Consider the following 72,089-nt stretch of genomic DNA (forward strand, 5'->3'; position numbering starts at 1 on the left):
CATAGGAAATCTCCTCCAGCTCAAAATTGAGGGAGTAAGGCTGAGGAAGTCAGGAGATCAGGACAAAACCGACTACGTCCATACCTTCTGCAAACCTGAGGGTCACTCAGGAGAGATCTCAGCATCTTCAATGGGACAGCACCAGAAGATGGCTCACTACCTGCTGAGCTACTTCATTTACCCAAAGATCAACTGCACTACATCAGCAACCAACTTTGAACAGTGCTTCATATGGCACATGCTGACGTACACCCCCATCAATATGCCGGTTTTCTTAGTTGCTGGGTTTCTACGCAGCACGGGTACGATGAGACTTGGGTCACTCATAACTCGAATTCTTCTTGACCACAAGATTGATCTCAAAGGCGAGGAATCCTTCAGAGGAACTGAGATCACAGCTGCCTCACCGAGGGCACTTAAATTTGGACAACCCTTGAAGAAGGGAAAAGTTGCTGCTGCTGGTCAAACTGACCAAGCTGAGGAATCCACTACTATGCCTCAGAAAGGGCGACGATCTAAGGCCCCAGCTTCTCGCAAGAGAAAGTCTGCTGAGACTCCTTCACCAAATTTTGAGTCTCCTGCAAAGAGGCAGAGGTCAGCTGGAAAGTCAGCTGAAAAGAGAACCAGGCAAGATGAGCCTGGAACTGAGGAAGCTGCCGAACTACCTCAGAAGAAGCAAAAGACTTCTACACTGGAACCTCTGGACGTTATACCGACCGACTTTATTGTACCGGGTGATTCTCATTTCACTCAATGCCAAGGTACTGATGCTACGGAAACTGAGGTCCAGTTAGATGACCACTTCATCTCCCAAGTTGAGGAAGAACTTGATGGAGACAGCACTGCTGAAGAAGAAGCTTAAGCCAGTGGTCAGGATGACGCTGAGGAGTCTGAAGAGTATGACAGCGAAATCGAGGTTGAAAATGCTAACATTGGGTTAGAGTGTGGAGCTGTGCAAACTGACACCGAGTTAGCTGCTGGAGTTAAGCAAGTTGAGCAAGTTGAGCAAGCTGACCAGACCCATACTGAGCACAAGGAAACTTCTCCTACTCACTCAGAAGAACCTGCTCATCATACCACTCCACCGCGTAGAAGGCGAAAGCTGGTTAAGGCCAGTGAGAAAATGGTCAGTGAACCTCCTGTGCAATCACCATCTATTCCTGAACTTGTCCTCTCCAAGACAACAAAGGATCCTTCTACTGTCAAACTGACATTCTTCAAACGGCAATCCACTTCAACTTCCTCCGCGCCGTTGGAAAAACAAGCCTCTGTTTCTTCTCAACAGGAACATGCCGACCATAACACTTCAACCACATCAACTAGTCAGGTTGAACCGACCACTGCTCATGCTGTCTCCTCAAGCATGCTGCTGACTCCCTATTTTTTCGCCGTCAGCACAGACAGTGTTCGGGTTATTACTTCTACAACAACTCTCTCTGCTGATCAATCAACAATTCCTCCAACTCAAGTGCAGATTGAGCCAACTCATCTAGTCACTGACCAGGGTACTCTCTTCACTCCACTTTCTTCTGGTCATACTGCTGTACATCGGGATGCCACTGAGACCGGCAAAAAGCTCATTGACTCAGTACAAGCACTCATCCATGATCTTCAACACTCCGCTTCACCTGCTGCTGGATCTTTAATTCTTGAGACAACTCAGCTCTCCCAGGTCACTCTACTTCTCAACAAAGTCAAGGGACTCAAGGATCTGCTGAATGTAGTCTTGTCATTCCAAGCCCAACAAGCTAAGCAGGATTCACTTGCCAAGTTGGCAGAGATACAGCTGTCAACAATTCAACATCTGAACTCTCTCCATCAGCAAGTTCAGAAGTTATGTGCTGTGAACACTGACTACGCCACTTCCTCAGAACTCAAGATGCTTTTTGCTCAGCTTCATACTGAGCAACTTAAGACAAATGAGCAAATGGTGTCCTATAGTCAGTGCTCAGTCGAGCAAATCGGTGAGGCCATCAGGCTACTTAACCTCAACAAACAAGAGATGGATACTGACGCGTTGAAACAGAATGAGTTGCTATCTCTCGCACAGCAATCCTTCAATCACATCCGTCATAATAATATCCAGCGTCATCATTATGACTCAGCTCTCTTGAAAACTTTCCACCAAGTCTTTGCTGGCCTCTCTGAAGCTCTCATCTGGCAAGCCAAAGCTCAAACTTTCAGTGTTAATATGCTCAGTGTTGCTGATCTTCATATACCAGTCGAAGTATCAGCTGATGGAGTTGCCATTTTTGATGGCGTAAACGAAAGTGCTGACAAACTAAAAGAGCTTTCACAAGAACTTTCTCGTGCTGTCTTAACCGATGCGTTCAAGCTCCCTGAAGATGACAAAACGGGGGAGAAAGCACAAGCTGCCAGAGCTCAACATGAGCGACGTCAGTACGAGCAAAGTCAGTCACAGGACAAGAAAAAGAAATAGATAGGCTAGGTCTTAACATTTGTAATCTATGTGCTATGTTTATTTCTTACGTCAGTACGAGCGAAGTCAGTCACAGGGCAAGAAAAAGAAATAGATAGGCTAGGTCTTAACATTTGTAATCTATGTGCTATGTTTATTTCTTTTGCTGTGTAACTGCTGACTTCTTTCAACTTATATATCATACTTACTTTTCTTATTCAAATACTGAGTTATGATATATGCTAATAAGTACTGAGTTATTATGTATCTTCATTTATATCAGCTTTGTTTAACACTTATAATATTTATTGACTAAATGATATGCTGATAACATGTTTGACATGAACCTATACACTTATGAAATATTCTGATAAGAACTCATTGAACAACAAATTACTCAGTGCGCTCTATATGTCTAAAAACTTCCGCCTAACACTGAGTAAATAGAATATGTGATATAGCTGACCTATATCTGAAAACTGACCTTAGACTTACTCATTTAAATCCTTAAATGTCTTAAGTAAAACTAAGTCAGTAGCTCAACCCTTACGGGGGAGTTTGCTTAATTATACTAGGTCAACTATCATGGGGGAACTCATACTGAGTTCCTTGCTGAATAGTTTTGCCAACATCAAAATGGGGGAGTTTGTTGAAACACCTTTCCACATAATTTTGATTTGACAAAATTGTTTAAGTATAAATTAAAATACATATTCTAAACACACTAAGTTTAAATGCTTTGATTTATTCTACTAATGTGTTTTTTCAATGTTGAGTATAAATGTTATAAGTCATAAGGATTGGAAGGCCCAAGCCCAATACGGAAGCCAAGGCCCAAGTCAAAAAACTCAGTACACTCGGGCCGCGTATGTCAAGACGTTGCCGTTTTGAACAAAAATGCAACTCAGCAAACGGAAGGATCTAGAAGACCTTCAGGAACAACTTCACAATGAAGATGCTGAGTAGTCTCGACAAAGCGTACAAGACAGCAGCTGGCAAAGGAAAGCTTCCAGACAAAGTGTTTCCTCTTTTGGCAAAGTTCAGACGACACAGTATGCTGTCCAGTTGACTTTACCATAAAAGGAGAGACCATCTGCTGAGCTGACCGAGGACAGAAGATACACGATTGTGATTGGCCGAGAGCACTGTACAAGTTAAGATGACAATGACACATAGACGTTTCCCTCCAACGGTTATTTCGAAATTCGAAATGACCGATGACCCAGACGTCTCTATAAATAGTGCCATCACAAGCTTCACAACACACAGAACTTGATCAAGCCATTACGCTGACCAAATCTCTACAAGTTCTGCAAGCAAGAAGCAAAGCAAAATTCTTACACTACATTTCTCATATCTGTGTAAAAGTCTAGAGTGATTGTAAATTGTCTAAAGTGTCTTAGCACATCTTTGTATTAGGACAAAACACTTATCATTTCTAGAGATAGAAAGGAGAGGCTGAGTACTCGGTTTTAAGTACTCAGCGGAGAGATTATGATTGAGTAGAAGTATAGAGGAAGGTACTCTTGTCATACTCAATTGCTGATATTGTAAAAGGTTTGAGGCTCTACCTTTAAAGAGCTCAGTAGAGTATTTGAAATCTCGGAACGTGTTCCGGGGACAGGACGTAGGCTTAGAAGAAGCCGAACCTGGATAAATCTGCTGAGTGAAGTATTTCTTACCTTAACTCCTTATTTATATTGCTTGCTTTAAATAATCAAAACTGACCAAGTAAAGAGGTCAAGTTGAGTTGTGCGCGTTGAACGTCTGAGCTCAGGAATAGACTCTAAGTGCTATCTCCTGACTCAAGCTAAGAAACTGACCTAGTCACCTGTTGACTAAGCCAGTACCTTACTATTCACTCAGCGCCGCTGTTCAAACTTTCTTTAGAAAAAGAAGTCTGCCTAAATTGCGAAAAAAGTTTAAATAGTTCCTAACCCCCCCTGGAACTATACTTGCAACTAAACAAGGGACCAACAGAGGTTTCCAAGTAGTCAGCATCTTCTTCGTCAACATGAAGATTGGAATAGAACTGCCTAACTAACCTAGGATAGGTTTTCCCTGGGAGAGAGAAGAGTCCTACCCACTCCTTCTTCTCAATCCATTCACAAAAGGGTTTTTCAGAGGTGATGAAGTTAGGAGAGAACCACTTACATTTCAGAACTTCCAGATTGTTAACTTTCTTGTGGACTTTGACCATAGTCCTTTTCTTAGGTTTCTTTGAAGAGCTTGTTGGGTCAGCTTGAGGGTTTTTGTTTGGATTTTGGTTAGGCTGAGGAGATTTAGGATTTTCATCGGTGTGATGTTTGTCGGAATCACCACCGGAGACATTCTGAGGGTTCGACATTCTTTTTCTCAGAGATTTTCGAGGGTTTTTGAAATTCTGAGAGAGAGAATTTGGGATACCAAAGGATTCAGGTGTAAAGATGATTACGTGAGAAATCTTTCACTTTTTATAGAGATTTTAAATCGATCCTATTCGTTGGACTAGCCGTTTTTCCCTTGGGATATTCAATCGACAGACATTTTGTCACTTATGACATGTTCGGCGCATGGGCTTTGCCTTTATTGCTTACATTATCCCAGAAGCCCTTTTTATTACACATGTTTGCATTAAATGGTGCAAGTGGATTTCACTAAGTTTTACTAGAATATGGAACGTTCTAAGTACCTAGTAGATGAATTTCTTGTCTCTTAGTAACTTAGCATAGAATAGTCACTCAGCATGTATATCTATTAAGCATAGAGTGGTCTTCTACATTTTAAGCCAGTAAGTAGCAGTTACTAATTTTGAATTTACTCAGCATGGCATTCACTCAACATTCCATTTTACACATAGAGTTATTGGAGAGGATTAGACATACCGATAGCTTCCCTTAGTATGTTGAATTGTTCACGAGCCAATGGCTTGGTGAAGATATCTGCAAACTATTCATCTGTTGGCACATAGTTCAGCTTGATCTCACCCTTTAGTACGTGATCTCTAATGAAGTGGTGCCTTATGCTGACATGCTTCATCCTGCTGTGTTGGATTGGATTCTTGGATAGATCAATGGCACTTTTGTTGTCACATTTGATCTCTATTGTTTCTGTTTTTACTCCATAATCCTCAAGCTGTTGCTTTATCCATAGGACCTGAGCAACACAGCTTCCAGCAGCAACGTACTCAGCTTCAGTTGTAGACAGGGCTACGAATGATTGCTTCTTGCTGAACCAAGATACTAGACAGCTTCCAAGGAAATGACATCCTCCTGAAGTACTTTTACGTTCTAGCTTATCTCGTCCATAGTCAGCATAAGTATATCCAATGAGCGTGAAGTCATTTGAGGTTGGATACTATAAACCTGCATCAACTAACCTTTGCAAATATCTAAAAATTCTTTTTACAGCAATTAAGTGAGATTCCCTGGGGTCAGCTTGATATCTTGCACAATAACATATTGAGTACTGTATACCAGGTCTACTAGCCGTGAGATAAAGTAAGGAGCCTATCATACCTCGATAAAGTTTACTATCTATTGACTTACTCTTCTCATCTTTGCATAGGACAGTATCAGTACCCATAGGGGTTGATATGGGTTTGCAGTCTTCCATATCGAATTTCTTTAACATTTCTTTGGTGTACTTGGACTGACTTATGAAGATGCCATTCTTACCTTGCTTAATTTGAAGTCTAAGGAAGAAGTTGAGTTCACCCATCATGGACATCTCGGACTCAGTTTGCATATATTTGCTAAACTCTTTACACAAAGATTCGTCGGTAGCACCAAATATTATATCATCTACATAAATTTGTGCAAGTATGGTATGTTTACCCTTTTTCTTAATGAACAAGGTTGTGTCAGCTTTTCCTTTAACATAGTTCCTGGTTAGCAGGAAGTTTGTCAACCTCTCATACCAAGCTCTTGGAGCTTGCTTCAGACCATACAGGGCCTTCTTGAGTTTATAAACATGGTTTGGAAATTTTGGATCTTCAAACCCAGGAGGTTGATTAACATATACCTCCTCGTTTATAAAGCCATTAAGAAATGCACTTTTAACATCCATTTGGTATAATTTAAAGTTCATAAAACTAGCATAAGCACACAATATACGTATGGCTTCTAGCCTAGCGACTGGTGCAAAAGTTTCACCATAGTCAATACCCTCATGCTGACTATAGCCTTGGGCTACAAGTCGAGCTTTGTTTCTGACTACGTTTCCATGCTCATCTAGTTTGTTTCTAAAGACCCACTTAGTTCCTATGGACTTTTGATTTCTAGGCTTAGGTACTAAATCCCAAACCTCATTTCTTGTGAATTGGTCTAGCTCTTCTTGCATAGCGTTGATCCAATATTCATCGTGCTCAGCATCAGCAAGGTTCTTTGGTTCATGTACTGATACAAAAGCAACGTTGCCTAGATACTTCCGAAGCTGATCTCTTGTCATTACCTTGTTGTCAGCAGCATCAAGAATGGATTTCTCTGAGTGTCCTCTTGGAATTTATATTTCCTTGGGTAATGTTGAGTCATTTGGAACAGGTGTTTCTACAATCTCTACAGGAGTAGATTGGTCAGCAAATATAATTTCAACTTCTTGCTTACCTTTGGTTAGCCCTTGTATTAATGACTCAGAGGCTCCTGGATGATCAGCGAAAGCTGAGCTTGGTTCATCTTCTTCGAGCTGAGCTAACTTTCCTGTAGGGTTAGCTTCATCGAACTCAATATGTACAGACTCTTCTACAGCCTGAGTTCTTTTATTATATACTTTATATGCTTTACTGTTTGTTGAGTACCCTAAAAAGATCGCTTCGTCAGCTTTAGCATCAAATTTTCCAAGGTTATCCTTTGTATTGAGTATAAAACACTTACACCCAAAAGCACGAAAGTAGCCAATGTTGGTCTTTCGTCCTTTCCAAAGTTCATATGGGGTTTTCTTAAGTATAGGTCTAACTAGAGCCATATTCAGTATATAGCATGCTGTGTGGACAGCCTCACCCCAGAAGTACTTTGGAAGCCTATTTTCACTCAGCATGGTTCTAGCAATTTCGACAATAGTTCTGTTCTTCCTTTCAACAACCCCATTCTGTTGAGGTGTTCTAGGAGCAGAGAAATTGTGGTCAATACCACTGGTTTCACAGAATTCGTCAAACTGTTGGTTTTTGAATTCTCCACCATTGTCACTTCTAATGTGAGCTACTTTTAGGTCTTTGTCAGTTTCAAGCTTTTTAATCAATGTGGTAAACATCTCAAATGTTTCATCCTTGCTATTCAGCAAGATGATCCAAGTGTACCGAGAGAAATCGTCTACAATGACTAAGGAAAATTTCTTACCTCCCAAGCTGAGTGGCTGGATAGGTCCGAAAAGATCCAAGTGTAGTAATTCCAATGGTCTCTTGGTTGAGACAACATTTTTACTATGAAATGACTTTTTAGTTTGTTTGCCTTGCTGACAAGCTTTACACAATTGATCTTTTTCAAATTTTAATTTGGGTAATCCCTCAACTAATTGTTTTCTAGCTAATTTGGCAAGAAGATCCATGCTGACATGCCCAAGTCTTCTATGCCATAGCCAGGAGTTATCCTCTTTAGACACCAAGCATATGTTTTTAGAAAACTGTTTTTCTAAATTTAGCATGTACACATTTTCTACATGAGGGGCAGTTAAAATTAATTCATTTGTATTTCCCTTGAGTATTTGACACTTGGTATCATCAAATACAACCTTTCTGCCGCTCTTGCAAAGCTGAGCTACACTCAGCAGATTGTACTTGAGACCTTTAACTAGGGAGACAGATTCAATAGTTGGGTTACCTCCGATAGTACATGAGCCGACTATCTTACCCTTTTTATTGTCTCCAAAGCTTACACTTCCACCTCGTTTAAGCTCTAGTGTGATGAATTGTGTTTCATCACCTGTCACGTGTCTTGAGCACGCGTTGTCTATGTACCAAAGTTTTGACTTCTCCACGCATGTCAAGCTAACCTGCATTTTAAACTATTCATCTTTAGGTACCCAATTCTTTTTGGGTCCTTTCTTGTTAGTATAAACAGGTGCAAAGTCATATTTCAGTTTGTGACGGCATACTTTTATAGTGTGGCCATTTTTACCACAGAAGTCACAGTGGCTTACTCTTTGAGGGTGATGCTGAGTGTGGTCAGCATTGTTATGCTGAGCATGCCAACATACCTTAGTGGTATGTCCTTTTCTTTCGCAGAACTCACATTAGACAATCTGCTTGTTGAACCAACACACATCTTTTGTGTGTCCCCTTTTTTTTGCAATAGTCACACTGAGTGAACTGTTTATGCTGATTAGTACTTGCGTACTCAGTATGGGGTTTATTTCTGTTTGAGCCTTTTACTTGACTCTGTAAGGTGGTGACGTCCTTTCTTAGTTTTTTTTGACTCAGATTGGACATCCGTGACAAACTTATGCATTATTTGCATGTTGGTATGTAAGTCTGAATTGTCTTGGAGAAGATATCGGAGGTCACTCAGCTTGACCTCTTCAATCTCGTCACATCGCCTGTTGAGTGATTTTATTTTTTTATTGCATTTCTTAGTTAGCTTGTATAAATCACTCAGGGCATTTACCATCTCATTTCTAAATAGGAGTAAGGGCGTTACCTCATTGTTATGTACATCCTTGTCAGTTTCATCAGAGAGGTCAGCTTGCTCAGATTGAGAATGGTCAGCTCTATCATCTGCCATGAAACATATATTGGTAGTTTCATTTTGCTCAGCTTCAGATGAGGTTGACTCATCACTGTCGCTCCATGTTGCTACCATTGCTTTCTTGTTTCCCTTCTTATCTTTTTTGAGATTTGGACAGCTTGACTTGATATGCCCAGTTTGGTGGCACTCAAAATATGTGACAGATTTGGAGCTGTCCTTCTTGTATTTGTCACTCGACTCAGCTTTGTATCTGTCACCTCTTTTGTATGGCCATTTGCTGTTTCTGTCATTTCTTCTGAACAGCTTCTTCATCTTTCTAGTGAACATAGCAATGAGATGGATACTGACGCGTTGAAACAGAATGAGTTGCTATCTCTCGCACAGCAATCCTTCAATCACATCCGTCATAATAATATCCAGCGTCATCATTATGACTCAACTCTCTTGAAAACTTTCCACCAAGTCTTTGCTGGCCTCTCTGAAGCTCTCATCTGGCAAGCCAAAGCTCAAGCTTTCAGTGTAAATATGCTCAGTGCTGCTGATCTTCATATACCAGTCGAAGTATCAGCTGATGGAGTTGCCATTTTTGATGGCGTAAACGAAAGTGCTGACAAACTAAAAGAGCTTTCATAAGAACTTTCTCGTGCTGTCTTAACCGATGCGTTCAAGCTCCCTGAAGTTGACAAAACGGGGGAGAAAGCGCAAGCTTCCAGAGCTCAGCATGAGCGACGTCAGTACGAGCGAAGTCAGTCACAGGGCAAGAAAAAGAAATAGATAGGCTAGGTCTCAACATTTGTAATCTATGTGCTATGTTTATTTCTTACGTCAGTACGAGCGAAGTCAGTCACAGGGCAAGAAAAAGAAATAGATAGGCTAGGTCTTAACATTTGTAATCTATGTGCTATGTTTATTTCTTTTGCTGTGTAACTGCTGACTTCTTTCAACTTATATATCATAATTACTTTTCTTATTCAAATACTGAGTTATGATATATGCTAATAAGTACTGAGTTATTATGTATCTTCATTTATATCAGCTTTGTTTAACACTTATAATATTTATTGACTAAATGATATGCTGATAACATGTTTGACATGAACCTATACACTTATGAAATATTCTGATAAGAACTCATTGAATAACAAATTACTCAGCGCGCTCTATATGTCTAAAAACTTCCGCCTAACACTGAGTAAATAGAATATGTGATATAGCTGACCTATATCTGAAAACTGACCTTAGACTTACTCATTTAAATCCTTAAATGTCTTAAGTAAAACTAAGTCAGTACTCATCTAAAAACTTCCTCATCATCAGTTGAGTCAGCTTCAGTCGAGTCAGCTTTCATGACTAATGACTTTTGTTTCTTGTCTTCTGACTTTTCTTTCTCTTTAGCTTAAAAGTTTTGCATTGAGATTTCATGAGTCAGCAGAGATCCGATTAGCTCATCATACTTGTATGTAGTCAGATCCTGAGCTTCTTCTACTGTAGTTTTCTTTGCTTGCCAGCTCTTTGGTAGGCTTCTCAAGATTTTTTTCACTTGTTCTTCTTCGGTGAAGTTCTTGCCGAGTCTTTTTAGCTCATTTATAATATTGGTGAATCTGGCATTCATGCTGGAGATGTCTTCGTTGTCGTTCATTTCGAACAGCTAATACAATCTCATGTGTTGATTCACCTTTGACTCATTGACTTTGCTTGTGCCTTCATAGGTCACCTCGAGCTTCTTCCAAATCTCCTGTGCTGACTCACAACCTGAAATCTTATTGTATTCTGCAGCATCTAAAGCACAGTGAAGCATATTTATAGCCGAAGCATTATTTTGGAGTTTTCTAAGGTCATCTTCTGACCACTCAGTTTCACTCTTAACAACTTTCTCATTGTTAACAGTTTTATATGGCACGAATGGCCCTTAAACAATTGCAAGCCATGCACTCATGTTTGTGGCTTGGATAAAGTTCTTCATCCTATTCTTCCAGAATGTATAGTTTGATCCAAATAATAGGGGAGGTCGACTGATTGATAATCCCTCAGGGAGTATCTGTGTTGTTTGGTTCCCTGGAAGGAAACGAGTGTTGTTCTCACCCATTTTTCGGGATCAGCTCAAGATTGTTAGATCTTTGAGTAGTGAGCTTAGGCTCTGATACCACTTGTTGGTCCCGTGTGATTAGTTCCAAGGGGGGGTTAGGAACTAATATAACTTTTTTGCTAATTAATCTTGCTGACTAAGTTATTTTATTAAATTGAACAACTCAGCTTTGGTCAGCTTGGTTGAGCTTAGCGTAAGATAGCTTTAGTCAGATGCTGACTAAGACTGTTTTACTTGGGAGATGGGAATTGATTCTCTTGTAGTCAGTTTCCAACTCAGCACTTCGATTTACTCAGAGTTAGTTTCTAACAGTTTATATGCTGAGTAAATATAACAATCAACACGAGCACAGATATATATATAGTTGAGAGAGTTAAGAGTTACTCAGTATCACTTATCCTGGTTCGGCCTCTCTGCCTACGTCCAGTCCCCAGAGACCACCGGGCTTTTAGAATCCAATACTGAGCTTTTTAGAGGTAGAGCACAAACCGTTTACAAGGCAGTTGAATATGCAAGAGTACCGTCCTCTATTCTTTTACTCAACTCCTACTAAGCACCACAACTTGGTACCTAGATTTCTCTACTACTGAATGTTTACAACTAAACACTCAGCTCAACACTCTCAATATCTTAATTGATACAGTTTGTTCTCTTATAGAGGGAGAACACCTTAGATGATTACAGAGAATCAAACTAGCATTTACACAGGAATAGAAAATGAGTGTAAGATCTTTTTCTTGTTTTGAAGTGCTTTGAACTTGTATTTTTCTCTCTTGTATTTTTCTTTTTGTACTTCGGCAATGATCCAAGAGGTTTGATTATCTTTATATAGATGAAGACCTGTAGGAGGATCATTTGAAATGATTTAGCCGTTGATTCCAAAACAGCTCTTTTGGGAGACAGATTCTGGTCAGCTTCAGATATTGCAGGCCAATCCTATCCTCTGAATTCTTCAGGCGTTAGGTTTGTCTTGTTCCTGCAGACTTCTTCTTTTTGCGGCAGTTGTCTTTTAGCAATAATCCATTGACTCATACATCTCGGAATGTGTCTATTACGTATTTTCGAGGATTCAATTATTGGTGCAGAAGGTTTGCAAAGCTTGTCTTCTAGTGAACGGATCTCTCATGCTGTCCTGAGGATTTACTTGTCCTCTACTTTATTCGTTGTCTTCGTCCGTTGCTGAGTTCCCTCCTAGTCAGTTTTGTTTTGCACGACAACTAGTCAGATGGCTTTTGATGTTGAGTTACATTTCACTTAGCTTTGCTAAACTTCAGGCTTCTGTTCTTTGGTACTGAGTTCAACTCTGCTCAGTTTGCTCTTTGATCTCATGCTGACTTTGTCCTGTCTTACTTTTTATATATTTTGTATTTACGTTTATACTTCAACATTGAACAAACAGATTAGTATAATTAAATCAAATCACTTAAATTTAATTATCACTTAATCATGGATGATTTTGTCAAATCAAAATCTTGTGGAACGGTGTTTCAACATCCTCTTTAGACACTAAGCATATATTTTTTGAAAAATGTTTTTCTAAACTCAACATATATACATTGTCAACACGAGGGGCAGTTAAAATCAAATTGTTTGTTTTTCCCTCAAGTATTAAACATTGAGTAGCATCAAATACAACCTGTCTACCGCTGTCACACAGCTGAGCTATGCTCAGTAGATTGTATTTGAGACCTTTAACTAAGGAGATTGACTCAATAGTGGGATTACCTCCGATAGTACATGATCCTATTATCTTTCCCTTTTTATTGTCTCCAAAGCTTACGTTTCCACCTCGTTTAAGCTCAAGTGTGATGAACTGAGTTTCATCACCAGTCATATGCCTCGAGCATGAGCTGTCAATATACCAAAGCTTTGACTTCTCCATGCACCTCGGGCTCACCTGCATTTTGAATCATTCATCTTTAGGTACCCAATTCTTTTTGGGTCCTCGTTTGTTAGCATAGACAGGTGCAAAGTCATGTTTTAATTTGTGACGACATACTTTTATGGTGTGGCCTTGTTTACCACAGAAGTCACAATGAGTTACCCTTTTAGGGTGACTTTGTTTTTGGTCGGCACCATTGTGCTGAGCATGCCAACATACCTTAGTGGTATGTCCTTTCTTTCCGCAGAAGTCATATTGGACAATTTGCTTGTTATACCAACACACATCTGTTGTGTGTCCCCTTTTTCCACAACAGTCACATTGAGTGAACTGTCTGCGCTGGCCAGTACCTGAGTACTCAGCATGGGATTTGGTTGAACCTTTTATTTGGTTCTGTAGATTTGTGACATCCTTTCTCAGTTTCTTTGAATCTGATTAGACCTCCGAGACAAAATTGTGCATAATTTCTATGTTGCTATGCAAAGTTGAGTTGTCTTGGAGAAGATATCGAAGGTCACTAAGTTTGACCTCTTCGATCTCGTCACATCGCCTGCTGAGCGCCTTTATTTTCTTGTTATACTTTTTAGTCACTGTATATAAATCACCCAGGGCACTAATCATTTCATTTCTAAGCAAATGTAAGGATGTTACCTCATTTGAGTACTCCTCCTATTCAGATTCTTCAGAGAGGTCAGCTTGTTCAGATCGAGTGTGGTCAGCAGCGTCATCGGCCATGAAGCATATGTTTGCTGACTCGGTGGCATCAGCTTCAGATGATGTTGACTCATCACTGTCACTCCATATGGCCACCATTGCCTTTTTGCTTCCCTTCTTTTCTTTCTTCAAATTAGGGCAGCTTGACTTAATGTGCCTAGTTTGATGGCACTCAAAGCATGTGACAGGCTTGGAGCTGTCCTTTTTGTATTTGTCACTGGACTCAGCTTTGTACCTATCGCCTCTTCTGAATGGCCTCTTGCTGTTCTTTTCATTTTTTCTGAATAGCTTCTTCATCTTCCTTGTGAACATGGCCATTTCCTCATCATCCGATGAGTCAGCTTCGGTTGTGTCAGCTTTCATGACAAGTGATTTTTGTTTCTTGTCTTCAGACTTTTCTTTTGCTTCAAAATTTTTCATAGAGATCTCATGAGTCAGCAGAGATCCGATCAGCTCGTCGTATTTATATGTGGTCAAGTCTTGAGCTTCCTCCACGACAGTTTTCTTAGCTTGCCAGCTCTTGGGTAAGCTTCTCAGGGTTTTCTTCACCTGCTCTTCTTCAGTGAAGTTCTTGCCGAGCCTCTTTAGCTCATTTATGATGTTGGTGAATCTAGCGTTCATTCCAGAGATGTCCTCATTGTCGTTCATCTCGAACAGCTCGTATAATCTCATATGTTGGTTCACTTTTGATTCCTTGACCTTGCTTGTACCTTTATAGGTTACTTCAAGCTTTTTCCAAATCTCCTGTGCTGACTCGCAACCTGAAATCTTATTGTATTCTACAGTGTCCAGTGAAGCATATTGATAGCCGAAGCATTATTTTGTAGTTTCTTAAGGTCATCTTCTGACCACTTAGTTTCACTCTTGACAATTTTCTCATTGTCAACAGTTTTATAAGGCACATATGGGCCTTGAACTATTGCAAGCTATGCACTCATGTTTGTGGCTTGAATAAAGTTCTTCATCCTATTCTTCTAGAACGTATAATTAGATCCAAAGAATAGGGGAGGCCGACTAATTGATAATCCCTCAGGAAGTATCTGTGTTGTTTGGTTCCCTAGAAGGAAACGAGTGCTGTTCTCAGCCATTTATCGAGATCAGCTCAAGATAGTTATATCTTTGAGTAGTGAGCTATTTTGCTCTGATACCACTTGTTGGTCCCGTGTGATTAGTTCCAAAGGGGGGGGGGTTAGGAACTAATGTAACTTTTTCGCTTCAATTACGCTGACTTAATTCAATTCTTTGAGTTTCATAACTCAGCTTTGGCCAGCACGACCGAGTGAAGCGTAAGACGGCTTTAGTCAGATACTTACTAGAACTGTTTTACTTGTGAGTTGGGAAATGACACTTTTGCGGTCAGCTTCCAACTCAGCACTCTGATTTACTCAGTGCCAGCTTAAACAATTTATATACTGAGTAAATATAGCAAGCAACACATACAGATATATATTGAAACAGAGTTAGAAATTACTCAGCACGACTTATGCTGGTTCGGCCTCTTCGACTACGTCCAGTCCCCAGAATCCCTCTGGGCTTTTTAAATCCAATACTGAGCTCTTTAAAGGTAGAGCGCAAACCGTTTACAAGGCATTTGAATATGCAAGAGTACCGTCCTCTATTCGTTTACTCAACTCCACTAAGCGCTACAACCCAGCACTTAGATTTTGTCTACCACTGAGTACCAAACCGAGTACTCAGCACACTCTCTCAATACTATAATTGATACAAGATTGTTCCCTTTCAGACAAAGAACACTTTAGATGATTACAAAGAAAATCACTCTAGTATTTACACATGAATATAAATTTGGTGTAAGATCTCTTTCTTGTATTGATGTGCTTTTTGTATGTATGCTTTTTTTGTTCTCTTTTTGTTTTCACAATCGGCAAAGGATCCAAGAAGTATACTTGTCCTTTTATAGTTGTATTCTGAAGACTTGTTTGTTTGAATTCTGGATTTGTCCGTTGAATCCAAACGGCTCCTTTTTGAGACAAGGCTCTGGTCAGCTTCAGATTTGCAGGCCAATCCTGTCGTCTGAATTCCGCAGGCGTCAGGTTTGACTTCTTCTCGCAGGTTTCATCTTTTTGTGCCATTTTATCTTTTAGCAAAAGAACAGTTGACCCATGCATCTTGAAATTGGCTTTTGCGTAATTCCAAGGTTTCTATTATTGGTGCAGACAATTGTCGGATCTTGTCTTTTAGCAAACAGATCATTCACGTTGTCCTAAAGATCACTCAGCTTGTCTTTGATAACCGTTGTTTACGATTGTTGCTAATACAAATACTGAGTTCTCTTTTACTCAGCTTCCATGGTCAGCTTCGTTCTGCAAGACACAGTTCTTAAGAAGACTTCTTTACTTTTGATACTGAGTTGCGTTCCACTCAGCTTCGCTGATTTGTTTGATCTTTAAGCTTCTGTTCTGAAGATCTTCTATTACGCTGAGTTATACTTCACTCAGCTTGTGCTGTTTTCTCATGCTGACTTCGTCCTGTCTTACTTTTTATTTCCATTTGCATTTATATTTATACTCAACATTGAACAAATATATTAGTACAATTAAATCAAAGCACTTAAATTTAATCGTCCCTTAATCATGGATTAACTTAAATAATTTTGTCAAATCAAAATCATGTGGAAAGGTGTTTCAACAATCACGATTTCAACCATGGATTCTATCAACATTACTAGGATTTAATTAGGGCAGATGTTGTGGCTTCTTGTCATAAGTGGTTAAATTTGGGTTCCTTTCTAGATGATATTAATGCTACTACTTTGGTTCTTGACCCAAAGAAGTCTAAGCCTGAAACGATCTCTAATCTTAGGATGATTGCCCTGTGTAATGTAATTTACAAAATCCTTTCAAAGGTAATTGCAAATAGGCATAAAAGCGTCCTCCACCTCATTATCTCTCCCTATTAGAGTGCCTTATACCAAAGAGGCTCATCATTGATAATATTAGGCTACCCTTCGAAGTTAATCACTTCCTGAATCGCTTACCCTCGAGATTGATATGTCCAAGGGTATACGATAAGGTGGAATTGGAGTTCTTATCACAGATAATGTGAACTTACCAGTTGAATCTTCTGTGGAGGAAGGAAGCCAGGGAGTAGCACTAGGGCAAGTAAGTAACTTACCTGGGTTTTGCAGACAGATGGATTAGTTTGGTTATGCACCTTGTCACTAAGGCAACTTATCAGATTATTAGTGGCAACCATACGTTGGGTCTGATTTTCTCGAGCAGAGGCCTTCGTCAGGGTGACCCAATCTCACCTTATTACTCTTGATCTGTGATGAGGGTCTTTTCTTTTCTCTATCTAAGCTTGAAGAAAGAGGTATGCTTCATGGTTGTCGGATTGCTTGTATCGCCACATCCATCTCCCATCTCTTTTTTGCGTATGACAATTATCTCTTCCAAAGCAACAAGGGCAGAGTGTGAAGTTGTGAAACACTGTCTTTTTCAATACGAGAAGGGGTCAGGCCAGAAAATAAACTACTCCAAGTCCTCAATTTCTTTCGGTAAAAACTGCTCTAGTCAGATTAGCTCTTAATTGAGAGCCTTTTTTTTTGGCATCTCATTGGTTTCTATCCCTAAAAAGTGGGCTTGCCACCACTAGTCGGTCGGAACAAGTCTCAAAGTGTTTAGGTACATTGAAGGTAGAGTATCTTCTAGGTTAAGGAGTTGGAGGTTGAAGTTTCTTTCTAGGGTGGGCAAGGAAGTGCTTATTAAATCTATTATCCAAGCTCTACCATCCTATTCAATTGGTTTATTTTTACTTCCAAATATGTTGTGTTTAGATCTTGAGAAGATGATGAACTCGTTTTGGTAGGGATATGAATGTCTATGAAGGCAATAGGATTTGCTAGAAATCTTGGGAGAAGTTGTGTGCTCCAAAGAAGGTCAGGGGGAATGGGTTTTCGAAATTTGTATCAATTTAATGTGGCCCACGTAGCAAAACAAGGCTCGTAGCTCCTCATGTGTCCAGATTCGCTTGTGGCTCGTGTGTATAAAGCTAGGTACTACCCCACTACTTCATTCCTAGAAGCTGATATTAATAATAACCCGAGTTATATTTAGATTAGTATACTGACCTCTCTCCCCTTAATCTCTTCAGGTGCTCGTCGTGTTGTGGGAAGACCTATGGTTGTGTGTCCCGGATAATCGTTTTGTGAGAGTTTTCGATTGGAAGGTCTTTCTATTGATACGATTGATAGCGTTCGATCTTTAGTTCACAATGGTTAGGATGATGAGCTGGTTTGAGGGCTGGTTGATGATCGGGATTATGAACTCATCAAAAAAATTCCATTAAGCACTAGGCATGTTAATGATGCTTGGAGCTGGTGGTGGGACTCTAAGGGCCAATTCAGTGTGAAGAGCGCATATTTGCAGTTACGTTCAGTTCACTATGGTGACACCCCCCAACTACGGACATTGACAGGAAGTCCATGTGGTTCACACCCCACACCCCAAAGGTTCAGAATCTTATTTATCGCGCCTTATCGAAATATCTGCCTACCCTCGATGTTCCTAAAAATCGTCATGTGCAACTTGATAATGGATGTTCGTTGTGTATGTTTGCTATAGAAGATATGTATCATGTTTTAGTTGGTTGCACTCTTGCTCGTCAAATGTGGACGTTCACTTTAGTTCGCGATATTAGTGCTCTCTTTGACAATTTCATAGATTTCTAGAAGTATGTAAACCTTAAGCACCCAAAGCAGGCTTCTGAAATCGTTGTTTTAATCTGTTAGCCGTTGTGAACGAACCAAAATGACAGTTTGGAATCATAAGTTTCAGTTTGCTCATGTCTTTTTAGCACTGCGACCTCCTTTTTGTCCAAGTGGAAACCTGCCCAAATATTTACCCTAGATTGTGCTCAATGCTCTGCTAACAGCGCTGCGACTTAGACTCCCCGCCACCTGGTTTTCTAAAGGTTAATGTCGATGGAGCCATTTTTCAGAGGCTGAAATGTGCTGGTTTCGATGTTGTAGCTCGAAACCCCGAGGGTTATTTTGTCGCTGCTGGAAATGGTGCAATCTCTTGCCATCTTGATCCCTTTCTTGTGGAAGCTCCCTCCTGCCATGAAGCTTTGAGTTGGATAAAAGCTAACCGTTGGAAGGATTTCTTCCTTGAATCAGATTCTCAATTGTTAATTTATGTTTTAAAGCGAGATTTCAACTGCAATTCGGTTCACGAACTTATTATTGGTGATTGTAAATTCTTTTTGAAAGATATTGGAAGTTGTAATGTTTTTTTTCATAGGTTAGCGAACCATTTGGCTCCAGTGTTTGCTGCAGCTGGTATATGTGTCTGATTGGGAGGAATTGATCTCTAATCCTCCTCCTTTGCTTGTAATGCTCTTGCTGTGATTTTCTTCAAAAATTGCATTATTTTATTAGTTACAATGGTAACTAATAGAATAATGAATTTGTCAAAATACTGTTAAAACACCAATAATAAATTAGTCAAAATACTAAAACGAATTTAACTACAGTTAATGATTTTTTAGCAACACTTGACCATTATGCAATTAATTACAATAATTCAAATTCCAGGGTGAATTTTTTTGGTGAGTAATCCGAAAAGAACTAGGATACAAAAAGAATAAAAGAATTGGCATTTGAACAAGAATTACAATCAAATTACAAACTATCTCGTGAGCAACTCTGTACATGTATAATGTTAAGTAGCAAAAAACATGAAATATCATCTACTAGATAGAAAAGAAGGCAAACATATAATAGGGTGATGGAAAGGCAAAATTGGTTTGAGAAAAGCTTTCCCAGATTCTACACTATGATAGAATATTGCACTGTATGAAATTTCCAAAATCCCAAGAATAATATTGTACTGTGAAAGAATATTATGTGACACCAAGTATACAAGCAATTTGAAACTTTTGGTACAGTTAATGACAAAGCAAATACATATTACAAAATTTATGAAGGGAGCTCTATTCAGTCCCTCCGACACAGGCAAAAAAGTATTCGGACGCAAACATCAAGTAGCATTTCGCCAAAAATAGGATGATCATACCAAATTAGCTTTCGACTTACCTCGTATCCAGCCTAGATAAATTCTGCAGCTCTTCATCTGTAACCTGGAAAGCTACCGCCTTTCCTAAACAACTGGCACAAGGCACATTATTAAGGCGCTATTTTTCCGGAAAAAAAATTCATTGTATAATCAGCAATCCTCTATTCTACAATTAGATTCACACTATCGTCTCGTTAGATGAAACGAGCAGAGTCGTGTCAGGTGCGGAAGCGCCTCCTGGTTTTATGTGCTTTGTCTGCATTTGCTCTAATTCATCATCTGGAAACACTTCTGATTGCAAAGATGGACATATATTCTTCACATGCAACCATGTTAATTGCCAAAAACTATCACCACCAATGTCATCACTTGGCATGAGTAGTCCTGTTGTCTTCATCACCAGCAGGATGTTCTTGAGAAGCTCAGGAACTAATTCGTGTATCTTTTCACCGCGTTTTCCTCGAAATTTTGCCTTCATGCATCTCTCCATGCGGTTAAGAACTCCTAACCACAGTCTACAAAAGGATGGTTGGTGCGACAGATCCTGCAGTTGCTGTAAGTATGCTTTTGTCATAACTTTCATGGCTAAGACAAGTGATTCTTCCAGTTGCCGGTAATTCTTCGAAGAGCTCTCTAGTGAAATGTCTAACAGATCATCAAGCAATGTGAAGATCACTAAATCAAAACATTGAAACCACAGGGCATTTGAAAAGTGAATTGCATCCACTTCTGCCATACACCTTTGTAACATCAAAACAGCATGGTTCCTCACTTCTTCTCTATGATCCAGACATACTTTCCTCAGTCCTTGCACCAGCCTCAACCACATTTCTCCAACATCTTCACTGACTTTCACAGCAGCCTCTCTCCCTACTGAAACTTTAGCTTCAGAATACCATCTTGTCAGACAAAAAACAGAACCTGACATCATATCTAGGGAAGAAATAGATCGTGCAACATCCCCCAATCGGGACTCGGCAAACTGTCTTGCAGCATCAACACACAGAATATAGTTAGATGGCAAAAGGTGTGCCCCATCAACCATGATGAATGCAAGTGTTTCAAATCCAGTTTCTGATGCTTCTGGATGTCGAGCCGTGATGGATAGAAGGGAAGTGATTGTGCGCCAACCCATATGGGATCTGATGTGAACAGCATTTGCTTTTACAAGACGCATTACTTCTTGTGTAATGGGTTCACAATAAGCATCAGCAACCCGAGCATCAAGTTTCAATATCAGCTGAAGTGACTTGAGGAGCTCATCTGTCAAGTTTTCCTTGTAGGGAAGCAACCTCTGACATATCCTTAGGAGCCCAAACACAGCCTTTTCCACCACAACAGATGGCATTGTGGTTGACTGAACAACACTGGATATATACTCATAAACTTCTTGCCATATAAGCAAAATCCTATCCCGATTATTAAGTGTAACTGCAACCAACAGCTCCAAGCAAAACACTGCAGAACCTTCATCTTCCGAGGAACTAGTTCCCTTGCAATGACGGCTTGCAGCCAGGATGAGTGACCTCACAAGCTGCAATAATTATTCAGCCTGAAGGAACTTACTCTCTGTAAATATGCTGTCAATGTGGCAACTTTCTATTGTTTCACGAGTTCGCTGATGAGCTGCAAGCTGTTCCTCAGTTGGCAGTGACCTTGGCTCTTCTACATCAAAAGATAAGAACAGGCTAAACCGGCCCATCAAGCCAGAAGATTTTCTAGGAGTGATGCCAGATGGTGTATTTGATGTCAAGGAAGGACTTGGTGAGGGCTTTGTCCTCTCTAGGTCAGAAGACGACTCCATATCATCAGTTGCATCACTAACAAGACGAGCAGGCAAGAGGCCAAGCTTATGGAAGCTCAAGACGCAATCTAATATGTTTTTCCAACCATTGCGGATATAATCGCCATACCTGTTTACTATGGTGAAAACTGTTGTGGCCGCCATTCTTGCTTTAGTGTCATCTCCAAAAACCAAAATAGCATCATCAACAGACAATGGAGTCAAGTGGTCTGTGAACTTGCACAAAGACACAACTAGATCATCCAATACATCATCCAAATGGTAGGAGGCAGAAATTTTGGCAATTGCCAAGTACCCTTCAACGCATGTTTTTAGAACCTCCTCATGTTCTGTCTGATCAAAAACCACTGACATAGCAGCAATTGTAGGACCTGATAGAATAGTAAACATGTCATGGTCAAGGAGTGCTCGAGAATCACAGACAATGAAAGGACTAGTAATTTTTGATTTGTGCTGTACATTAATCCAGCGACCTGATGTCATCAATGGAAAACCAGAACCTTGCTCAGGAATCATCTGAATTTCACTCTCACAGATAGAGCGATAGAGTTCAGATAGGTATTCTCGGGGAAAATCATTTCCACCATTGGTGCGTCGATTATTTCGGATGAAATCTTCTTCGGTCATCTTTTTCTTAACCTGTACATTGTGTTGATCTGTGTTCAGCATTATAAGTGAATATGACATCACGAGAGCAGCATCCTTGTTTGCCAATATCTGAGGTGACTGCTCATAATATCTATCAGCAAATGCTTCGAGTACTCTCTGTATTTTCTGAGATTCTCCAGGCAACCTGAAAGTTCCTAAGAAAAGACGCAATGCAGTATCCATGTTCATGCCCCGAAAATCAAAAGTTCTAACAAATTCCTGAAGCACCTGGCTACAGAATTCATCATGATTTCCAAGATAATCTCCAAGAAGATTTTTTATCTAATCCAGCTGTGTACCGAAAGAAAGATGCTACACTCTGAGGCTCAAGCTTATCAGGCAGCAGATTTATTCCTTGGAGAAATTCTAGACCCTTCTTAGGATCCCGGTTAAAATGATCCACTCCAACCATCAGCCTCCTTTTAATGCGTCTCATCTTACGAACATGTGGAATCCAATAATTAGGGTCGCTATAATTTTGACATTTCATTGTTCAGAATGATTTATACCCCTCAGAATCTTCTGAAGCTTCTTCTGAAAGTGATAACTCATTGCCTAGCGTATCACCCATATCCTTAATCATGGATATCAGACCATCCAGTGCAACAATATGCATTGCAGACAAAGGTCCATTTACGGGAAATGCGTTTTTTGATAATAAATTAGCAAGGTCTTCAAAGACATCACAGCAGGTAATGTCACAATCAAAACTAGCATACATTTCAGCCATGAAAGTTGCTGCCTGTAGAGATCAACCAGAGCCTCCATAGCAACCTCCTGCAGTTGGTATGATGATCCATGCTTGCTTTGTGCTATCCTCATAAGCACATTAGAGAAGAAAGCTTCTAACTGTACTTTCAACTCAACCCGCAAATGATGATACAGATTGAGAACAATGCTACATACTGTTGAAAGAATTAATGGGCTCATTGATAAACCAAACTGCATCAAATTACGGAACAATTCGCCTTGAATTAATGACAATAATGCTGGGTGTTTGCTGAACGAGGGGCCACCCAATTCAATAGCTGAATTAATTAAACCCAAAGAAAATAGAGGAACATCTTCATCATATGCTATCGGATTGGATCTGGGACCAATCTCAATATGTTCAATGAGATTCAAAAGAGAGCATAGGAAAGAAAATATTTCCACCACACAAGGTACTCCAAAAGGATCCATCATAAGTTTTTCACCATTTTCAGCAGTCTCCATCCCATTACCAGCATCTATCTTTTCTTCATCCTTGCCATGCTGTAATTTTCCCATGAGAACACTAGTTGCATCAACAGTTGCGGATTGACCATCAGATTCAACCTTTACATTCCCATTATCTAGCAGTTTACTTCCAAAAGAATCATCCTTGCTCAGTGCATCAACCTGCAGTGAAAAAATACATATATATATCAACTTCATGTACTGAGGAAGGCATTAATGTGCTAACCTCAGTAGCTAATAACTCAAAAGGGTATTCACATTTATGCATATTCTACTCAACTTGGAAGTTACATCACCCATTCAGGGTTTAAACAAGTCGATTGCTACTACTGAGAGATTATATAAACATCTATTGGATAATTCTGTTGAGATCCCTAACAAAAAATTCTTTACTCCTGACAGCTGGCAAGCATATACATCTATAGCCATGAAACATGAATATAAGATCTTATGACTGGCTTGAACTCCAAACTGCTTAACTAAAAGACCAATTTGATTATTTCACAATCACTACAGTTTTCTTACTGGAAAAATCCCTTTGTTGAAGCTGCAGTTACCTCAGATTGAAGGAGGTAAGTGGTAACCCCATGTAAATAGTGGAGCTTTATCATAATCAATGAATCATAACACACTAAATATCCACCCTGTTTCTGTTTGTATTTTTAATATTGTGTAAATATTTCTGCAAGTTATAAAATTCCAGCATGATATCAAAGAATAATAAAATCAAAAAGTGAGCATTTAATTCTTACCTCCGGGAACAGATGAGCCTCTATCAACCAATTTGTCCCGATTGTTGTCCATATCAGGTAGGTGTGAAAAAATACATCTGACCAATTCATGCATGGTGTGGCGTGCAATCCTCTGCAGCAATTCTCCTTTAGAACTGGCTTGATGGACAACGCGAAAGCATGTATTTACTATATTGCATACTTGTTGATTATTCAACTTTGATGATGCTCTACTTTTCATGCATGCTAAAAGAACCTGAAGGATTTTCATCAGCGCCACTTCTTCAGAGGCGGGATCAGTCACCTCAAATCTACAGGTGGTGACAGCATCCACAATCAGATGCATAGCCTCAGCAACTTTCACAGTATCAACATCAAGCACATCAAGGGTTAATATTTTGTAAACAGAAGACAAAGCAACACCTGTGATTAGTGCACCAGTTTCATCAGATCGAATTACATCCAAAAATGGCATGAGATAGATGGCTGGATCAATATTGTCCCACTTATCTTGCCATGAAAAAATCTGTTTCCGTAGTTCTTTCAAGGAATGAATGAGAGAGTGCTCCAATTGATCATCATCTGTCACATAGCGGACGCCCCACCTTACGTTTCTCCGCATCACAGCCAAAACTGCTCCAATTTCAGAATTAACCATGCATGCAAGAGAGCCTTTGGTAGCTTTAACAGGACAGCCCCTGAATTCTCTGTCAAATGGATAGGATCCAGACTGCAAATTCAGATGCCCCATATTGACTGCAGGTTCTTTATGTTTGTGCTTGAACCATGCAGCAACTACACATACAAGGTACCAAAACCTGGCATATTTGTACCATTTACCATTACTGAAAAAGGTAATCGACACCTAAAAATTAATAATCATGTATACAGAGTTTAAAAAACTTAATATAAATGAAAATGTAGAGGGCAACACAAACATTTACAGCAACTGATGACATACATCATATTAAGGCTTACAACTCCGACATTTATATTTTATTATAGCATATCAGGATCATCGGGATATTGTTTGGTCAATAGCTTAATAGAAGCAGTGTTGTGATACAATCCAAGCCATGACAGCCATGATAACATAAGTCACATGCAAAAAAAAATCAGCATGACTTCTAAATTTTCTATGCAACCCATATTATCCCCTCACAAAACCTGTAACTCTCATGACTTTAAGGTGGTAGGACAAAGTAAACAAATTACTGATATCACCAAAGTAAACAAATTACTGATATCACCATTGCTATGTGTGCCCTTCCCTTCTTCCAGACTATCCCACAAATAGAAATCAAACATAAAAAACAAGCAACAAACAAAGTCCTTTATTATCATCTCTCTGAAAGATAATTTCAGTTTTACTAATCTAGTGGGTCTAATGCTAGAAGAGTGAGCTGAACGAGAACATCTTAGAAATTTTTCACTCAAATTAAACATAGAAGAGATCTCAATCTGCAGTGCCAAATTCAACAAAAGCAAATAATTAATTGAAAATTTATTTAGCTTCCATGCCTTAAGCCTTTTCCACAAGTAACTACAGTCAAAACTCAAAATTAAATTGTTGCATTGAACCCATAAACAAATCAATTTTATAAGATCATAGATGACAATCAATTTGCAAAATAAATCAACTAAACAACGCCCAAATTTCAAACCGCGCGGAACAAGATCCGATTCAACAAAACAACCAATCAAATGCCGATTGAAACAGAATTGAACATTCAATCAACTCTAAATTCTATCCAAACAATACATAATGAGGCATAATTAATTGAACCAATAGATCAAGTGGGTGAATGAGCACCTTGGAAGATCCTCGAGAATTTCGTGAGTTCAAACAGATTTAAAGAAGTTGGGATCAGACGAAGAAGTGTAAGGTGGTGCAGAGAATTGGTTTTCACATTAGCACAGACAGGAAATGAGTGTTTCCATTCCCTACTTGTGTCTGATTTCAGGGAATCTGATACAGATTGAAAGCGATAAATGGAGGTTTTAATCGTAAACCAGCAAAGAGTTTCTTCTCTAGCTAAACTAGAAGGAGTGAATCCCAAAAACAAGGTATAAACCTCGGTTCTCAAAGAGAATAATGTTTTTGATTGATAAAAGTTGTCGTCATTCTTACAAAATGAGGGTTTAAATACTTCCCCTTAATGATAACAAAAGACAAGGATTACCCCTACTAGGGTTACAATAAGGCTATCCCTAAAAAGGGTAAAATAGGTGATACGCCCCGACAAACAGTACATTGGTACATGTACGGATTGTCAGGGGTTGTTGGTGAATTACTTTGGGAGGAAGTAAGCCTAGAGATCCGCCCAGGGTAGATGTTGGTACGCCTCCTTGGGTACTCCTAGATTCGCCCAGCTTGCTTGTCTTGGGGATCCGCCCTCCTAGGTGTAACCTCCGCGGGTCTGATGTCTGGGGATTAGCCAGAGCGTCTGTGATCAGTGATCTTAGTTAGGATGTCCGCATCATTCTCTTCTTCTTTAAAAGAACTCGGCACCGATTCGCCCTGTTTGAACTCCAAAGGACTATCCGGCTTCCATGGGCTAAGGTCACGGATGTTGAATGCTGGTGAGATTTTACCAAGCCAGTTCGGCAATGCTATATGATAGGCATTGGCATTGACCTTCTTTGTGATCTTATATGGCCCGTATTTCCTAGGCCGAAGTTTGCTACTTGCGGCGTTGGCGAGTCTCTCTTTGCCCAAATATACCATAACCTCATCCCCGACTTCAAACTGTAGGTCCCTGCGGTGCTCATCCGCCTTAACCTTTAATTTCTGACTTCTCTCCTCAAGAGTCTCTCTCACCTCTTGGTGCATCTGTACATAATCCTTGGCCAGCTGGTTGGCAGTCACGTTTCCTCTAGGAAGATGGGCTATATCAAGGACGTGATTCGGGGTCTTTGTGTATACCACCTCAAATGGAGATCTCCTGGTTCCCGAATGTACAGAGCCGTTGTAGGCGAACTCAGCTTGGGCTAGAATCACATCCCACATCCGGGGCTTATCCTTACACTTGCTGCGCAGTAAGTTTCCCAAGGTTCTATTGACCACTTCGGTCTGTCCGTCTGTTTGAGGGTGGGCGGTGGTACTAAACTTCAGAGACGTATCGAACAAAGCCCACAATGTCCGCCAGAAGTGACTGAGGAACTTCGTATCACGATCCGAGACGATGCTCTTAGGTACGCCATGTAGCCTGACAATCTCTTTAAAGAACAGGTTAGCAGTCACTGAGGCAGCATTAGTCTTGCGACATGGTATGAAGTGAGCCATCTTTGAAAACCGATCAACCACGACAAAAATGGAATCCATGCCCCTCTGAGTTCTGGGTAATCCTAGGACAAAGTCCATGGACAGATCCTCCCATATTGTCTCTGGCACAGGCAAAGGTAACTGCAAGCCCGCATTTGTAGTGCGTCCCTTAGCGGTCTGGCAAACATAGCATCGTTCTACTAAGTAGGCAACATCTCTCCTCATTTTAGGCCAGAAATAGCGGGAACTCACTGCTTCATATGTCTTATCTCGCCCAAAATTCCCTCACAGGGATCCGCCATGTAGATCCCGAACAACCTTCTCGCGAATGGAAGTGCAAGGGAGGCAAAGTTGGTTGCCCCTCATGAGATACTCACCCATCAGGTGATACGCTCCATCTCCATGATGGTTCTTACATTTTTCCCAGATACTACCAAAATCAGGATCCGCCAAGTATTCTCCTCGGATGTGTTCAAAACAATCGGTCTCCAGGTTTACTGTCTTGATTAGTGACACCCTTCGACTTAAGGCGTCCGCCACCTTGTTCTGTTTTCCAGCCTTATGGATAAGCTTATAGGGGAACTTATCTATGAAGGCGGACCACCGGGCATGCATGGAGCTTCGGAGTTGTTTCTGACTTCCCAGGTATTTGAGAGCTTGATGGTCAGTGTAGAGGATGAATTCTTTTCCCACCAAGTAATGCTCCCATACTTTCAACGCCCTCACTACAGCATAAAACTCTTGATCATAAGTTGCCCACTTTTGCCGTGCCTCACAGAGCTTCTCACTGAAGTATGCAATGGGCCTCTTTTCTTGCATCAAGACACCACCAATCCCAACTCCACTGGCATCACACTCAACTTCGAACAGCTTATCAAAATTGGGATACGCCAACACTGGCGTTGTACTCAGCTTTTCCTTGATCAAGGCGAAGCTCTCTTCTTGGGCGTCCGCCCACTCGAACCCCCTTCCCTTCTTCAAACATTCCGTCAACGGGGCCACTATGGAACTGAAGTTCTTAATGAATCGGCGATAAAACGTTGCTAGCCCATGAAAACTCCTGATATCCCCCACGTTCCTCGGAGTGGGCCATTCTCGGATGGCTCTTACCTTCTCCCCATCAACTTGGACCCCATCGCCACTAACCACGAACCCGAGGAAAACCAGACTTTCTATGACGAAATCATACTTCTTAGTGTTGGCGTATAGCTGGTGTTTCCTTAATAGGTCAAACACTATCCGTAAGTGCTCCACATGCTCCACCAAGGTCTCGCTATGAATCAGGATGTCATCAAAATACACAACTACAAATTTTCCAATCATGGGGCGAAGCACCTGATTCATCAACCTCATAAAAGTACTGGGGGCGTTGGTCATCCCAAATGGCATAACTAACCATTCATACAATCCATCTCTCGTCTTGAAGGCGGTCTTCCACTCATCCCCAGATCGGATTCGTATCTGATGATAACCACTCCTGAGATCAATCTTGGAGAAGACTCGAGATCCGCCAAGTTGGTCCAGCATGTCATCCAACCTTGGAATCGGGAACTTGTACTTGATGGTGATCTTGTTAATAGCCCTACTGTCAACACACATCCGCCAAGACCCATCCTTCTTCGGTGTGAGTAAAGCTGGAACGGCGCAAGGACTCATACTCTCCCTAATGTATCCCATCTCGATGAGTTCCTCCACTTTCTGTCTCATGATGTCATTCTCCTTTGGGCTCATTCGATAGTGTGGGAGGCTTGGTAAACTAGCCCCAGGCACAAGATCGATATGATGTTGGATGTCCCTCAAAGGTGGTAACCCACTTGGCAGTTCGTTAGGGAACAGATCCTGATATTCGCCAAGTAGGTAGGTCACTTCATTCGGCATCTCCCTTTCGTCCCTTTGGGCGGATTCGTGATTCGCCTTAACCATTACCACATACACCATTTGGCTCTCTTCACATTCGCTGACAAATGATCTGTGTGTAGGACAGACTACCAAAGTAGATTTCTCGTTGGCCTTTGGCTCTCTCATCATTGGCGTAAGGACGAACTTCACCCCATTCTTCACAAATCTGTAAGTGTTCTCTCTTCCTGCATGGATGGCATCGTTATCAAACTGCCAGGGTCGGCCCAACAATAGGTGGCAGGCATCCATATCAACCACATCACAACAGACCTCATCACTGTAATCACCAATCACAATAGGTACCCTGCATCTCTGGGTCACCCTAAGCTCACCCACGTTTTTGATCCATCCCACTCTATAAGGGTCGGGATGTGCCTCCGCCAACAACCCGAACTTCTGAACGGCGCTGCTGCTCACAATTTTCTCTTGGCTCCCACTATCTATTATCACATTGCATCGCCCACCTTTCACAAGACAGCGGGTCCTGAATAGGCGGTGCCTCTGATCTCCCTCTACCCGGCTAGAGACTAACAAACGCCGGACCACATGAATGGCGTATCTCTCTTCATCCGCCTCATCATCATCTTCTCCTAAGGGTTCGCAAAATACTTCATCCCCTTCGTCATAGTCATCCTCATATCTCTCCACCATGTTGGGGCTCTTCCTCCTAGGACATTCGTTGGATCTATGGCCTGGCTCATTGCACCGAAAACATTTGAAAGGTGCTGGCCTCGCATACGGATTATTGCTCTTAGGTGGTATATGTGCTTCCTTGTATGGCCTAGTATCTCCAACAGATCCCCTTCCCACACTGTTAACCTTGGCCCCACTGGCACTCGCCACCTGCTTGCCTTTGTCATAAGACCTCACGTTATCTCTTCCTCCAGGCGTATACTCAGTAGTGGCGGATCTCCTGGATCTCCCGGTCAGTTGGGATTCAGCCTTGAGGGCTAAATTCCTAGCATCTTGTACTCGAACCACCATCTGTGTGCCAAGACGATCCTGGATGTTGTATCTCAACCCTTCTAGATACCTAGAGGTCTTTTGGCTTTCAGTTTCAGATAAGTTGGCTCTCACCGAAAGCCTTAAGAACTCAGAAGTATACTCATGGACACTTCGGGTCCCTTGAGAGCATCCCCTGTAGGAGCTGTAAATATACTTCTCATAATCCGGCGGTAAGAACTGTTCCCTCAACATCGCCTTCATCCGTAGCCAAGATCGAATCGGATCTCTGCCCCCTCTTCTTCTTTCTTCCCTCATCTGATCCCACCAAACTGATGCGCCACCCTTCAGGCGATACGCCACCAGCCTTACTTTCCTCTCATCAGGAATCCCAACATACTCAAAGAAACGTTCAACTTCCAATAACCAGTCTAAGAACCCCTCTATATCCAGTTCGCCTCCAAAAGATGGTAAGTCTATTTTTAGCTTAAAGGCATCATCTCTATCAAAGTTCCCTAGACCTGGGTATCCCCTAGCAACCTCCACACGTCGGTTGTCAACAAGCCCAACATCCCTCATAGTTCTAACGGTATCATCATTTCCGATACCCTCAAAGTCATCACTATCACTATCAGCGTTATGCACAATGACAAAGTTGGGTCTTCTTACCTCAGGATCCCTAGGATCCATTTATGGAAGCGGTTGTTCAAGGGCTCCTTCCTTTCTCTGGGTCGATCCTCCCGCGGTTGGTCGGATTAGCGCCAGAACCTCCAGCTTGAAGTTTTCTAAGAATGTGGTTAGCTCCAGGAACCGTTGATCGGTCTGCCTCTGCCGTTCATGGCTGGCTTGGATTTGCTCCGCGAGGTGCTCCCTCAGCTCCTCATACCTCTGGTCACTGGTTTCCATGAAATCTTGCGGTTGTCGGGGTTGAACCATTGCCAAAAGAAGTTTCGGGGCAGGAAACGATCGGCTCTGATACCAACTGATACAGATTGAAAGCGATAAATGGAGGTTTTAATCGTAAACCAGCAAAGAGTTTCTTCTCTAGCTAAACTAGAAGGAGTGAATCCCAAAAACAAGGTATAAACCTCGGTTCTCAAAGAGAATAATGTTTTTGATTGATAAAAGTTGTCGTCATTCTTACAAAATGAGGGTTTAAATACTTCCCCTTAATGATAACAAAAGACAAGGATTACCCCTACTAGGGTTACAATAAGGCTATCCCTAAAAAGGGTAAAATAGGTGATACGCCCCGACAAACAGTACATTGGTACAGGTACGGATTGTCAGGGGTTGTTGGTGAATTACTTCGGGAGGAAGTAAGCCTAGAGATCCGTCCAGGGTAGATGTTGGTACGCCTCCTTGGGTACTCCTAGATTCGCCCAGCTTGCTTGTCTTGGGGATCCGCCCTCCTAGGTGTAACCTCCGCGGGTCTGATGTCTGGGGATTCGCCAGAGCACCTGTGATCAGTGATCTCAGTTAGGATGTCCGCATCAGAATCTGATTTTTGAAGACGAAGGGAATGATTTTGGAAATCGTTCAACTGCAGAACTAACAGATAGATCTCTCTTGAGTTCGGGGCTGAGCCGTTTCTTTGTCTCCGCTTTATCGAAACGTTTTCTCTTTGATCCTTATGCAAATTGGGCAATTTCATTTTTTTTTCTTTTTATTTTTTGTGTCAAATTTTCTATTAAATTTCAATATCATAGGACTTTCATTTCATGTCCAGTCTATGACAATTCCCTTTTACTATAGTATGATTTTTTTTTTGGAGAGAAGTATGATTAATTTTTTTTATTTTAAGAATATGATTAAGTTTCTTAAAATTCAAATATTAGAAAGTTCCTATCTTAGATATTTTTTTTATAACCAAAGTTGTATCACAAGGCTACACGACACAAAATCGGGACAAAAAAAATGTCCAAGAGCTCTTGGACCAAAATGTTCCTTAAGTTCTGAGGCGGCTCTTTGAGGATATGCACTCGAAGGACAGAGAATCCGTATAGTTGGCTATCCAATTCGCACTTCTATTTCCTTCTATATAGACATGGCAAAGAGAAATCTCCCACTTCTTACCAATAAGCTCCATAATAATAACTCCCACTAGAAAGGCGTCCTCGTTAGGGGGAGTAAATGCAGAGAAATAAGGTCGATGCAAACTTCAAAATGACTTTTTTGTACCCAACGACCAAGCAAGTCTCAAGCCTTCTATAACGTCTCATAACTCTGCCTTAACCACCGAGCAGACACCCACATTCTTAGTAAATCTTTGAACCCAATCAATTTTGTTGTCATGTATAAGGCTGTCAATCGCAGCTAAGAATTAGCTCCCTTTAACAGCACCATCCGTATTGAGCTTGACCTAAGTGGTCTCCGGAGGACTCCTCCTAATCAAAACCTTTTCTTTAATGGGATTGTGCACAACCATATCCTTGGAAAAAGTCTAATTACTATTAATAATACCATTAACAGCCACCTTAATGCTTTGCACAATCTCCATAATAGATCTCTTAGATTGCTCGAACATAACGAGATTCCTATTTTTCCATAAGTGCCAATAAGCAACCACAAAAACAAGATGACATTCGTTGTAGGAGAACCAATTTTCCAAACTCTGGTTGTCATGGAACCATTCAGCTTCGCTCGACGCGATAAAAGCCCAAAATTCATTATAGAAAATGCTTTGAAGTCAAATTGAACGCGCAAAAGGGCAGTCTCCCAAAATGTGGATAATGAACTCCTCATGAAGGAAGCAGATGAGGCAAAGGCCTACCACATCAAGATGTCTCTCTTTCTCTCTAGTTTTGTAAGTAGCATTCCTTTTATAACCAGCTAAAGGAAATTACAGATTCTTTGGAACCCATGCCATTTCCAAATACGCTACAACCTTTAAGCACATAAACAAGACATTCCTTACAAATAAAACCATAGGCAGACTTGACTGAAAAACGGTCATAACCAATTCCAATCCAACAATATTGATGAGTGCATTGTGAAGGGTTTGCAGGTCCCCCTTTCATCGACCATGTCGCACACCTTCATTTGGATAAAGTATTCATCTCGTATCCATTTATGAAATACATTTTAAATTTCATTATTTTTTTCACAATTACTCATTTAAAAAAGTTACAAAACTAATTAAATTACAAACATAAGTTTATAAATCATCTATAAATTTCATAAAAATTAATTTGCCATACATACGTATATATAATCTAATCTGTATATTAGCACAATTTTGTTTTTGAAAAAATATTAGTATAATGAATTTTGTAATATACATTTGTTACTATATAAATACCATCCGAATCAAAACAAATATCATATTAATATTAATTTAAAAATAATTAAATTGTATAAATAGATTCGAGGGTATTTGAGGGGTATGACCATATATACTATATCCTAGGAGCACATATCATCCATTAACTGATTTATTAAACTAATTTAGTTGGTTAATCATTTTTTCGTTTGTTAGAAATTGTAATCATACACCGGCTATATGCCTATTTTTGTGATTTTCTTAAATTTGTAACTATTTTACCTAAAAATGTAAAAAGGTTCAATATAAAAATAAGGGAAAATTATAAAACTGGGTCAAATGGAAGACCCATTTACATATTAAACCCATTTACTAATTCTACTACATATCTAGACTGATTTTGTGCGACTTTCCAAAAATACCCTCAATATTTACGCGGAGCTCGCCCCATCCCGTCTGACTTCGCATATTCACCCATATGCGAAGCCTACGAAGTTAATGTTTTAATTTACTTAATGAATTTAGTTCGCATATGCGAAGCCTGCGAAGCTGGAGTTTGTTTTGCTTGATGAATTTAGTTCGCATATGCGAATGCTGGATATGATTTGAAGCTAATACGCGAAGTGGTATATAACAAAAATTGGCAAACAACAACGGATTCGAACATTAAAATCATAACATTATCAAAATTTATAACAAGATTGCCACAATAACAACATTCAAATCATAACATTATCAAAATTTACAACAAGATTGCCACAATGAACTCTACTAACTAATCATTTCAAAGTGAAACTAACTAATCCGGTACCAAGATTACGCATCCGCTTCAAAATTGGCACCAGATTAAGTTAGGTCCACTTTGAAGATTGGCACCATAGGATGGACGTGTCCCATGGTGCACCCCGAGATTGACACAACCTCTCCTAACGAATCATTTCAGGAGTGAATGTGTCAATCTTGGGGAAGTTCATCCCTATACAGGAAGGAAAATCATCTCCACTGCAGCCCAGTACGCCGCCTTCCAGAAAGGGATGTTACGTATTCACCCATCTACAGAAAAAATTAACCGTGTTAGTTAGGAAAAAAGACGATTTTGGCTTCGCGAAATGAAAATTAGCGAAGCATGCGAATGTAAATGTGCAGGGGAAGAGGTGATTTTACTTCGCATATCAATTTTTTCGTGAAGTCTGCGAGGTCTGAAATGTGACTATCTACATCGCATATCGCTGCTTTCGCGAAGTCTGCGAGGTCTGAAACGTGAGGATCTATTCGCATACTTCGCGAACTAATCGATTCGCGAGGTAGATCCATACGTTTCAGACTCTTTCTCTTCGCAGAACTTCACGAAATCATCAATTCACGAAGTAGATCATCACTTTTCAGGCTCGTTCTCTTCGCAAAGCTTAGGGAAACCATCGATTGCGAAGTGAATTCATGAAAAAACGCAGAAAAAACAAACAGATACTTACATTTTTCGCCCCTTTCATCCCCAAAAGCGACAATAACAATATGATAACATGGGAAGAACGAAGGAAATAACGTAGAAAAACCATTTCTTTGATGGTAACAAGAAGAAAGAAACCAAGCAACGAACAGGAAGATGAAAAACCATTTACTCATTTTCTAGGGTTGGGAAGTTGCAGAATCAAGAGATGAAGAGATGAAAAAGAGAAATTCATTATGATTTCTACTAAATGGTGCAGATTTCGTGCAATTTAAAGGAAGAAAGGAAGATCAAAAGTCTTGAAATCATTAATGCTGGAGCAACTTTTCGCATAACCAAGGAGATAGAGGGAGCGGCAATTCGCAAGTGGTGGAAGTGGGAAGGTCAGGGGTATTTTTGGAAAGTCACACAAAATCAGTCTAGATATGTAGTAGAATTAGTAAATGAGTTTAATATGTAAATGGGCCTCCCATTTGACCCAGTTTTGTAATTTTTCCTAAAAATAAAGGTAATGTAAAATTTTATTTCAGTGCGATTGCAATAACTACTGACAGAATATTAATTTCAAAATAAATATCTTTCTTTTTTTTTGGTAAGAAGGGAAGAAAAAAAACAAACAAACAAAAACCTAACCCAGGATCAGTCTAGGAAGACTGACCCCAATCCTATCCTCAAGAAGAGAAGGTAACAGAAAAGAAGGAGGAACGGAAAGGGTAGAAACACCTAACATCCCCCCATGCCCAGCAGCTGCCAAGCGATCCGCCACGCGGTTTTGCTCCCTATAAATATGGGAGAAGGTAAGAGAATCGAAGGCAGGACGAAGCCTCAAGATGGCTTTAATGAGATTCTGACTCTTAAGACAAACATCATGTCTATCTGAAATCCTGTTGATAGCCTCCAAATTGTCAGACTCCACCGAAAGTCTTTTAACACCCATGCGAATGGCGAGTTTAATGCCAGAAAAGATCCCCCAGAGCTCCGCAGTAAAGGAGGAGCCCGTACCTAAGTTATGGGTAAACCCAGCCAGCCAGGCGCCACCAGCATCCCGAAGAACTCCACCAGCAACAATTCTGCCATTACTAAGGCATGAGCCATCCGTATTCAACTTGACAACCCCTTCCCTGAGCTTCCTCCAACCAACTAACTGGACCTCTTTAACCAGGGAGGGGTGAACCAGGGGCTCTCCTTCAAAATAAATATCTTTCAATTAAAATTGAAGTGGAATTTTTTTTTCAAAAGAATATATATATAATGTTAATAATTAAAGTGTTTTAATATTTATTTATGCCAATTTTGAGGTTAATATGAAAATATATTACTTTTTGGTGAATGAAAATATATTACTTTTATACTATAATATGTTTTATTGAGATGCTAAAATAAAAATAAGTTGGCCAGTTTTGTTACATGTGTGTTTGGTTGCTTATTTTCATACTCCTTTTTACATTTTCATTTCAAAAATGAGAGTTTTAGGTGTTTGGTTAGTGCCTTCCTGTTTGCCTTTTAAATCTGAAAAGCAGTATTAGGTGTTTGGTTAGTGATCTCCCGTTTGCCTTTTACACCCGAAAAACAGCATTTTACAAAAGCAGAGAATCAGCTTTTTCCAACAGCAAACAGCAAACCGTAACAACAACAGCAAACAACAACATGTAACAGCAAACAGCAAACCGTAACACAAATAGCAAACAGCAACAGCAAACAGTAGGTAAAATAAACCGCCCATACAAAACTATCTTCTTCTTTTAATTGTCGTATGCTTAAATTGGATTATTAAAAGATGATTAAATCTGGTGAGTTCTTTTATAAAAAAAAAAAATCTGGTGAGTTCAGCATAGTAAGTAATGGAATTAAACTCAACTTATTCAAATTTTTTATTTTATTTATTTAAACTAGAAAAGAAAAAAACAAATGCAGGCACGGCCGGTGGAAATTATGCTCCGAATTTCGAAACTTATATACTCCCTCAGTAGAATGAAAATATCGACACACAACACAACAACCGCCATTTGGCGTACAGTTGAAGTTTTTTCGGGAAATTTGAAAGTTTAACTTCCTTTTCCAAAACTTTCATCATCTCTTCTTCATTCGTCTTTGCTCTTTCTGCTCAGGTATGTCTCTCTTTCTTCTTCTATTCTATATGTAAGTACGCGTCAGATTAGCATTTGTTTGTGTGTTTCTGGCTTTTGTGGTCGTTCTTCAACTTCTTGGTGTCATTTATTTGATTTCTATCATCTGTACATTTGATTGAGCTTAGTTTTAAAAGTGATAGATTATATGTCTGCGATTGTTGCGGTTTTTGAATTATCAATGCAACTTAGTTTCAGATTGAAATTTGCTCTTGTTTATCTTTTCCTAAATTTATTAACTATGGAGTTCAAATTTCCAAAGGAAGTAGGGACCCCTACTAGCTACTTAATAATCGGCGTTTGTAACCGCTCGATCATGGCACATGCATTTTATGATTGCAGGAATTAAAGGACTGAACGACCGTTAAATTTGATAAAATGTTGTGCACTCTCATCATTAAGTTAATGTATTTCTGTAGTTTGAATCTTTCGGTCTCAAATGAGTCGGATTGGTTGACTGGAAAACTTACACTTGATTTTGGTTCAGGTTAGGAGATTGTTGCTCAAGCTCAATGCATTTCCTATATACCCCCTCTCCCTCTTTATAGGCCTCTGATTTTTTCAGAGACGCCTTTGGGAATGTAACCATCATTGATTTGAGCGAAGGTCAGTTAAGCAAAAATGAAGAAACGGCTTCTGAGTGTTCTTATTGTGTTTCTTTTTGTGCTGATGGTTCTAAGAGCAGGTGTGATGAAAAATCGTTTTAGGGAGAGAACATTGTTGAATCCGGTCGGTATGAATTTATCTAATCCTCTTGAATTGACTGATCTTGGACCTTCACTTGCATTTTATAGCCCAAATTCTGCTAGTCATGTGGTTTCTGCAGGAACAGTAGTCTCTAGTCTCTTTATCAGAAGGAACTTTTCCTGTGAAATTCAGAATTCATTACTGACATGGCACCATATGAGGCACTTGTTAAACTATTCACAAGGTCTTACTAATGCAATGGGGGCTATTACGGAAGCTCAAGGTGCCTGGGAAAGCCTCGTGGACTATTTTATGAAGATGGAACAAGGAAATGTGAATAAAAGTTCGCTTCATGATGTGAAGGAGAAAAAATGCCCGTATTTTCTCAACATAATGAATGCCACGGAATTTGGAGATGATGGTTATAAGTTACGGATTCCTTGTGGCTTTATTCAGGGTGCTGCAATTACAATAATAGGCATTGCTAATGGTCTTCTTGGTAGTTTCCAGATTGACTTATCAAGGGAACCACTCTCAGGAGAGCCTCAGCCTCCCATTATTCTGCATTATAATGTTCGACTTCTAGGTGATAAGTTAACTGAGGATCCTGTGATTGTTCAAAACACATGGACAACAAACCATGATTGGGGGGAAGAGGAGCGGTGCCCTTCATCTGTTCCTAAAGATAACAAGAAAGGTATTGAATTTTTCGTCTCTTCTTATTACCACTGCACCAAACATTAATGTTTTGTATCATTCTTTATCATCAAAGTATTCTAATTTCTCAAGTAGAAATGTTAATGTCTTTATGCATATAGGAATTTTTAACTTGATGTTCTTGCTTCTCTCCTAGTGATCTCTTTCCTTATTCTTTCAGTGAAATACTACTAATACATGGGAAAATATTCAAGCTTCATTATTTGAAATGACATATATGGTAATGAATAGAAAATGAACTGAAACTTTTCATTTTACTCTCCTTAAAGAAATTAGGAGATTAAGAAGGAATTAATTGATATAGATTTATCTTACATTTGTAGCCTGCTCCTAGTTTTGAGCCATATATAATGAACTATATTCAAGGCATATTATTGGACATTTCTCTATTCCGACCTATAAATGTAAAGAGGTTTGCACTATTTTTATATATATTTCTCAGTTCCGAGCTTCCTTTTTCTCATGTAGAGCAGTTGATAAGTTGAACCAGTGCAATGAATTGGTGGGTAAAGATTATAAGTTTGAAGCAAGTGGATCCTCAAACATTTCTGTATCGTCATCGACGTTTAAGAACAGATCTAGAGTTATAAGGTATTTCCCATTTAAGCAAGGGTACTTGTCTGTTATGACACTTAGTGTGGGAGAGGAAGGGATTCAGATGACAGTTGATGGAAAGCACATAACATCTTTCACTTATCGTGAAGTATTTCTACTGTTTCCCTCTTAGTTAGCATTTCTATCATTTTATTGGAATGTATACTTTCTTTTGCTCATTCTTTTCATGTGATGTCTATAGAGTTTGGAGCCATGGCTCGTTAGTGAAGTAAGGATATCTGGAGACTTGAAATTAATATCGGTACTGGCGAGTGGATTACCCTCATTTGAGGAATCAGAACACATTGTTGATTTGGAATCACTGCAATCAGCTCAACTGGTGCCGCACCAGCCACTGGATCTCTTCGTTGGTGTCTTTTCTTCTGCCAATAATTTTGAGCGCAGGATGGCTGTTCGTAGAACATGGATCCAATACCCAGTAGTAAAGACAGGAGAGGTTGCAGTGCGCTTTTTTGTTGGTCTGGTTAGTGCTGTTCTGGTTCATGTAATTTCATCATGATAGACAAGATGTTTAAGTTGTTTTCATTGTTGATATCTTTGGGCTTCCTTCCATACATCATGTGCAATTTTCTTGGATTGATTATGATATCTGTTCAGTTTTATCCTAAAAAGCTATAGTCTGAGTCTCATGATTAACCCAGATAAAGTATAAGTTTGAATGAAATCATGTTTTGTAGCACAAGAACCAGATGGTCAATGAACAGCTCGGAGATGAGCTACAAACATACGGAGACATCCAGCTGTTGCCTTTTGTCGACTATTATAGCCTTATAACGTGGAAGACTATAGCAATCTGTATTTTTGGGGTAAGTTTTCACTTATTTGTGTATGTAGAATGTGGTTTTTTGTTTGCTCATTTTGTCTTTTTGACAGGCAGACATTGTTTCCGCCAAGTATGTCATGAAAACAGACGATGATGCATTTGTTCGAGTAGATGAAGTTCTTGCTTCTTTGACTAAAACAAATGTGACAAATGGGCTTCTTTATGGTTTGATGACCTATAATTCCCAGCCTCACAGGAATGCTAACAGTAAATGGTACATCAGCCTGGAGGTAACTTTCTGCAAAATATCTGTTAATTTACTAGTTTCTTTTTTTTTCACTTTTCTGTAGCATGTGTTACCTTACGTGCTGCTTGTTCTTTAATTTCCCCTGAGTAAAGGAATGGCCTCAGAATTATTACCCGCCATGGGCACATGGTCCTGGCTATGTGGTATCAAATGACATTGCGAAAGCTGTTTATAGGAGGCACAAAAATGGTCATTTGAAGGTATGAATACATGAGACTGTCATTTGATATACATCTAAATTTAATGAATTTTTAGCTGTTGTTTTTCTTTCCATTTCCTTGTAATTTTCACATACCATATACTTTCTTGAACCATTGAAAAGTGTTTTGTCGCAGTAGGACCAATCATTCTCTTTTGATTACAGGGTCATTAACATGTTAACATATCTTTTCAAAATAAAATCACACTGTGCAAGCTCAAATAAATTAATTTCCTTCCTTTTTAAGTTATGATGGAAGCATAAATACTTCTGTTTCAATATTTAAAGTCAAATTCATATAATAACTTTGAACATCTCCCAATTACTCATCAGTTATTGCATTACATAATGTAGACCATGTCATGCATAATCTTATGATGGTGTTAAAGTGAATAGGCAATGATGAATGCAGATGTTCAAACTGGAGGATGTAGCAATGGGAATGTGGATAGAAGAGATGAAGAGAGAGAGTCTGCAGGTTATTTATGTGAATGAAGAGCGAGTTTGCAGTGAGGGATGCAATGATGGTTATGTTGTTGCTCACTACCAAAGCCCAAGAGAGATCCTTTGCATGTGGCAGAAATTGCAAGAAGAACATAAGCCTATCTGTTGTTCTGCCAAATAAACAGATGAGATCTTTATGGCTCGAGAACTAAATATGTACATGAAACACATATACAAGGCATAGGTAAATTGAAAAAACAGCAAAGAATTAGGTAACTTGGACTTGTTACATGTTTTAGTTGTTAAGTTGTGAGGTAATCCTCCTTTTTGAAGTGCTTATAGGTCCAATTTTCTGAATATGGTATAGATCACTATTACTTGTAAATGTCCAATTTTGTATTAGGTATTCCATACAAATAGGTGTATCTCTCTTTTATTTTTTCTTGGATAAAAGGTGCTTTTGTCCTTAATTGCTCTAGTATTTGTGTTTTTATGACTTAAGTTCTGGACTTTTAACATGGCAGTCTACCTGAACCTGAACAAAGCAAAATAATATTGATTCTAGAATTTCATTCTCAACTACCATAATAGTGAGCAACACCATAACAAGAATTAAGTCTGGATTCTTAGTTTGATGTGTAGATCTAAACATATCTATTTGCAAGGATCCTTCATTCTTGCAACTCGTCTCATAATTGTTTTCTGTGTTGCGATTCATCTCAGAATCGTTTTCTTCAGTTGAATTGGATGATTCCGATCCTATAGAAGAATATGATCTTTCACTCTCGTCATTCTTTGGTTCATCCGTCAGTGCACGTAGGTAGGAACCTTTTACCATTGAAAAACATGGATTGACTAATCACTGCGTTGATACCATATAACGATTAAGAGAGAATTACGAGAAATGAACCAATCCAATCAAATTGTATTAATGAACTATTCACTGCTTATATAGTAGTTACAACGGGAAGTAAAGAAAGGATTATGTCCAAATAGAAATAAAAAAAAATACAATGCTTAGCTGACAGCTAATGCATAATAGTAACTAATGACGATTAGATAATATATCTCAATAAACTGCATTAAATTGTAACTATTGTTTAATAAAATGATATTTATTATACTAATAATTTAGCACGAATATTAAACTCATTATAGTATAATCACTAAAATTGTCTTAGAATTAATGTTCATCTTATCATCACCATCTACATCATCAAAATCATATAAAGACGTAAAGTTCATGGGATTAGAAGAAGGATCAGAACCTCTAACTCAAATAGATGACATTCTACGTAAAAAAAGATACGTGACTTACACATCATTAATTAAAAGATGCTTTTATTTATTTGCAATATATGTCTATTTTTGTATTAAATTGGAAGACTCAATACTTCTAATAATTTCTTCATAATAATATGAGACTATATCACTCCATTCAAATGGGATGACATGGGCTAACATTGCAATAGATAAGTAGTCAAAAATGACAAATTGATAAGTCAAAGAGTAAATTAGTTCACATTAAAGATCAAAATAACTCGATACTGATTAAATTTAAATTAATTTATCAAATATTATCAACCTTATATTTTTTATGGTTTTTTGGAAGAAGAGTTACAACCTACATTTATAATTAACAGTAACATTTTGATCCAAAAGGGTTATATATTAGATGAAAAAAATTATTTTGATCCAAATAAATTTAGTTATTCACTAATGTTCTAAATTGTTTAAAATTCTAAACTCGAGATTCAAAGCACGTTAAAATTTAAATTTAATCACATTAGATCTAAAAGGGTTATACATTGAATTGATAACTAAATTTTGATTTATAATAAACAGACGCTTAATTCAAAATTTAGGTCGGAGGACAAAAAGGTATTTAATCCCATTAGAAATTTGATGCATACTTGTCTGATTTACTCAATTCAGGTGTCTGCCATCACAAGCCCAATGTATGGTTCGGCTTCCAGTTTCTATTTTCCCTCCAAAACTTGTAAATGGAAATACATCTTTCATACTCAAAAAAGATCAATGCCTCTTTCTCTTGAATCTCTGCTCCTCAATCAATCATCTCTCTCAAATCCATGCTCAGATACAAGTCTCTGCTCTCCAACAAGACACCCATCTCATATCTCAGCTCATTCAATTTTCTTCTTTATCTCTAAAGAATTTGAGATATGCCCAATCTATTCTCGATCACTCGGTTAACCCATTGCCCCCATCGGCTTGGAATCATCTCATTAGAGGTTATGTTGCTAGCAAATCCCCCAGAGATGCCATTCGGATTTTTCTCAGAATGCGAAGAGATGGAATTACACCCAATAGCCTCACCTTCCCTTTTCTTCTCAAAGCTTGTTCTTCATGTTTTGCAATCAAAGAGGGCAAACAAATACATGGAAATGCTATTAGATATGGTTTCAATTCTGATGTTTATGTTAACAATAATTTGATTCATTTTTATGGGACAAGAAAGAAGGTTTTGGATGCTTGTAAGGTGTTTGATAATATGCTTCTTAGAACTCTAGTTTCGTGGAATTCTGTGATTACTAGCTGTGTTGAGAGCTCGTGGTTGGGATATGCAATTAGGTATTTTGTTAAAATGAGGGATTTCGGATTTGAGCCCGATGAAACCACAATGGTCCTCATGCTTACCGTCTGTGCTGAAAATGGGAACTTGGGTTTAGGTAGGTGGATTCATTCTCAAGTGATTGAGAGAGGGATGTTGATGAATTTGCAATTGGGTACTGCTCTTGTTGATATGTATGCAAAAAGTGGAGCTCTCTGTTATGCTAAGCTAGTTTTTGATAGGATGGGAGTGAAAAATGTGTGGACATGGAGTGCCATGATTTTGGGGTTGGCTCAACACGGATTTGCCAAAGAGGGACTTCAACTTTTTCTTAAGATGATAAGCAAATCTTCCATACGTCCGAACTCCGTTACTTTTGTTGGAGTTCTGTGCGCCTGTAGCCATGCTGGTTTAGTAGACGATGGATTTCGGTATTTTCATGAAATGGAGCATGAATATGGAATCAAACCAATGATTATACATTATGGTGCCATGGTTGATATGTTAGGTCGTGCTGGCTATCTTAAAGAAGCTTATAACTTTATAATGAGTATGCCTCTCCAGCCTAATCCGATTGTGTGGAGGACGTTGCTCAGCGCCTGCACTGTTCATGATGCCAAAGATAATACTGGAGTAGCGAATAAGGTGATGAAGGAATTGCTTCAATTAGAATCTAGGAGAGCTGGGAATCTTGTGATGGTTGCAAATATGTATGCTGATACTGGAATGTGGGAGAAAGCAGGAAAAGTGAGGAGGGTATTGAAAGATGGAAGATTAAAGAAGAAGGGTGGAGAGAGTTGTTTTGAACTTGCTGGGTCCATTCATTGGTTTTCTTCTGGCTATAACTCTCTAGATGGCAGGGAATATATTTACAACTTGCTAGATGGACTGAATTTGCACATGCAGGTGGTCAACTTATCGTAAGCCTCTTGCTTGGTGTCTGGTACTCTGTTATTGTTCAATACTAATTCAGAGTGTGTTAACCTTGAGTTATGAAATTGCATTCATCATTATCACATCATTAACACCTTTGATGTTGCATGAAGACATAAATTGTTGTGGCCCAGCTAAGCAAAAGATTGATCTTCAAATAGATTTTATTTTAGTCAAGTGTAAGAATGACTCTAAAACAAGCATGAGCGAACAGTTATAGATAATAGATATAAGAACATTAGCCAGAAATGCAATAGCAGTTCTTGCTGGATAAATTAGCTACAAAAGAAATTGCAATATGCTTCTTCTATTGGGAAAAATTAGTTCAACAATTAGAAATACCTCTTTCTTTTTTGTTTTTATTTTGTTCCGAATCTCTTTACCTTATATTAAGTTCAAATGCATATTATAGTGAAAACATCAAAAGGAAAACACATTCTTCAAATTTTACTCCACTCCTTAGTTATAGAGCTAAGATGTATGCAAACTGTGTTAATTTCACAGAAAATGATAAAATCAAAGCATATATTGCAATACTGGACTACAATATTTCCAAGGTAGCCTTGATTGCGACTTTTGAACAACACTTCTTACATATTCTGTCTTAGGGTACTCCTACCTATCCTAAGATACGAGTACTTAGGAAAAGGTTAGATGGATTAATATCTTCTCAAGTGATGAAGACTGTTGAGCTATGCATATCACAAGTTCTACCTTATTATCACTCCCAGTCACCTTAAGACATTGATGTTCTGCACAATCATCATTGAACTCACATTTTGGTGTTGAAAATTGGGGTGTAATCGAGCCGAGCTGAGCTTTGGCCTGTTCAAGCTCAGCTCTCTATAAAATTAATGACCTTGAGCCCGAGTCGAGCTTTGGTTTGCTCAAACTCAGCTCAGCTCATTAGAAAATAAACGAGCTCGAGCCGAGTTTTGTGCTTATTTCGAGCCCAAAATCTTCTTTGAATTTGGTTCATTAAGAAAATTATCTAACCATGAATTGTTTGTGAGTAAATCGTTAATAAAAAATGAAATAAGGAATGGAAGAAAAAAGTGGAGAGAGACTCCTCAGTAATGGAGAGAATGAAGACTCTTAGGGGCTTTTGCTTTGGGGTTTCCGAGAAGGGTAAAAGAAACATGAGGTTTCATTTTTTTGTTGGCGTTTGTTTTACCAATATAATCATTCCCTTTGTGGTTAGTTAGTTTTAGGTTTACCATATACTTCTCTAATCTCATAAATTTTACTTAATCTCTATTTTACTTTTTACTTTTTGTTTTGGTCCGTATACTTATTTATTTTTATTTTTTGTATTCCTAAAATAATTTCAGTTTTGATCATTGTACTTGTATATTTTTGCTTTTTTTCCTCAAAAAATATTTTGACCAAAATTTTACCTTTCATTATACTTTTTTTTATCCCTAGACTAATTTCACTTTTGATTCTTATACTTATTTATTTTTACTTTTTTTGCATTGAAATTTTTTTTGAGCAATTTTTTTATTTTATCATATTATTCGATTTTAATATTTATTTATAATTATTTTGAAATGATTGTTTTCTTTTTAAAATAGAATGTTTATGCTTATGAAGCACGGACACTTCCCCGGCGACACGGCCGGAAAGTTGGACACGGATCGGGACACAGCGGGACACAGGTGGGACTCGGCTGGGGTAAAAGATTAGGGTTTTTTTTAAAAAATTATAAAATATAGGGATCAATTACCAATTTGCCAAAAGATCCTAAATTATGTGTAATTTCTCACCTCCTACTCGAACGAATTAGGTCTTCTTCCTGCACTGCGCAAACTTGCGATTTCTCCTCCTGTCGCAAACTTGCGATTTCTTCTCCTAATTTCTTCTCCTGGGTTCTTCTCCTGATTTCTTCTCTGGGTTGGGATTCCGATTTTCTTTTTCTTTTGGGATAATAAAAAGAAACGATTTCTTCCTGGGATTTCTTTTTATATTTAATATATATATAATTAATTATATAACATTTGCCTTGTCTCCACCGCACCCATGTCTCATATTTTCTAAAAATGCCGTTTTCCGTGTCCGTATCCGTGTCCGTGCTTCATAGGTTTATGCATTTTCTTTGATTAACTTTATTCAGTTTCCTCTGTTTCACCGTCTTTGATTTTAATGGTTGAAATAATTGATTTTAATTTCTATTTTTGCATGTGATTAATTTATGGGATAAGATATCAAAATAGCCTATAGTTTTTGGAGAAGTATCAATTTAGCTTCACGTACAAAATAGTACTAATATAGGCTTAACGTTTAAAAAATGGTAGCAATTTAGGTCCCGATAATGAAACGTGACACGTCATTCATATTACTCGGTTAAGTACTGATTTCTCTCTCTAGGTACAATTGATAGAACTTAACGGAGTAATATAAATAATGTGTTACGTTCCATTATCGAGGCCTAAATTGGTACCATTTTTTAAACGTTAAGATATATTGGTGCTATTTTGTAGGTGGAGCCTAAAATTGATACTTTCCCAAAAACCATAGGCCTATTTTAGTACCTTATCCCTTAATTTATTAGAACATGTATGTATAAAAATTGTAGTTGAAAACAATCCACACCACTAATTTATTATCTTCTCGAACAGTTACAAAGAGAAACAAATGTATCATTCCCTTTCCGGAATCGAAACAAACAAAGAAAGGAATTTAGAGTCATTCTACTCCTTTCTCTTTGTTTACTTTTCTGGATTCATTTCTGTCACCCGGTGCGAACCAAACTCTCCCTTAGTGATTTGATAAGTGACTAAGAGTTATTTTAGAGTTGGTTTTTAATCCAAACTTTTCATAATTTAACTTAAGAGCCCAACAAACGAGTCTCTTAAGAGATGCACTTGGAGGGGTATAAATTGATCTCTTTGTAATGAATAACTACCTTTTCTTTTTTATCATTAATCAAATTTCAAAATCTCTCTTCGAGAGTTAGGCTTTATACATGAGTTTTTAGAATTTTTCAACTCCTTGAAGTAGAGCTGTAATCGAACCGACCCAAATTTTGATTTGTTCATACTAGGCTTCTCAGAAAATTGACGAGATCGAGCTCAACATTCGGTATGTAAGCTGTTCGCGAAAGCTCTCTAATTCAGTTCATGAACTTTGCTAACGAGCTTCTGAGCCAACTTTTGTCGTGCTCAAATTCGGCTTGTTTATAAATCAAGCCAAACACGATCGAGTTTTTATCGAACTGAACACCAAACTGCTCATAAGTGTCTTGGCTCATATATAGTCCTACGATTTTTTTTATTAGTTTGGAGTTAAAACCTTTCATTATTTCGAGAACAAAAAAAAACCTTTCATTATTTCTTTGTATCAATTCCTTTCTGCATCAATTAATGTGTATATATTTATATTATCTTATGTGCAACTTATTAGTGAAGAAATCCAACTCCAACTCAAAGAGCACTCAGGTGGCTGATATATTCAGGGAAAAACAGTAATTGTATCCTAATGGGCTTACTAGGATAAGGATTGATAACTCCAGAATATATCATATTTAGAAAAGAAAAATATTTTATTTATCCATAGGAAATAAATAACAATAAAAAAAAAGGCAGTATCTTTATCGTTTCCTTGCAGAATATCCTAAAAAAAATAGGAAGAAGTAATCAAATTGCCGTTCGTTCCACTACTGGAGAACGTGAGAATGTCGTTTAGAGAAGGTGTCATCCATTTGATTAGTCGTTTGCAAACACCAGTATGATGCTGCTTGAATTGACCGTTTTGTCCCTTTCTTAAAAATAATTTTGTAGAAGATTTATCTTTTTCAAGTTTCCTTTCCACTACTAATGATCACAAAACAAAACAATCAATCATACAAATAGATAAAGTGACACGTCCTTCATATGATAGTCTGAGAATGATACGTCACCACTGCAAATCAGCTTTTTTTTGTTTTTTTGTTCTTGGATGTGAATTGGGACTTCAAAACAATCAATTTTCTGCCATGTTACTATTACAATGTCTTTCTCTGTCTGAATCCATCAAAATGACTATTAAAATTTAATGATTCTATTGAAAAAAACACATTCAATGAACTTTTTGAAACCAAACTTCAGAGATTCTTTCTATTTTAAGTTAGGATCCGCAAATTATAAATGCCCTACAATTTGCAAAACAGAAGTATAAGTACCAAAAATTACAGCCATAACACCTAAAACCACAATTCCCCCAATTAATACCAACTCACAACTAAACCTCCTATAAATTCCTGATATTTTCAAGTAACATAAACATGGGATTATAATTGAAGCTGTCACACTCAGAAATGCTCCAACCAAGGACATTAAATCACCAAAAAAAGGACGAGCAAGTGCTACAATCACTGTACTTAGTAACAGTGAACTGCTAATTATTATGTTCAATGGCTTCTTCTTGTTGTTGCTGATACATGGAAACCAATTCTTAGTAGCATTCACAATTGGTGTAATCATCAATGCATATTTGGCTATGGGATTCACCAGAGTCGTGTATATTGCTATTTTTGAACTCAATGTTTTGGTAGGAAGGTTTAAGGTTATCTGAGATTCAACATCTGATCCGAACATCAAGTACCCTACCACAACCATTGATGCATAACTGAAAGTGCATAGAATGAAACATATGAGTAGGACCTGTAATAGGTGAATTTAGTGTTAGATATAATAAAAATGAATCAAGGGGCAAACTGAGCTCTGAAGTTGATTGTGGATCAATGTAGGAACTAAATTACCTCTCTAAGTTGTTAAATTTTGACAAGTTGATCCACTTACACTCCGTTTGAATATCTAAAGTTTGTAAAATTTGGGATGACTTGTTGAAATTTGACCAAGTTGATACCTAGAATTCGATTTGGACTAAATTGATCCAAACAACAACTTTTAGGAATCATTTTTTGACTGAGTTGCTTATATTATCGACTTAAAAGTTAGATTTTCCTTAACTTGCTTACAATAATCTATTGGCCGTCTAAACTTGCATAAAGTGATACATATTTTAGTTTGTCAAAATCTCTATTTCCGTCTCCTACATCTATTCTGGGTGCAAATTGCACCTCCAACACATGAAATTGTGGGATTGAAGACAAAACCACAACTCTCAAGGGTGGTTCCTAGAGGCCGGGGTTGCGACAACACCCCCATTGCCCTCCTCTACTTCAAAGGGAAAGAAAAACTGTGATGTTTATGGTTAACTTACATTGGAGAACTGATGCTTCTTTCTCATGGAAGTGTAGAGGGAAGGAAACACTGGATGTGCACAGTAACAGAAAGCATATAAGCTCACAGCATTAGGAATTCCATTCCAGTTAATTACTTTTCCCTTTTGTTTAAATCCAACTCCATCAACTGCTCCAGCCCAGAAAATTGAGGCAATAATGATAGCAGAAGCAAAAACTCCAGTTGCAGATACATAAGAAAGTATGATGAGATTATCCAACCACACAGTAGGTAAGATAATAAGTGCAACTATGATAATAAAGCTCCTTTTTCCACCAATGTTAACCATATCCACATTTGGGAACAACTTGTGCAAGTTATCTCCTTCAAGAATCAAATAACCTACTGCTACTAAGTAGAGGTCTGCACACATGAAAACAGAAATCAAAATTCTTCCTTTGTTACCAAAAGCTTTTTGGCCTATGTCTGGATAAGTTGTGATATCTGAATTTGCATCCATACATCTTTTAATGAGTAAACCAGAGTAGAAGGCTACACTTGCTATAATAAAGAGAAGAATCAAGCTTAGCCATCCTCCTGATGCTAATGCATATGGGATTGAAAGTACCCCTATTCCTGAAAAGTTTAATACGTATCATATACATGTCAAGCAAGCATGATGTAAAGACTAAGTAATTATGGGTGGTGCCAGGGTGAAAATTTTGAGTAATTAACAGTCCTAGAGGATGATGATCACGCAAAAATGAAATGAATTCACATCACAAATGTAGAGGAAATGACTAGACTAAAGGTGTGTTTCGAATAAAAAAACAGATGCATTTTAAACCCATGAACTCCAAGACGTAGTCTTGTCAAGGAACCATTTGAATGAAAAACATAAGCTAAGAGTTAAGGCTCGGAAAACTTTTATTATTATCTCTAACATACTCATGCGTGCTAATGCCTTTCGGACTTGAAGCATCGACCATTTAGTCTAAGTCTCTGATATCATGTCATGTCAAGAAAACCATTTGAACTAAAAGTTTAAACCAATAGCTAAGACTCCATAAAACTTCCATTATTATTTTTTACGGATATGAACCACACACAAGCTAGTGAGTAAGGACCTGCTTTTGAGAGTGGGGTCGGAGTGGAGGGCATTAGCATAGAGCAACTCTAATAAATGATAAGCTACTAAAATAGGCCTATGATTTTCGAGTAAGTATCAATTTAGGCTTCACTAATATAAGCTTAACGCTTAAAAAATGTACCAATTTAAATCTTGATAACGAAATGTGACACGTCATTTATGTTACCCCGTTGAGTTCTGATTTCTCTCTTCATAGAACTTAACAGAGTAATATGAATCATGTGTCACGTTCCGTTATCTAGACTTAAATTGGTACCATTTTTTAAGTTAAACCTCTTTATAGATGAAATCTAAATTGATAATTCCACACAAACCATAAGCCTATTTTGGTACTTATCTCCAAATTAAAACTATAAACTCTAAGAGGAGTTGTTCTTGGTATTGAACGAGGTTCCATGAGTTTTCCTCTGGCTCATCCCTGAACCAACAGATTATACCTGGAGACTTATATCCAATACCAATCCTAACAATCTGAAATATAAAGTTAAGGTTATCTAAGAGGAGTTGTCTGGCTCATCCCTTTTTGCGCAAATCTAACCTATTAAACCTCATTCTATCTCGGTGCCGCCTACTCTAAACAGAGTTAGTTAAAGTTAACCTCTTTTATTTTGCACGTAAGAGAAATCAGGAAAGTTTTCAAACGATGAAAATCAATCCAAATGAAGCAAATGAAAGCAAAAAAAAACAAAGAAGAAGAACCTGATAAAGCATTGAGGCCATTGACAATGGTTTTGCAAGAGGAGGCACCCATTTTAGTTTGTGTGTTAGACTATCTTGATCTTGATCAATGATAAGAGGCGCGGTTAAAGAAGCATCTTCAGGCCTGGACACCATTGAGCTGCAGAAATGCGCAGCCATAGAGAGAAAGCGGTGGAGTTGAAGAGATAAGCGAGAGAAGATAAAAAGGGAAGTGTTGCAGAACAGTATAAAGTTAACCCTCCTAATAATCGTGAACATGTTTTCACTTTTCAGCATTTCGTCATGCATGTTCGGTGCTAAAAAAAAGCAAACAACAAGAGGTTCAATTTGTTCTTGCTGTGATCAATGGAGAAAATTCTAAATCGAGAATATCAACCTAATAAAAGTTCTAAAAGGTGGGGTTATTTTTTGGGGGGAAATTTTTGATATCAACTTTTTAAGAATTAACTTTTGATTCCACCAAATCAGTTAAGTATATTTTCACATTTCTTCTCTTCTAGACGCTCGAAATCAATAATCCGTCCAGATTTTTTTCGATTAGTCCTTTTAAATGTTTTTCTTTGGCTTTTAGGTGATTGTTAACCGCATGGGTTCCTCCTAGACCATCTAAATACCGACGAACAAAAACTTTTTTTTATTGTGAATCTAATTTCTTGTTTTATTATAATTCACTTTTAAATTGTTTCAATGAAATTGTTGTTGAACTTTTGATGCTTATACATTTTTAAAAATATATGTTACAAATATACGTGTTTTTCTATATTAAATAATTTTATATTATTATTTTTAAATGGCATTACACTCATTTGGCTTCCCAAACTAAAGCTTTATATTCCATTAGAACCCTAAATTATCAAAATCATCAATCAGGTCAGTGAACTAAGCAAAAATCATCAATTGAATCTTCTTCCTATCCTAAAATCAGAAACTATGACTATGTGATATAGACTGTAATAATATCTGTGTTGGTTCAAAATGGTTTAGGGAAGATGGTTTGAAACTGTTGAGCCGAATGATTCTCGATGACATCTCAACTGATGATTTTTATTTAGAATGAGGACTCAATTGATTATATTTGTTTAGTTCAGAGATCTGATTGATTATTTTCATAGTTTAAAGTCCAAATTGACTTTGAAGTCTTAGTTTAGGGAGCCAAATGAGTATTATGCCTTTTTATATAGTAGTGTAATATATATTTTAATTCAATTTATATAACAATTAGTTGATTAACAAATAAAAAATACAAATCCAATTAATTCTCGATTAATCTCGACTAGTCTTCAAGAGCTTGTCCATCCGACTAGCATCTAACATGTTTTACAACCTTTATCTTACCTAACTTTGTCCAAGCAGACTTTAAGTTGTGAAACTGCTCTCCAAAAACTACAAATTATAATTTTTTTAAGAACAGATTTTTCAAATTTTTTGAACTTTTAAATAAATCAATTTTGCATTTAAATAGTTCCATTCATTTCCCTTCCTCCAGTACACTCCCTACAATTGGAGCCCAAAACACGGCGAAAGAAGAAACGCGTCGTCTGTAATAGCTCAATGACAACCTAGCCCTGGAAATGGAGGAATATGTTAATGCTTTAGAACCGATGAAAAGTCCTTTGAAAGACCAACCCAGATGAGAGAAGAGAAGCGACCCTTCCCAAATAGGAGGACCAAAAACACGAACCACAGAAGAACTCCACAGATCTGCCGAGTCTAGATATGTCAACCAAGAAAAGGTGGTCGAACCCTGAACTCGAGATCGATGGGCACCGAAGTAAAGAAACCTCCAGGTCAAGGACAATGTCGTCGAGGTTAAGTTTGATGCAATATAGAAAGAGCTCGACAAGCTCAAGAGCACCATCGCCAAAACAGGGATCGATGATAAACACCCCAACATCATGAAGCTAGAAATACCCCAATGAAGAGGATCATGACCGAACATATGCCTTAAGGGTTCAAGTACGCGTTGCTGAAAGAGTAAGATGGGACAACAAATCCCACTACTCGCATCAAGAACTTCAGACAGGCCATGTACACCAGCACGACAACAAATGTTATGATGTGCTACCTATTCCCCACTACTCTAAAAGGTGTTGCCTCCTACTGATACGTTTCCTTAGGCACCGAGACAATCATCATCTTCAAACAGATATCAAGACTCTTCGCCAACCACTTTGTAACATCTATCCTCGAATGTAAGACCATGCATGATCTCAACTATCTTGTCCAACACGAGAAAGGAACTCTCAAGGACTATGTAGAAGATTCTGGCAAGAAGCTATTCATGTCAAATTACTGAATATGGAGGGAGCGGTCGACATCATGGTAGCCAAATGTCTTAACAAAGAGCTATATCGGGAGTTCACCACAAACAGGCCCTAAACATTTAGGGGCTTGATGACCCAGATGAGAGATTTCTGTAGATAGGAGGACCACAAGTTGAACCCTCTACTGAGTGAGAGGGGCGTCCCCACTAATAAGCAACCCCGTAACAATAAGGACAAGAGTCAAAAAAAGCCACCAGAGCACTTGGAAAGATCAACAATCGAAAAAAAGCCAAGAGAGCACTTGGAAGCATCACCTACCCTCCAAAAATGAAGAAGTCACCCTCTGCAGCAATGAAACATTCAATAACTTCCACAAAAGTGAGGGGCATGATACAAAATCATCAATAATTTATTGTGTATTGTAAGCAAACACAAACACAAAAACAAGTAAATTTGATGTTTGGTTTCTATTTCAAAAAGAACTAAATTTCTCGTTAGTTTTTTATTCCAATAAAATCATTCCGAAAGAAAAAGTTACTAGAATATGACATGATGGTTATATTGAAAAGAATTAGGCTTAAGAGCTAATTACAAATCTAGCCCAATCAAGAGGGGTCATTTACATATCAAACTCACTTTGCTTCTTCTTCTTCTTCTTCTTCTTCTTCTTCTTCTTCTTCTTCTTCTTCTTCTTCTTCAGTTCATCTTCTTCGATTTCTGATATCAATCGTTAGCAATTTTTGAGATTTTTTAAGTATTATGTTCAATTTCCCGTAGAAATTGTATATTTTTAGTTTATACGCATGCTTTTCTCGCTGATCTTGCCTCTTTCTTCATCTGTAATGGTATCGTTTCAATTTTCCATATTTTCCATCATTTTCCTCCATTTTTGTCGCATTTGTGACGAAATTTGTCGCATTTCGTCACAAATACGACAACAGTTGTCGCATTTCGTCGCAAATGCGACAAGAATTGTCGAATGCGACAACTGTTGTCGCATTTGCGATGAAATGCAACAACTGTTGTCGCATTTGTGACGAAATGCGACAACTGTTGTCGCATTTGTGACGAAATGCGACAACAATGGAGAAAAACGGTGGAAAATTAAGAAAATTGAAACGATACTATTATAGATGAAGAAAGAGGCAGGACCAGCAGGAAAAGCAGGCGTATAAGTTAAAAACATACAATTTCTACGAGAAATTGAACATAATACTTCAAAAATCTCAAAAATCGCTAACGATTGATATCAGAAATCAATCAATAGAACTAAGGATAATTTTGTCCAAAATGGATGAAATGGTCTAATTTGGTAAGATGAAAGTAAAGTGGGTTAGATATGTAAATGAGCCCTCTTAATTGGGCTAGATTTGTAATTAGCCCTATGCTTAATCATTAGTTGCCTCATAAATTTGTCCAAAAATCTTGATTGACCATCTGAACTTATATGGTATCTTGTTCGCCCCGCAACTTGCTTAAAATATCCTATTGGCTACCTTGATTTGTTTAAGGGTTAAGGTGCAAAAATACCCCTAACGTTTTGGGTAAGGAGCAATTTTACCCCTAACGTCTAAAATGGTGCAATTTTACCCCTAACGTTTGTAACCAAGAGCAATTTTACCCCTAACGTTGATAAATTGCGTCAATTTGATATATAATTCATCAAACTGTCTTCTCAGCCATGAATCTTGTCATCTACATTTCACACGCGTGTCATTTTATCAGTAACAAATCACAAACATATGTTGTGATGTGAAAAAAAAAATAAAAAAATAAAAAACATATACTGTCTTTTGTACGAATTAGACAAAAAAAATTCAAAAAATTCACTGAATTTATAAATATTAATCCTCAATTCTATTATTAAATTACAAAAAACATGAAATCTTTTTTTTAGAATGAATTGATATGCAATTGATGCAAAATAAAGAACAAAAATGTATGTGTTTTATAATAATGTCTGAAATTGACCCAAATTATCAACGTTAGGGGTAAAATTGCTCTTGGTTACAAACGTTAGGGGTAAAATTGCACCATTTTAGACGTTAGGGGTAAAATTGCTCCTGACCCAAAACGTTAGGGGTATTTTTGTACCTTAACCCTTTATTTAAAGTAGTCTATACTTGCTTACAGTGATCCATTTGCCCTTTAAACTTGTTTAAAGTGATATACATTGCAATTTGTCTAAATCTATGATAAAAATTTAAAACTTAAAAAACAAAAGCCTAATTCGTGATTTTAAGTTTTTAAAACAAATTATCTTTCTATTTTGTACATTTTTATGACGTTTTTATAGATTTAGAGACTTAATCATGACAGGTTAAGCAGATTTAGAAGGCTAATGAGACGTCATGTAAGTTCAGGAGGCCAATCAAAAATTTTGTACAAGTTCAGAGGGCAACTCAAAAAATAAACCAAAGAATTATTTTACATATGTCACATAACTGTCATTTGCATACCACATGATAACTCAAAAAATAAAAGTTATATTTTCTTTTGCCACGTAACTTTTCATATCATAAGTAAAAGTCAATATTTTTCAACACAACTACCACATTATTATAACGTATTCTATCTGAATTAGACAAAATAATTTTATTAAAAAAATGAAATTTAATAAACTTTTTGAAATAACAAATGTCACAGGAACAAATCTGGACTATCCCAAATATATCTGGACTATCCCAAATATACATGTGGCATCGAAATATTCCCCAAACCTCTAGTCAGCCAACCGATACTGAGAGGGTTTTATCCCCTATATGCATAACGCGTCCCGTCAATGCATATCAGCATTCCATTCCGGAAGGCCCCTTGTATAGAAAACCTCGTCTCAGAAGGGACAAAGAGTATGAGCTATCTCGGATATCAAAGTGTCCATAGCATGCTACCCTATGAAGACATTCGCCTCTCTGATGGACTAAGGTGAATTGCTTAAGTCAACCACTGATTCAAAAGGTGTCAGAGATTTAACGCCAAAAGAGTCCCTATCTCCTATAGTATTCCTTATACCATCTCGACTTCCGCTCTCAACAGACGTTGATATATTCCATTCATTACTGCTTCATGAAAACTCCTCATAACCTAGTCTTTATTGAGGGCTGAATCTGCCTACAAGCCAATTCTTTTACACTCTCCCAAACTTTAGTAACAGTAAGTACAATGTACTTAACCATAAAAAGGAGAACCAAGCACTATCACAGATTCTTTCTGCTCAAGTTCAGATCCCAATTAGTATTAAGAAGTCAATAGCTCTACAAATTACAAATGCCTTACAATTTGCAAAACAGAAGTATAAGTACCAAAATTTACAGCCATAACACCTAATACCACAATTCCCCCAATTAATACCAACTCACAACTAAACCTCCTATAAATTCCTGATATTTTCAGGTAACATAAACATGGAATTATAATTGAAGCTGTCACACTCAAAAATGCTCCAACCAAGGACATCAAATCACCAAAGAAAGGAAGAGCAATTGCTACAATCACTGTACTTAGTAACAATGCACTGCTCATGAACATGTTCAATGGCTTCTTCTTGTTGCTACTGATACATGGAAACCATTTCTTAGTAGCATTCACAATTGGTGTAATCATCAATGCATATTTGGCTATTGGATTCACCAGAGTTGTGTATATTGCTATATTTGAACTCCACGTTGTGGTCGGAAGGTTTAAGGTTATCTGAGATTCAACATCTGATCCGAACATCTAGTACCCTATCACAGCCATTGATGCATAACTCAAGGTGCACACAATGAAACATATCAATAGAACCTGTAATGTAATAGGAGAATGAAATGTTAGATATAATTTTGGTCCAAAAAAGTGTAATTAGTGTAAGATTGGCTCTCGGCAGAGCAATTTTGTAACTAGACAAGACATGAGTTTGCGGCCAAAAAAGCGTAGTTTTGAACTTAATTGATTATATTATTTTGACTTAATACATTATAGGTTCCTGAATTTGGTCAAAAATCTATTATCCTTGAATTTACATAGTGTCTTGTTAACTTCTTGAACTTTCTTAGAGCGATCTACCACTTTATTGACCGCCTAAACTTGTATAAAGTGATATACATTTCAGTTTTGTCCAAATTCTCTCTTGCTTTGTCACGTGGATGTACAGCTTAATCACGTTAGTTTAAGCAGATTTAAAAGACTTACGGGAAACTTTATAAGTTCAGAAAATCAGATTATTTGAAACAAGTTCAAGAAACTCCTATTATTGTCCTGACATCTTTATAACTTTATAAGCCTCCTATTATTGTCCTGACATCTTTTTTGTCTGTGGTGGAAAAAAACAAGAGATGTCAAGTCCATAAAGGATTTGGCATCTCCGGGTGCAAATTGCACATCCAACAGATGAAATTGTAGGATTGAACACGAAATCCCCACTCTCAGGGTGGTTCCTAGTGGCCGGGGTAGCAAGAACACCACATTGCCCCCTCTGATTCCACTTATCCTCTGAAATATTTGGATTCAAAGGGAAAAGAAAAACAGAGATGTTTATTATTAACTTACATTGGAGAATTGATGCTTCTTTTTCATGGAAGTGTAGAGAGCAGGAAAAACTGGATGTGCGCAGTAACAGAAACCATATAAGCTCACAGCATTAGGAATTCCATTCCAATTAATGAGTTTCCCCTTTTCTTTAAATCCAACTCCATCAACTACTCCAGCCTAGAAAATTGAAGCAATAATGATAGCAGAAGCTAAAACTCCACTTGCAGATACATAAGAAAGTATGATCAGATTATCCACCCACACTGTAGGTAAGATAACAAGCGCAACTATGAGAATAAAGCTCTTTTTTCCACCAAGATTTGTTGGAGATTTTGGTAAAATGGCTCTTTAGCCTTTGTTTGTTTTTTGTGACTTTAAGTATCCCACATGGAAAACTTTTGAGATAGTTGAAGAGTTTATATTGGGTTGGGCCAAAAGAGTTATTAAATTGTGTTTAGTAGGTTTTACAAAATAAACCATACGCGCCGTTCGCGCGACGCCCGCCTATCCCGACTGGACTGGACCCGATTTTTATTTGGCCCTTAAATATTTTAAACCTTTTTGACTATTTCTCAACAAGTTAAAATCCTATCTCCACTATCCCTGATTTTACTCAACCATTACGTTTTTCTCTCCTAAAATGTTCGTTTTACAGAAAATAAAAGACGAACTCTACAGAGTTCAGAGACACAGAAAACTTTCTGATTACAATTTTCATCTCAATTACGATTTCTTCTCTGTGCAATTAATTATTTTGCTGTTCCAGATTGCACCAGAGTCTGCCGTAATCGTTTTCAACGCAGTGGTTCTGCCCACGACACATCTTTTAATTCCGATAAGTTATTTTGATTCCCTCTTTTGTACTTACAATTTGAAAACGATTATTTCTGTCCGTCATCATGTCTGCTCTAATCTCAAAAAATATTCCCGATCTCTCAAAATTAGAGCCCTTAGACGGTCTGAACTACAAAAGATGGTCTCAGAAAATGCTTATATTTTTTGAACAATTAGACCTTGATTATGTCGTCCTGTCTGATCCCCCTGTCGACCCAAATGGTCCTGCTATGTCGCTTATCGTTCAACAATACGATAATCAGTCTGCTAAATATGAAAAAGATAACAAAACTGTCAGAGGACATCTCCTTAATCATATGTCGAACCCACTGTTCGATATATTTGTCAAAAAAAAGTATGCGAAAGAAATCTGGATTTCTCTAAAAGATAAATATGGGTCTGATGATGCTGGAAAAAGAAAATATGTTGTTGGCAGGTGGTTACATTATCAGATGGTTGATCAGAAACCAATTATTCATCAAATTCACGAATATGAGAACCTTGTTGCTGAAGTTCCCAGTGAGGGGATGAACATGTGCGATATGCTTCAAGCTAATGTTCTGCTCGAGAAGTTCCCTCCTTCCTGGAGTGACTTCAGAAACCACCTGAAGCACAAAAAGAAAGATTTCAACCTACAGGAGCTTGTTAGTCATATGCGAACTGAAGAAGCAAACAGAATGAAAGATAAGCAACTTTCCTCTATTTCTGTTTCTATTAATGCTAATGTGGTTGAATCTGCTGTGATTCCAAAAGGCAGATCAAAAGTGCATGCAAACAAGTCCCAAAAAGGTTTCAAACAGAATAAGTCTTTCAAGCATGGAAAGGTTCAAAAGCGAAAGGTTGAATGCTTTGTGTGTGGAAAACCTGGGCACAGAGCATTTCAATGTTTCCAAAGGAAGAACCAACAGAATTCAAATCAAAATGCTCACACAAAGCCTACCGCACAATCCAATTTGGTGGAGAACGATGAAATCATTGCTGCTGTGGTGGTAGAGTCGAACTTGGTGGAAAACAAAACTGATTGGGTGCTGGATACTGGAGCTACCAGACACTTATGTTCAAACAGGGAGCTGTTTCATCATTTTGAGGATGCTGCTGATGGAGAGTGCGTCTACATGGGTAACACCGCAACTGCTGGTGTTGTTGGTAAAGGAACAGTCTTACTCAAATTAACTTCTGGAAAAAGTTTATCATTGAATAATGTTCTGTATGTGCCTTCACTTCGTAGGAATCTTATTTCTGGTAGTTTATTAAATAAGGCTGGTTTAAAAATTACTTTTGAGGCTGTTAAGGTGATTCTTACTAAGAATGGGACCTTTGTAGGGAAAGGGTATCTAGGTGATGGGCTTTTTATCATGAACACTGTTGATGTTAACTCTGTTGGAATTAATGCAAGTTCTTCTGGTTCTGCTTATTTATGTGAGTCTTTGGATGTTTGGCATGGTAGATTAGGACATGTGAACTATGCTTCTATTAAAAGGTTGAAAAATATGCATGTTATTGATATTGTCAATTCTGAGCATGAAAGAAAATGTTCTATTTGTGTAGAAGCTAAATTTGCCAAAAAGCCTTTTCCATCTGTTACTAAGAGAAGTACTGAATTGCTTGAATTAATTCATTATGATCTAGCTGACTTTAAGAATTCCATTAGTAGGGGTGGTAAAAGATGGTATATGACCTTTGTTGATGACTTTTCGAGATACACCAAAGTATATCTTTTAAGATCAAAAGATAAGGATGAAAGTATGTTTCTAAAATATAAAATGGAAGTAGAAAATCAACTAGATAGAAAAATAAAAAGGCTTAGATCTGATAGAGGTGGAGAATACGGAACTAATTTTCTTAAAACGTTTTGTGAGGAAAATGGCATTATACACGAAACTAGTGCGCCATATACACCACAACAAAACGGTATAGCGGAAAGAAAAAATAGAACGCTTAAGGAAATGATGAATGCCATGTTGATTAGTTCTGGTATGCCTGATAATATATGGAGGGAAGCTGTTTTGTCTGCATGCTACATTTTAAATAGAGTTCCTCATAAAAAATTAGACAAAACTCCCTATGAGCTTTGGAAGGGGTATTCGCCTAATTTAAATTTCTTGAGGGTTTGGGATTGTCTTGCCAAAGTTGCTTTTCCATCTTTTAGAAAACCCAACATAGGGTCAAAAACCTTTGATTGTGTTTTTATTGGATATGCTTCTAATAGTGCTGCCTTTAGATTTATGGCACTAAATGACTATAGCATATGTGAATCTAGAGATGCAGAATTCTTCGAAAATATTTTTCCTTTAAAGAAAAATATTGTGAGTGATGATGTTGGTGTCAAACCCGACCTAAAATAAGATCAGATAAGACGGTGAGACATTACCACTGACTTATTATATAAACCAGTAGCAGTATCTCTCAAATAAGGAGAAAAATCAGGCAAAAACCAAATTCTAATGTTAAGCTCAAATGACCAACATATGTCATTTCCAGCATAACTGTCAAACCCGACCTAAAATATCAAGTTCTGGAAATTCTTTGATTATATATATATATATATATATATATCTATATACATAAAACTCAAAATATAGTTGATAGTGACTTACCTTAGCTATGAATTGAAGAAAATACACCCGTTCAATTCTCCGCTAAATCAGTCTAAGACGTTTCCCCTCCAAACACTTCCGAAATTCAGAAACTCTTCGGTTAGGATTTAGATCTATGCCTAAGGATGCTATAGTTTAAGTTTCAAGTGATTTGGACGGTCGAATCTCCGCAAATCAAAGAAACGGTGGAGAAACGGTCGAAGAACGATTAAAAGAAAAAGAAACAGAGAAGAAAAGGAAGGAAAAGACGATGATGTCGAGAGTCTGGAACATTTGGGATTTATATCCCAAATTTGTCAAATATCCCTTTTGGTCCTCCATCTTTATATAATCTTTTAATACTTACCCTAAACTTTTAATTTACACCTAAACCCATCGAATTAACTCCAAATTTTTCCTATAACACCAAATAAAAATCACATACCCCATAATTATCATATATATTAATATCTAGATATAAATTCTAGAAATTTAGACACGGACATGACAGTCCTCCCCACCTTAAGAAATTTCGTCCACGAAATTGTACTTACCCGTCTAGGTGAATAAATGGGATATTGTTGTCTCATATCCTCCTCTCTTTCCCAGGTTGCTTCCTCACGAGAGTGTCTGTGCCACATAATTTTAACAAGTGGTATGGTTTTGTTCCTGAGGACTTTCTGTTCTCTAGCTAGGATAGCTACTGGTTCTTCTTTATAGGACAAGTCTTCAGACAATTCAATTGGCTGCTCTTGAATAATGTGATTCGGATCACTCCTATACCTCCTTAGCATTGAAACATGGAATACATCATGTATATTAGAGAGATTCTGAGGCAATCGTAATCGATATGCAACTGGCCCAACTCTTTCCACAACTTCATACGGACCAATGAATCTAGGACTCAACTTCCCTTTCTTGCCAAATCGAAGTAAACCCTTCCACGGTGATACTTTCAGAAATACTCTGTCTCCCACATCATATTCAATTGGTCTCCGTTTCAGATCTGCATAGCTCTTTTGTCTGTCTTGTGCTTCTTTTAACTTCTGTTGTATGATTTGCACCTTTTCTGTTGTCAACTGCACTATCTCAGGCCCTAATAACTGTCTCTCGCCTACTTCAGACCAACATAATGGAGTTCTACATCTTCTTCCATATAAGGCTTCATAAGGTGCCATATCAATACTAGATTGATAACTGTTATTATATGCAAACTCCATTAAAGGAAAATGTACATCCCAACTACTTTGAAAATTCAAAATGCTAGCTCTCAGCATATCTTCCAAAGTTTGAATGGTACGCTCACTCTGACCGTCAGTCTGTGGATGGAAAGCTGTACTGAAATTCAATCTTGTGCCTAATGCATCCTGAAAACTAGGCCAAAACCTTGATGTAAAGCGAGGATCCCTGTCAGAAACAATAGAAACTGGTACACCATGAAGTCTAACAATCTCCTTGATATACAACTGTGCCAGCTTCTCTAAAGAAAAAGTCACTTTCATCGGAAGAAAGTGGGATGATTTTGTTAATCTATCCACAATTACCCATATAGAATCATTACCATGTTGTGTACGAGGTAATCCACTGAAAAAATCCATTGTAATATGTTCCCACTTCCATTCAGGAATAGGAAGTGGTTGTAAAGTACCAGCAGGTCGTTGATGTTCTGCTTTGACTTGTTGGCAACTTAAACATCTACCCACATATTCAGCTATTTCCCTTTTCATTCCTTTCCACCAGAAATGCTCTCGAAGATTTCTGTACATTTTAGTACTCCTAGGGTGCATTGCATATGACGAATCATGAACTTCTTCTAATATCTCCTTCTTGATATCGTGAACATTCGGAACACACATTCTGTCTCCAAACATTAACATGCCATCTTCTGTTACTTTATATTCAATCTTCTTCCCCTCGCTCACGTCTTTTCTGATTTGTTCTAAAAATTCATCTTGATTTTGAGCTTCTTTAATTCTGTCTCGAAGAATTGGTCTCACCTTCAACATTGCACATAATACTGCCTCATCTCCACAAACCAGTTCAACATTCAAAGCTCTCATATTAAGCAATAAAGACATTCTCACTGATTGTTTATAACTCAAACTTCCAACATTCTTGCGACTCAAAGCATCAGCTACAACATTAGCTTTACCAGGATGGTATTCAATAGTCAGGTCATAGTCTTTCAATAACTCAAGCCATCTTCTTTGCCTCAAATTCAATTCCTTCTGTGTCATTATGTATTTCAAACTTTTATGGTTAGTGAATATTAGACACTTTTCACCATAAAGATAATGTCTCCAAATCTTTAAAGCAAACACCACGGCAGCTAATTCAAGATCATGTGTCGGGTAATTCAATTCGTGTGGCCTTAATTGTCGTGACGCATAAGCAATGCCATTATCATTCTACATCAATACAATCCCGAGACCTTGCTTTGATGCATCACTGTACACTGTATAACCTTCACCCACTACAGGTAGTGCTAACACAGGAGCACTGATAAGTCTTGTCTTTAATATATCAAAACTTTCTTGACATTCAGGTGTCCACTCAAATTTAACACCCTTCCGCAGTAATCGTGTCATCGGACAAGCTATAAGTGAGAATCCTTTCACAAATCTTCTGTAATAACCCGCTAATCCTAGGAAACTACGTACTTCATGTACATTCGACGGTGCTTCCCATTTAGCTACAGCTTCAACTTTCTTAGGATCAACTAAAATTCCCCTAGCTGATACCACATGACCTAAAAACATCATTTCATCAAGCCAAAACTCACATTTGCTAAATTTTGCATACAATTGTTTCTCCCTTAGAATCTGCAAAACTGTTCTCAAATGCTTACTGTGATTTTCCTTGTCCTTAGAATACACAAGAATATCATCGATAAACACAATCACAAATGTATCTAAGTAAGGTTTAAAAATCCTATTCATAAGGTCCATAAAAGCAGCAGGTGCATTAGTTAATCCAAATGGCATAACCAAAAATTCATAATGCCCGTATCGAGTTCTAAAAGCTGTTTTCTGAACATCCTCTTCCCTGACCTTCAATTGATGATACCCAGTTCTCAAGTCAATTTTTGAAAATATGGTTGCTCCTTGCAATTGATCAAACAAATCGTCAATTCTAGGTAATGGATACTTGTTACGAATAGTAACCTTGTTCAGTTGACGATAATCAATGCATAACCGCATTGTACCATCCTTCTTTTTTACAAACAAAACTGGAGCTCCCCATGGTGATACACTAGGTCGAATATACCCCTTATCTAATAACTCCTGCAACTGCACTTTCAATTCTTTCATTTCTGCTGGTGCCATTCTATATGGTGCAAGTGATATAGGAGCGGTACCAGGCTGCAAATCAATTGCAAACTCTACTTCTCTTACTGGTGGTAACCCTGGTATTTCATCCGGAAAGACATCAGGATACTCATTCACAATTGGCACATCTTCCAATTTGGGAGATTCTTTATTACTATCTACCACATATGCCAAGAAAGCGTCACATCCTTTCCTTAGCATTTTCATAGCTGTCATAACTGTGACTATACTTCTACGTACACCTCTCTCACCATGAAACACATATCCCTCTCCACTAGCTAATACTAGATTAACTTTCTTTTTCGAACAATCTACCATTGCTTGATATTTAGATAAGGAATCCATGCCTAAGATGACATCAAATGTTTGCACCATCAAAGGTATCAAATTCACATGTATAAAAGACTCCCCTAACTTCACCTCACAATTAGGATATACATGTGTACATACTAAAGATTCTCCCATAGGCATGCTAACAGTTAAATGTTCTGGCATAAGTTTTGACTCCCAAATTATATCAGACATAAATAATGGAGACACAAAAGAATGTGTAGCACCAGGATCAATAAGCAGATAAGCATCTTTTCCAAATAAAGAAATCGTACCAGTGATAACTTCTGCAGATGCAATAGCTTCTTGTGGAGTCATAGCAAAAGCTCGAGGTTGAGTTGCAGCTCTATCTGACTGATTACCCTGATTCCTAGCTCCTTGAGAAGTATTACCAGCTCCTCTTCCCATGTTATTACCTCTACCATTACCCCGATTATTTCCTCTCCCAAACAAATTACCTCTACTTCCTCTGTCAGTCTGTAATCCTCTACCCCTTCCAGCTCTATTCAGTTTAGGACATCTAGTACGTACATGTCCTTCCTCACCACACTCATAATAAACAATTCGTCTTTGTGGTTCAGTTGTCCTCCCTGAAGGACAATCCCTCCTTAAGTGACCACTTCCGCCACACTGAAAACACTGTAATGTTCTCTTTCTGCATTCACCTGAATGAAATTGCCCACACTGACTACACTTTAAAACATTACCACTACTAGCAATTGAAGGACTGTGTGAAGCTTGGCTAAAAGTATCAGGTGCTCGAAAAGTACTACGATTCACAAATGCTCCTCTTGAAGCCTGACTTTGTATCTGACTACCCCGAAACTGAGATGGTCCTCCTCTAGCAAACTTTGATCTCCCAACCTCCTCTGACTGCTTTTGACTAGTCTCTGATTCTAACTTCCCCTTTAACTTTTGTTTCTGTAATGCTTTCTCTACCCAACCACGATAATGTACACCCTCGTATAAACTCAGCTCATTCTGATAAAATGCACTCAATCCATCCTTAAATCTCTCACATTTCACTTCCTCAGTAGGAAACCACTGACTAGCATAACGGTATAAATCATCGAACTTGTCCACATACTCTTTCACAGCCAAAGTCCCCTGTTTCAAATTAAAGAACTCATTTCTCTTCGCTTTCTGGAATGTTTCAGTCAGATATTCTCTCATGAATTCACGTTTGAAAACTCCCCAATTCAAACCTTCAGGATACAAACCCCTGACTCGAGTTAACTATGCATCTGCTGGTCCATGTAATAAACCAAACACAACCCTGACTTTATCCTCATCCCGTAACTGCATAGTACTAAAGGCTTTTTCTGTAGCTTTTAACCAATTATCAGCTTCCTCAGAGTCAATGGTACCTTTGAAATCAAATGCCCCACAATTTTTGGCATCCTCAATCAGTTCACTGGGCCTTCTATGTGCTTCCCGTGTTTCCATCATGGTAACAAAAGCTTCAACTAAAGCTCGGGGTTCAAGTTGTACTACTTGTGGCATTGCAGCTTGTGGAGCCACATATGGTGCAGGTTGTTCAGCTGGAAGATTAACAGGTCGACGTGGAGGCAATGGTTGTTGTTGTCTTTGAGGTTGGTTAATGGGTGGAACTCTAGCGTCAGAGGCTTCACTATCCCCTATGCCCTCAAGACCCCATCCTAACTCTCTTCTTTCCTCATCTCTACCTCTACCTCTACCTCTATTTAGAGGCGGTCGGCCACGCGGCCGTCTCGGATGCATCTATATGATAAAGACACAATTATAATTATATGTAGATATATGAGATGCATGAATGTCAAGTGTGCAACACAAGAAATACAAAGAATCACATTAGATTACCTATATATCCACTTATGGATATGGATTAAACCTATGCTCTGATACCAAAATGTCAAACCCGACCTAAAATAAGATCAGATAAGACGGTGAGACATTACCACTGACTTATTATATAAACCAGTAGTAGTATCTCTCAAATAAGGAGAAAAATCAGGCAAAAACCAAATTCTAATGTTAAGCTCAAATGACCAACATATGTCATTTCCAGCATAACTGTCAAACCCGACCTAAAATATCAAGTTCTGGAAATTCTTTGATTATATATATATATATATATCTATATACATAAAACTCAAAATATAGTTGATAGTGACTTACCTTAGCTATGAATTGAAGAAAATACACCCGTTCAATTCTCCGCTAAATCAGTCTAAGACGTTTCCCCTCCAAACACTTCCGAAATTCAGAAACTCTTCGGTTAGGATTTAGATCTATGCCTAAGGATGCTATAGTTTAAGTTTCAAGTGATTTGGACGGTCGAATCTCCGCAAATCAAAGAAACGGTGGAGAAACGGTCGAAGAACGATTAAAAGAAAAAGAAACAGAGAAGAAAAGGAAGGAAAAGACGATGATGTCGAGAGTCTGGAACATTTGGGATTTATATCCCAAATTTGTCAAATATCCCTTTTGGTCCTCCATCTTTATATAATCTTTTAATACTTACCCTAAACTTTTAATTTACACCTAAACCCATCGAATTAACTCCAAATTTTTCCTATAACACCAAATAAAAATCACATACCCCATAATTATCATATATATTAATATCTAGATATAAATTCTAGAAATTTAGACACGGACGTGACAGTTGGTCCCTCTAATACTATATCTGCTAGTGATTCTCTTGCTTCTAGTTCCTTGGAAAAACATGATGAATGTGAACATGAACCTAGAAGAAGTAAAAGAAGGAAAATAGCTAATAGTTTTGGACCCGACTTTGTTTCCTCTTTTCTGCTAGAAAATTCAGATAGAATAGATGATGCTTTTATGTCTGCCTATCTAATAGAAGAAGATCCTAAGACATATAAGGAGGCCATGACCTCTGTAGATGCTAATTTTTGGAAAGAGGCTGTAAAAATGAATTAGACTCTATTATGGTCAATCACACTTGGGATCTAGTCTCCTTGCCTAAAGGGTCCAAAACTATAAAACTTAAATGGATCTTCAAAAGGAAAAGAAGACCTGATGGATCCATTGAAAAGTTCAAAGCTAGATTAGTTGCCGTGGGCTATAGTCAAAAGAAAGGAATTGATTATTTTGATACTTACTCTCCCGTTACTAAAATTTCTACTATTAGAATCTTAATTGCAATTGCAGCAATACATAATTTGGTGGTACATCAGATGGATGTAAAAACAACTTTTCTAAATGGTGATTTAGAAGAAGAAATCTATGTGCAACAGCCTGAGGGAAATGTTGTACCCGGTCAGGAAGATAAGGTATGCAAACTGAGGAAGTCATTGTACGGCCTGAAACAGGCACCCAAACAATGGTATGAAAAGTTTAACTCCACTTTACTTTCTAATGGGTACGTAGTTAATGGATCAGATACATGCGTTTATTCTAAATCATTTGGATCAAATTATGTGATTGTATGTCTTTATGTGGATGATATGCTTATCTTAGGCACTAATTTAGAAGCAGTAAATAACACCAAAGCCTTCTTATCATCACAATTTGACATGGAAGACATGGGAAAATCTGATGTAATTCTTGGTGTCAAAATTACAAAAACTGAAAATGGCTTTTCTTTAGGACAATCACATTATGTTGAGAAGTTATTGAAAAAGTTTGATAGCTTTGATGTAGTGCCAGCTAGAACACCCTATGATCCTAGCATATGTCTTACTAAAAATAAAGGACATAGTGTCTCACAAGAAGAATATGCTAAGATTATTGGGAGTGTTATGTTCTGATAACTTGTGGAAAAATCCTTGATCGGAGCACTTCCCTGTGAGGCGCCGTTGGGATCGGCCGAGGACACTCCGATGCCAAAGTCAGTAATATTTTTGAGAATAAACTGTAAGCACAAAAGTAGAGAATCAGTAAGTGTACCTTTGATCCTAGGAAGCTGGGGTATTTATATAGGTTTCTGTAACCTTCAGCATTAATGGGGAAGCAGGTGAAGAGTTATGTCATTACTCATCTTTAATTGCTATCAATTCTCCATTAATCCCAACATTTAGTATTGAAACCCTCAGAGTTGAGGTATTCGAACCATCAAGTCTTTATTCCTCTTTAATGGCTATTAATTGCCATTTAATTGTATTTATTCCCATTCATGGATGGTAATAAAGGCGCCTTTTCGTATTTTTTGATCCGTCAAGGCGTATGTACGCTCTCCTTGAGAGCTATGGCGGGTCTCCACTACTCGCTCTCATCGGGCGTATCTCGTTATGGCGTATCTCGCCATGGTCCACGTGATGTGGCATAATGCTAGAAACTCCTTCCTTTTCTTCGTTATTTATATATTCACCCCTGCATTAATCCTGTAATGATTGTCATTAATTCCATATTAATCATGCATAAATATCTCTTTTAGAAGGAATAATGGTTTGCCATTATTTCTATTTATTTTCCTTTATTCCTTATTCAAGAATAATTTGGGTTGTTATCAGAAGCCCCCCCTAAAGGTATAAAAAGCTCTTTAGGGCTGTCTAAATTGTGTTTTATTTTTCTATCTTGGAGGAAAGTCGACCCGCCCTAGATAGGGGATCACATATGGAAATGATGCGCCTTTTGGGGCTTCCTTATGCGGGATCTTATGAACAAGATCCGCCCTATGTGGGATCATATATGGATATGATGCACGTTTAGGGGCTTTTGATTCCTTGTGGATAGGTGGCCAACTGTATCCATTGTTATCCTCTAGGGGCTTCTTGAGAGTTATATTTCCTTTAGAAAGGGAATAACCCGCCCTTTATTGGACCATTTATTCCTACCGCATAGGATTATGATTCGCCTTAGGGACTTCTTTTGTTCAGTTCTGCCATATTGAGGAGAATGACCCGCACTTAGGGATCAGTAAGAATGATCAGCCATTTAGGGACTTTTGTGCATTTTGTGGAGGCGAGACTTTGTTATTTCTATGATGAAGATGTGGATTCATTACTTTGATGAAAACGAGACTTCATTGTTTGGATAAAGACGAGACTTCATTAATTGGATGAAGACGAGGCTTCATTGATTGGATGAAGACGAGGCTTCATGAATTGGATGAAGACGAGGCTTCATGAATTGAAAGAAGACGAGGCTTCATTAATTTGATGAAGACGAGGCTTCATTGTTTAGAGATGAAGACGAGGCTTCATTACTTGGAGATGAAGACGAGGCTTTATTACTTGGAGATGAAGACGAGGCTTCATTATTTTGATGATGAAGACAAGGCTTCATTATTTGGAGATGAAGACGAGGCTTCATTAGTTGGATGAACCCTTTGCTTTCCAGAACTATTTTTACTAATGCATTATATCTTTTAGCAAGTAATTTTCTAGAATCTGGTTTAGGATTTCTCTGATTGTTTAGGGTAGGTGGCCAGCCGTACCCCAATGTGTGAACCTTTGTGAAGGTTTAGAAGCTTTTATTCCTGGTGAGGAAGTTAAGCTGCCTTAGGCGATCGATTTGCTTCCTATCTTTGAGGTGAATCGATCCGCCGCCAGGTCTTGAGACTCTTCTTTGGGAAGAGTATTTGAGAGTGTAAAGTTCTCACATCTGAGAAATGTTTTAACTCTGTCTCTGACGGCAATCAATTGTTTCCTATCTTTGAGGTAGATCGATCCGCCGCTGAGATTATTGTCCGATTGTTTGTAAAACTTAAGTACAATTGTTTTAATCCTTATGGTCGCCATTTACTTTTACGTTTGCGTAAGTAAATATATAAGTTTGTAGGATTTAATATGGAGTAGGTGGCCAGCCATACTCCGTTGTGCGAACCTTTGTGAAGGTTTGAAGCTGTTCTATTCCTTCTAGAGGAAGTAAAGCTGCCTAGGGGATCAACTTGCTACCTATCTTTGAGGTGAAGCGATCCGCCCGTAGGACTTGTGAACCCTTCTTTGTGAACCCTTCTTGCGTCTAAGGAATGTTTTAACTCTTTCTCGAATGGTGATCATCTAAAGATGGATCCGCCCATGAGAGTGTTCTCCTATCTTTGAGGAGAAAGTTGAGGGTGTAATGATCTCATGTTTGAGACGATTTTAACCCGCTTTTGATGGTGGTCAATCCTTTTCCTATCTTTGAGGAGAGAGTTGAGCTCATTTGAAAGCTCCTGAGGGTCTGTGCTTCTTATCTTTATGGAAAGGGGATCCGCCCGTGATGGGATCAATTGTCCTATCTTTGAGGTAATTGATCCACATGTGGAACTTTTCATTCGCCAGCCACTGGGCGTATATCAGCACTAAAAGCTAGGCAAGTGAATATAAGAAGTATGGCGAGAAAGAATAAATTATAAAATATAGGATACTATAACAGTTTAATGCACATATAGAACCGCATCCTCAATGATGTTTAACTTATGAGTAATCACATCTGGGCTTACTCTTGTGGGGATCTCATTCTCCTATGTAAATACGCTTTCAGACTCAATGAGAACCTTTTTAACATCCTCTTTGATCTCAAGTTTTAATCCTTTGGCGATCCGCACCCGCTTTCCATCAGCAATAAGGAGCATTTCTGTGTCGCCCAAAGCTGTAGTGACAAGTTAATATTTCTCACCTTCATCCTCTTTGGATTGTGGGCGGATTGATAGTGACACCGAGTATAAGTCTCTTTAGCCACCTTTTGGTTCCCGCTAATCATTACTCCTCCTTTGCTAGTGGGAATGTACATTGTCAGACGACGGATGGAAATTAGAGCTGCAACCTCTGGCCCTTGGTCTGGATAGTGTGACCCGTCACTCCAATGATGTCAACAATGGTTGTTTCTATTTGGATCGGAGCACTTCCCTGTGAGGCACCGTTGGGATCGGCCGGGGACACTCCGATGCCAAAGTCAGTAATATTTCTGAGAATAAACTGTAAGCACAAAAGTA

General features: G+C 38.2%; 2 protein-coding genes and 2 pseudogenes across 2 annotated transcripts; 2 read left to right on the top strand and 2 right to left on the bottom strand.

Annotated features, from left to right (window-relative positions):
- Positions 1-19,087: 19,087 nt before the first annotated feature.
- Positions 19,088-24,944, bottom strand: LOC136218869 (ARF guanine-nucleotide exchange factor GNL1-like; annotated as a pseudogene).
- A 12,811-nt stretch (positions 24,945-37,755) lies between these two features.
- On the top strand, positions 37,756-41,047 carry LOC136212404 (beta-1,3-galactosyltransferase GALT1-like). Its single transcript, XM_066002770.1, has 7 exons — positions 37,756-38,518; positions 39,012-39,241; positions 39,335-39,616; positions 39,831-39,959; positions 40,027-40,206; positions 40,316-40,423; positions 40,835-41,047. The coding sequence occupies exons 1-7, from the start codon at positions 37,756-37,758 to the stop codon at positions 41,045-41,047; spliced, it is 1,905 nt and encodes a 634-aa protein (XP_065858842.1).
- A 1,745-nt stretch (positions 41,048-42,792) lies between these two features.
- LOC136209103 (pentatricopeptide repeat-containing protein At2g36730-like) lies at positions 42,793-44,816 on the top strand. Its single transcript, XM_066000485.1, has one exon. It carries the CDS (start codon positions 42,827-42,829, stop codon positions 44,360-44,362), a length of 1,536 nt encoding a protein of 511 aa, XP_065856557.1. The 5' UTR covers positions 42,793-42,826; the 3' UTR covers positions 44,363-44,816.
- A 3,673-nt stretch (positions 44,817-48,489) lies between these two features.
- On the bottom strand, positions 48,490-51,760 carry LOC136212420 (amino acid transporter AVT1I-like; annotated as a pseudogene).
- Between the last annotated feature and the right edge of the window lie 20,329 nt (positions 51,761-72,089).

The sequence above is a fragment of the Euphorbia lathyris genome, chromosome 1 (genome assembly GCF_963576675.1).
Source record: "Euphorbia lathyris chromosome 1, ddEupLath1.1, whole genome shotgun sequence".
In the NCBI taxonomy this organism is placed as follows: domain Eukaryota; kingdom Viridiplantae; phylum Streptophyta; class Magnoliopsida; order Malpighiales; family Euphorbiaceae; genus Euphorbia; species Euphorbia lathyris.

Excerpts from the sequence above, each read along its gene's own strand:
- LOC136212404 (XM_066002770.1), top strand. The coding sequence starts at position 37,756 with ATGAAGAAACGGCTTCTGAGTGTTCTTATTGTGTTTCTTTTTGTGCTG. Across the intron at positions 39,242-39,334 it reads CATCTTTCACTTATCGTGAA|AGTTTGGAGCCATGGCTCGT; the intron begins GTATTTCTACTG and ends TGATGTCTATAG. Across the intron at positions 39,617-39,830 it reads TGCGCTTTTTTGTTGGTCTG|CACAAGAACCAGATGGTCAA; the intron begins GTTAGTGCTGTT and ends CATGTTTTGTAG.
- LOC136209103 (XM_066000485.1), top strand. The coding sequence starts at position 42,827 with ATGGTTCGGCTTCCAGTTTCTATTTTCCCTCCAAAACTTGTAAATGGA.